This window comes from Triticum dicoccoides, unplaced genomic scaffold, assembly GCF_002162155.2.
Source record: "Triticum dicoccoides isolate Atlit2015 ecotype Zavitan unplaced genomic scaffold, WEW_v2.0 scaffold56577, whole genome shotgun sequence".
In the NCBI taxonomy this organism is placed as follows: Eukaryota; Viridiplantae; Streptophyta; class Magnoliopsida; order Poales; family Poaceae; genus Triticum; species Triticum dicoccoides.
In genome coordinates, this window is record NW_021282430.1 from 3471 (window position 1) to 60842 (window position 57372).

General features: G+C 43.2%; 3 protein-coding genes across 5 annotated transcripts; 2 read left to right on the plus strand and 1 right to left on the minus strand.

The window, feature by feature from the left end:
* Nucleotides 1-18830: 18830 nt before the first annotated feature.
* On the minus strand, nt 18831-29314 carry LOC119346985. 2 transcript variants are annotated; one of them, XM_037616037.1, is made up of 11 exons: nt 29165-29314; nt 28944-29084; nt 28566-28839; nt 28090-28286; nt 27698-27977; nt 27293-27528; nt 25025-25100; nt 24842-24947; nt 21162-22529; nt 19850-20481; nt 18831-19716 (listed from the first exon to the last, which is right to left on the minus strand). In XM_037616037.1, the coding sequence occupies exons 3-11, from the start codon at nt 28584-28586 to the stop codon at nt 18988-18990; spliced, it is 3645 nt and encodes a 1214-aa protein (XP_037471934.1). In that variant the 5' UTR covers nt 28587-28839; nt 28944-29084; nt 29165-29314; the 3' UTR covers nt 18831-18987. The 2 variants fall into 2 exon arrangements, with proteins under 2 accessions (XP_037471934.1, XP_037471933.1); XM_037616036.1 differs by having other exon boundaries at nt 28921-29084.
* Nucleotides 29315-29459: 145 nt separating this feature from the next.
* LOC119346986 (zinc finger CCCH domain-containing protein 24-like) lies at nt 29460-36729 on the plus strand. The gene is made up of 14 exons (XM_037616038.1): nt 29460-30132; nt 30861-30953; nt 31034-31315; nt 31413-31485; nt 32705-32837; nt 32917-33070; nt 33204-33287; nt 33385-33507; nt 33984-34145; nt 34217-34351; nt 34503-34598; nt 34735-35187; nt 35704-35747; nt 36271-36729. Exons 1-14 carry the CDS (start codon nt 29503-29505, stop codon nt 36512-36514), a joined length of 2706 nt encoding a protein of 901 aa, XP_037471935.1. The 5' UTR covers nt 29460-29502; the 3' UTR covers nt 36515-36729.
* Nucleotides 36730-48519: 11790 nt separating this feature from the next.
* Nucleotides 48520-51840, plus strand: LOC119346984. Of its 2 annotated transcripts, none has more exons than XM_037616033.1 (8): nt 48520-48783; nt 49097-49585; nt 49710-49902; nt 50068-50380; nt 50709-50781; nt 50867-50957; nt 51083-51162; nt 51261-51840. In XM_037616033.1, the coding sequence occupies exons 1-8, from the start codon at nt 48760-48762 to the stop codon at nt 51516-51518; spliced, it is 1521 nt and encodes a 506-aa protein (XP_037471930.1). In that variant the 5' UTR covers nt 48520-48759; the 3' UTR covers nt 51519-51840. The 2 variants fall into 2 exon arrangements, with proteins under 2 accessions (XP_037471930.1, XP_037471932.1); XM_037616035.1 differs by having other exon boundaries at nt 49100-49585.
* The last annotated feature ends 5532 nt before the right edge of the window (nt 51841-57372 follow it).

The following is a 57372-nucleotide window of genomic DNA, read 5'->3' on the forward strand; positions in this document are numbered from 1 at the left end:
AATGATTGGCTACATGTGAAATCATGTGGAGATTATCATTATCTACCAAGATAATGTCACTTGTATTGCTTATGGGTCATATTTCTCCTTGTGAATTACATAAATGTAAGAGGATAATATGCAAACAGATTATTGTGATATTCACAGTATCTCTATGAATGTTTACATTCCAGAACTAGGTTCGTGGAATTGGTATGAGATATTCTTGAGGTTTGCAAAGTTCAGGGGGAGTAAAATCCCAAGTTATAACCCGTTGGTGATCCTCAAATCATCATATTGCACTCTTTTTCCCTTTATGAGTTTTCCATGATGGTTTCTCATATAAGGTTTTTAACGAGACAATATTAATACAAGTGCGGATATATGCCATATTTGTTTCTCCTTATATTTTTCCCACTGGGTTTTAAAGGAGTTTTCAGTGGCATATTATTATAAGGTTTCTCCTCAATTTTTCCCACAGGGTTTTTGGAGGAGTTTTCAGTTTGCAATATACATCTGACAAATTGATCAAGGGGGAGTGTTGAGAAATAAAACATGTGATCAATTGTGGGAGGGATGCCTCCTAGAAGGTGCCTGTTGGGGGAAGAGGTGTCTCCCCAGCACACCTCTTCACCATGTATATAAGTGGGTCTCCCACATTGCAATGAAACTTGAGGATCATTTGTGTCTCTTCTTTGTCTCCTTTATTTACTTTGATATACTACAACATTGGTCACTGCACCTACCCTCTCGCCCCCGTGCAGTCGCGTCGGGCCGCACCGGGGCGCTCCCTGCCCTCCCTCCTACAGCCTGGTACTGCCCCCCCCTCCTCTCGCCGTCGTTGGTGAAGTCGCTGGGCAAAGCCCTAGCGGTGCATTGGCGGTGAGATCTATAAGGCTTTGATCTGGAGTGCGGAGGTGGCGTTGACACCTTCTCCAGCGTGGGTGCAACAGCCAAGCGCGGTGGTGGCGAGGATGCTGGCGGTATGGCGGCAGGCGGGCCCGGTCTGAGCCTATATGGGCCGCATGGGCTACGCCATGCCGGTACTTACGCAGCACTCCGGCGGCAGCACACATGCACGTTTGGGTGTGCAGCTTCATGTTCTGCAAGGTCACTGGCCCCGGGCTTGGTGGCGGCGATCTCCTCCTTTCGGTGGTGGTCGGTATGTTGATGGTTGGTGATGGTGGATCTTGGGATCCCACGCCAAGCACTAGTGGTGGCATGATGGTTACGTGGAGCCATGCTTGACTTGGTGGTGATCCAGCCAGTTGCGAGTTGGGGAGAGATGACCGCTAGTGAAAATCGAGCTCCGGCTTTGGCCATGGCGGGCAATGGCGGTGTCTATGCACCATTACCTTGTTGAAGGCATCATCATTGCAGTCAACATCTCCTCACTCATGCTTCTACGAGGAGAAACCCTTAATCCGGGTCTCCCAAATCAGACGATGGCGGCGCTTTAGATGTCATTATCCCTCTCGAGGACATCATTTTGGAGCGGTGTGGCATCTACTGCGTTGACGACAGCGGGTCTCGGCGGATTAATGATGCACCATATGTAATCCCATTTGTTTAAGTTTGATTTGTTTCTCGATAGGAGATATTAAGGTCAATGATGCATCGACATTCACTCAAACAAAACGAGACTAATGATGCATTGCCATTCCCTCAAAATGAAAAGAGTAATGATACATTAGCTATGCTGCTATACGAAGGAACCACTGGCATCACTCTTTTCTCTTTTGATGGGAGCTACCTCAATGATTCAGTGAAGGTACTTGTTTTTTCATTGCTGATGCTCCTTTGTTTTATCTCCCTCGTCAATGAGGAATTTAATATCATCTAATCGATTGCTCTCTATTTTTTCTGCAGGACTTCTGGACATGCTTGCCACCACTTGTTAGTAACCCTACAATTACTATTGTCATATTTCCTTACCTTCTTGTTGCCAACCAGAACAGAGTAACGCTTTGCGAAATTTATCGAAATGTTTCACCTGGTTTTTTAATGTTTGTTGGAACAAGTGTGTGGTATATAAAATTAATTCATTTCTTGCTAGTTGTTATTTATTATTGAACTGATTCGAAATTGAATTAAGCCAATCAACCATATTAGTTTTGGGGTTGGAGTCTTTCCTCATTACCATATTCTACTTTGGTGCCATGGTGCACTATCTAAAATGGCCAGACATCAGCTAATAGATCCTTAAAATAATCAATTAACGCTTGCTCAAACCTAAGTTGGTACTTATATGCACAAATATCTACGAAGTGGTAAACTTTCTAGCTATATGTGAATGAGCCATCGCATGGCGCTCCTACCAGGAATGAACGTCTTGGGAGTACCGCCGAGGGAATTATACATATAAAGGCTCAAGAACCACTATACTTTCAGACTAATGCAGGGCTACTAAATTGCCTTGACTTCTTTCATGATTTAGTACTTGCATTATATTTAACAAAATTTTCAGGTCCCCTCTATTTATATTTTCAGAGTTTGATAGTATCCATGAAGTATGAGAAGGTGCCCACCCCCATTGACCTTGTTAGTGAGGCTATTGACAATCTCTGTTCAGGAGGCTCACTAAGTTGTGTGGTTCTGAGAGGACATTAGTTGTCGGAAGTGCTAAATATAAAAGAATAATTGAAACAATATTGGTTAGTATAATTTTCTAAGCTTTCTTGTTGGTTCTGTCTGGGTGTGAAGTCTTGATTACCATTTTACTTTTCAGGCAATGACCTATTTGTGTGTAGAGGTTCCAGATTCTGAGGTGATAATTCGCAACCTAAAGAATCCAATGCAGTCAGTTAAGACTAATGTTGTATTGGCTATGTTGCTATACCAAGCACCGTCTGGCATCGCAATTTTCTGTTTTGATGGAGATTACCTCAAAGCTCCAATGAAGGTACTTGTTCTTTCGCTGCTCATGCTACTAAGTTTTGTCTCTGTTATCTTCTAGATCACCGAATTGATTCCTCTCTATTTTTCACAGGACTTCTGGGCATGCTTACCACAACTTGTTAGTAACCCTCCCTATTTCTTTCTTACTACTTTTGTCATGTTTCCTTATGCTTCTTGTTGCAAACTAGAACGGAGTAATGCTTTAAAAATTCACTGTGATATTTCACCAGTCCTTATTGTCAATTTGTGTTGTAAGAAGTGGGTGGAATATTCCTTAATTCTTTAGTCATTAGTTGTTATTTGTTATTAATCAGCTTCAAAAAAAGCAAGTTGGTCGATTATATGTTTTTCTGGGTTGGGTCCTTCCACATTACCATGTTCTATTTTTTGTGCCATGGTGCCACTGACAGGTGCACTATCTTTATTGGCTAGACATCTGCTGATAGATCCTTAAAAGATCAATTAACTCGGGTTGAAATCTAAGTTTCAACTACGAGGCACAAATGTCTGAATTAGTTGCATTTGCTTAGCTAGGGGTGAAGGAGCACATCATGGTATGAAACTATTTATTGTTTGTTTTGTTGTGATCAAAAATCATATATATAAGTATAATCACTAACTTCTGACGAGCGGAAGAGAGGGGTGAAGCTCCCCTGTGGTATGGATCAGTATTGACCTAGGTCACTGCTGTTATATATACCTCTTGTAAGCCGTTGCACGGGATAAGTTGATCACTTGTAAATCCACGGCATTTGTAACCTCCCCCGATATTGTGAAGATTGGTTGGCTGGCATAGGGAGCAGCTTGTTAGTAACCCTCCCTATTTCATTCTTACTACTTGTTTTTCCCCTTCGTGTTAGAGGGGTTTTCCACGTTAAATCCCTGTGTCCCCTCTATATTGATTTCATTTTTCATCATTTCGTTTGTGTGTCATATCTCCAACATTGTTTTCAAAATACTAACATTGTAAATAAATACTTAATTATTCCCACAAAAAAATACTTAATTAGCAACATTGTACTTTATGGTTGATGCAGGGCTACTAAATTACCCCTGCCCTTTACATGAGTTAGGAATATGCATTATATTTGACATGCTTTTTAGATCCCTTTTGTGTTTATTTCAGAGTCTCGTAGCATTTATAAAGCGGGAGAAGATGCCGACCCCCATTGACGTTACTAATGAGGTCATTGATGGCCGCTTGGTCAAGAGACTCAGTCAACTGTGTGGTTCAGGTAGAAAATTAATTGTGGGAAGTGCTGAATATAAAAGAATAATTGAAACAAAGCTGGTTAGTATAACTTTGTAAGATTCTTGTTGCTTCTGTCTGGGTGAACAATATTGATCACCATTTGCCTTTTTAGGGAGTAACCTGCCTACATGTTGATGTTCCGGATTGTGAGGTGATAATTTGCGGTCTGAACAATCCCATGTCTCCTTTATTGCCTGAAAACCAGTTTGGGCCAGACAAAGATTTAGAATTATTCTTACATCAACGTGACTTTGATATCAAGCTTGAGATGGTGAGCTTATCGCTTGTCCTTCCTTATTTCTCACATGGATGCTATCTATTTTATTTCTCCCTTGTCAATGCTAGTACTTCTTTTTGAGCAACTATAGCCACCTTGAATAAGTCTCCACTTGCTAGTACTCCCTCCGTAAATTAATATAAGAGCGTTTAGAACACTAAAATAGTGACCTAAATGCTCTTATATTAGTTTACAGAGGGAGTACTTCTTTTTCAGCACCTATAATGCTTTATTGCCAATGATTGAAGTTTTTGATAGACACGCCGTACTGGGAAATAACGTTTGAGAAACTCAAAAAAATTTAATCATCGATGAAATGTCTTCTAGAATTTTGGCTTGATGTTTGTTTCAGTGATGAAGAATTTTTTTTGGCTTTCAGGTTGATAAAACTATCAAGGAGACAGCTTATCTCTTGCATGATACTGAATCATGTGAAAAGAAGTATTTGAAGTTCTTTCGACTTCTTCTAAAGGATTTTATTCTTACATCTGAAATTGACACCAAGGATTGGGTCTTAATCCAGTTTGCAACAGCTCTGAAGATGATCTGTTACCCTGGAGCATCATATAAAGTCTTAGCCCCTGATGAGGTGAATCATAATATTTTTTATATATGCGTTGAGTATGTGTATGATGGAAGTCGTCATTCTAGAAATGTACTGAAGTGTTATTTCTTTCAGATTTTCTCATTTGATGAGTGCTCAAAGATAGAGGCTCATGCATCTGGATATAAAAGAAGATTTTCAAAGATTGATGTCTTGTCTATCTACAAACATGTTGCTAGACTCAATTCAAAAAAGTGCATACTAATGGTCAAATTGGATATCTGGATTTCGAAGGCTAAAGAAGCGCAGGAGAAAGTAGATGTCAGAGATTAAGCAACCATCGTTTTTCGGGAAAACTCAATAGGACTGATTTATGTACTGGCTCCAAAGTTTTAAAAAAAGCTAGTAATATGTAGACGTGTTACCTTTCCGAAACAGATGGAAACGTGTTGTCTCTCTCAGCAGGAAATTAATCTCCGCGGTCCGTCAGGGGATGCTTCGATTCGTCATGCTTGTTCTTCCAGTCCAAGGCATGCAGATTGGGATGCTTCGAGCTATATGTGGGTATTTGGATATGTTAGGAGAAACATCTAGGAATATCACATCCAGTGTCTCACATTGATGCATCCAGAGTTCGTTCCGACGGGTGACGTTCAGTTGGAATCACACGTACGTAAACTGGAAATTTCTAGCCAAGAGTCCATGCACATTTCTAGGAAACTGGCACTCCTATTTTTAGCCAAGAGTCCAGTTTTACCTACCTCAACACCGGCCGGCCGGCGTCAGTTGCATGCTGAGTTGGGCGTGTCTAGTAGGAGTACGAGTTGAAAATGTCGTGGCAACGTTAGTAAAGTCATTTTGACCTAGCCTTTTTATATGTTCACTGTTACATGACGTGAAAGGGTATATGCATGATGGAATGTTAATACAAAAGTACGAACTTCAGCATGCTGCCAACGCCCGGGACGCCATTGTAGTGCTCCGAGGTAGAGCCGGTGATGAATACCATTGAAAGCACGAGGAAGCTTCCGCGAAGGTGTGACATGCTTTCTCACCGGGAGCGTGCGGGCAAGGGGATGAGGTCGTCGACGGGGATTTGCTTAACCATGCCTGACGTGTGTACTCTCTGAACGGTAGATTTTTTTTTACGGTACTTGGACACTTCATCAGCTCTCATGTGCATGCCCATGTACCTGTCCTGTCCAGGCGGAAAACATCGCACATATGCATTTCTCTATGCGTTGCATTGTTCTCTGTCACATCGCCCTGTCGCTGTTATGTGGGACGCGTTCATTGTGGTATGGAACGACCCACTGAGTACTTTAAATACAGATTTCAGTAGTTTGCATGGATGACTTCCCGTGTGTACTAGTATAACTTTGCAGATTTTGTGTGAACAATCAATTCTTCTTCTTTGTTTATTGCAGAGTACTGTATTTTCAAGTTCAACATCAGCTATGTATAAATATGTACTGAAATTTTGTCTGGGTAGAAAAACTGAAATGAATGTGGAAGATATATATATCGTTGCCATAGCATATACACACACTCTCAGAGCACAGACGACTTCACAAACTGATGGCTTCACAAGCAGTTCATATGTCGCAAACAGAGTACAGACAAACAAGCAACCCGCTCATATTTTACAAGTCAAATTATTGCCACCAGTTTTAACATGCAAGATATATCGAAGATACTACACACCATCACCAGAACTCTACTCATGAGTCATGAACCTCGGTTCATTGCCGACAGGAGTGTAGGTGATGCAGTCATCAATGAGATGTATGGTCATGGCAGCACCGACGGCGACCAAAGAGAAGGACAAGGACGATACACGCTCGCCATGAGGCTGCCAGAGCATATATGGTGTCGGATGCAAACGTACATGTAGCAGCGCCGCATAGAAAGTTTTCCATACTACCTTCAAGAGGAAACAAACAGTAATTAATTACTGAAAGCCATATATGGAAGAGACATCAAACCGAAGAGGAAGCACACATAAAAGAGAGGAAAAACATCCTAGTATAATATTTGCTGCATTTCTTTAATCTCAGCTGCCGTTCGCCCCTAGTGTACGTGTGGAACAACCGATTGACAGGAAAAAATAGTAAGAGACTTGCTAATCATTCACAGAGAACTGGTCGCAGACTGCTAATTAATTATACCCGGTAGGAAGCTTCTAATAGGAGATGCTAGTACTAAATAGAAAGGCCACACTGCATATATAATTTAGCCTCCATATATATTTGCTCATAAACTTTGTAAGAAAGCAAGGAAAACGTAAGTTGTGCAGCAAACATGATCCGATCCGGTGGATGATGAAAAACATAAGATAACGATTAATGGCAATTAATATATGGAAGGAAACAACTGGTTACTCGCATCGATATGTACTACCAACGTACGTGAACTCTAGCTTGGGTGAAGATGTATAACAAAGTGAGGGGCCGGAGATGTGCATGCACCTGCTGCATGCTATTGCGTGGTCTCGTCCTGAATGCAAACAATCCAGACCCCACCGTCAGAGTCAACGATCAGGATGAGATCATAGCCGGGAGGTGCCATGGTATATATGGAGAGAGTATGCCTAGCTAGGGAACAACATATACATCGTGTTAGATAAGAATAAGAATAATAGGTCGGAGAAGAAGGAAGAAAGCTCAGGGATATATAGTACAGCGGCACTTGCACCTTGCACGGCGGAGATGGACGTACGTACTTATGTCTGCCGTGGCCGTGCGATGAGGGTCGCCGGCGCGCGCTGTTGAGGAGATGGAGGAGATCGAGAAAGGGTTGCAGAGGGAGGGGAGAATGAAAGAGGCTTGTGTAGTGTGTGTGGCGAGGATGAATGGAACTACGGAAGGAAAGAGGAGGAGAGGCTCTGGGCCTATTATTTGTAGGTTTCGTCCACCGCGTGGCGTGGCGGGGCGAGATTGCGAGTTGCCTGTGTAAGAGCGGGGAAGGTTCGTGCGCGCGTATCGCCAGATCGAGAGAGCGACGGGTCATGTATCGCCATTTAGGCGCACTTTTCTTTAGCTCAGCCATTTTGTTCAACGGAAACTTGCAGGCAATTAGCTTTGAGGATTGGCAGTTGGCACCACGCCCACGCCCTCCTCTCCTCCTCCCTGCTGTACAAGTGGCAGCACAACAAGAGCTTCCCCCATCTCTCCTTCAGCTATCGCTGCCTATGTCGTTTAGTACATGGTCAGGTCAGCACACACGTCGTTCTCGCAAAGTCGTCGCCGCAGATTCGGAGGGAATTTTCCAGCATATTTCTAGTGTCTCCTCCGACCTGAAAAACAACCTAAGGCCTTTTTTGGTTCATAGGATAGGATTATCGTAGAAATAGGAATCTTGTAGGAAATGAGATGACATGTATCTCAAATCTTATGAGTAGGAATATGAAACAAGATGTTATTTGGTTGACACCAAAGAAATTTTTCCATTAAGTCTAGGCTCATTTTTATTTTCCTATAAAATGTGGAGGATAGGAACCAATCCTATGTAGAAATAGGAATCCATTCCTATAAACCAAAGGGCTCTAAAGAAAAAAAAAATCCTATAAGAATCCTATCCTCTAGAATTCCTATGAAATTCCTCCAAACCAAAGGAGGCCTAACTTGGCAGGAAAACAATTCACATCCGCCGCGTGCCCGGCAGAAGATGTACTCCCTCCGTTCCTAAATATTTGTCTTTTCAGATATTTCAAATGAACTATCACATACGGATATACATAGACATATTTTAGAGTGTAGATTCACTCGTTTTGCTCCGTATATAATCACTTGTTGAAATCTTTAGGAAGACAATTATTTAGGAACGAAGGGAGTAGATGGTATGCTACTTGCTTGGACAATATGCTGGATACGTGTTACCTATTTGAATACTAAAATGGAAGCACGCGTTGTCTCAAGCTGAAAATTGTCCTCTGAGGCTACTATGGTTAGTGCAGGGATGCTTCGTCATGCTTTTACTTCCAGTCCAAGCTAATTAAGGCGGTTGTCGGTGCTTACAACGGGTGACGTTGAGGTTATTGGCATACGCAAGTTATGATTAGGTGGGAATCACAAGTAAAGATTACTGGAGAATTCTAGCCAACAGTCGAAGCACATTTCTAGGAAACTGGCGTGCACTCCTAGTACAAAATTTCCGGCAGGAGTCAGTTGCGTGATGACTTGAACGCATGCACTAGTACAAAATTGAAATTGTGGTTTGCAGTTAATAAAGTTTTTTTTGTATGTTTGATGTTATCAGATGGGCAGGCTGTACATCACCTCAAGTATGTGTTGAGATTTATTTTTACACGGTTTTAAGATGAGTTGTTACCGCCTTCCTGAGATGGGCTGTTACAGATGTTCAGACTTTAACGTATGCATGGCCACAGGCTAACGCCCTGTATGCCATGCGTCCGCTCCGGGAAACTGCTTGTGGCTATGGAAGTACTCTCTCCGTTTACATAAGATTTGTCTTAGGTCAAACTTTGTGAAGTTTGATCATATTTATATTAAAATATCAACATTTACAGATATGTAATAAAAAGTTAATTTCATTATGCAACCAACGATATTGATTTGATATTGTGAATCTTGATGAAGTTTGACTTCAGACTATGAGTAAACAAATGGAGGGAGTACAAGTTCACTGATAAAGGGCTCATGGTAGTGCCAAACCGACAATGCATGTGTCTCGCCTTTAGAGCATCTCCAGCAGGCTCCCCAAAACTGCCTCAGGCACTAAAACCAATGTTTTTGTTCGCGGACGCAAAAAACAGCGTTCCAGCAGTCGCTGTAAAGTTGAGCATGCTCAAAAAAAACTTAACGCACGGGTATGCGCGCGGGCTGCAGGGCTGCAAATTTAAGGAGCCGGATTGTGCGCGCGGGCTGCAGGGCTGCAAATTTAAGGAGCCGGATTGTGCGCGCGGGCTGCTGCGGGTGCGGCCGCTGCATTGGACACCGTGTTTTCATGCATCTTGAAAACCTCTTTGTCGCTCCGGCGCGCAAAAACTTGTTGGAGATGCTCTTAGGCAGCTAGAGATAGCCGGTACAAAGTTTTTCTTTTTTTAGGGGGGAGAGAGAACCGTACAACTATACAAGGCCTTGGTACCAAAGAGGAGAGCATGCATAAAAAGGAGCACTAGTTTTTTTATGAGAGAAAGATGGGAGTTTTTTTTTGAGAAAAAAGGAGAGCACTAGCTTTTTTTGAGGGGAGCTCTTTTTTTTGGATGGGACGAGGGGAGCACTAGGGAGCATACGAGTGCTTCTTCGGGAGCCTCACAACGATCAACGTCACTTGGCGCGCTCTCAGCCATTCGTCACGTGTCGTGCTCTGGGCGCTTCTTTCGGATTTTGTTTTTATTTTTTCGCACGCGTTTTTTGCTTTTTAAATGGTTTTTTCAGATTTTTTTGACGTTTTGGTTTTTCATCTGTCTTCCTTAGCTTTTCTATCAAAAAAAATTTGAAAAAAAAATATTTTACGTGGAAAAACATGTTTTTTTCCTTTCATGAGAGTCACGGTTTTGCTTTCGCGAGAGGCATAGCCGTGCCTCTCGAGAACGAAAAAAACATGTTTTTTGTTTTTTTCCTTTTGCGAGAGTTACGCTTTTGCTTCTGCGAGAGGCACGGCGTACTTTCGCGAGAGTCACGGCCGTGCCTCTCGAAAATGGAAAAAACGTGTTTTCTTTTTTTTTCTTTCGCGAGAGTCACGGTTTTGCTTCCGGGAGAAGCATGGTTATGCTTTCACGAGAGTCACGGCCATGCCTCTCGGAAAGGAAAAAACACGTTTTTTGTTTTGTTTTTCTTTTGCGAGAGTCGCGGCCGTACCTCTCGGAAAGGAAAAAAACACGTTTTTGTTTTTTTTCCTTTCGCGAGAGTCACGGTTTTGCTTCCGCAAGAGTCACGGTTGTGTTTTTACGAGAGTCACGGCCGTGCCTTCTCGGAAACGGGAAAAACACGTTTTTTTTTCTTCTGCGAGAGTCATGGTTTTGCTTCCGCGAGAGACATGGTTGTGATTTCGTGAGGGGCACGGGCGTACCTCTTTCAGAAAGGGAAAAAACCCGTGCTTCCGATTCGGTTTTTTCGTTCGATTTTTTTCGTGAAAAAAAGTTCGTTAAAACCTATAAACATTGAATCTAGTTTTGAAGATCTCGACGCGAGGAATTCAACGGTGAAAATGATTTGAGATTTGGACGCACGGTTTGAAAGATAAAACGTTTTGAATAAACGGATCTACGAAAAAAAGAAAAACTTTCAGATTGCAACAAGTTGCGCGCTGCATGTGCGCCACTTGTCGCAACTAGGAAAATTGGAGTGATCTCTGCAACGAAGCTAAATTCGTAGCAAATTTTGCTAAGCTATGGGATCCCAAGGGAAGCTCTTCTGGGTCGACCTCTATCAAGGCCTCGTGTGCTGCGACGGCGACGACCTGCACACCACTGGAGATGACTCCGCCGTGAAGTTCGACTTCATTAGCCTGCCCTACAGGTACCTGTTGGAGGACCAGACAGAGTCGGCGAAGAAGACACGGACCATCAGCTGCATCGGAGGCTCCATCCAGTTCGTCTACCTTGACCGGCACCACTCGTCCCATCATGGCCGCAACGAGCCGGTTGTGGAGGTGTGGACTCTGGACCTAGACCGCTGCCGGTGGAGGAAGGACCAGGAGGGTTTCCCGTGTCCGTGGAGAGAGTTCCGGAGGCAGGTCCGATTCATGGATGATGCCGAGGCGAGAGGCGTGAAGCCACAGTACCCTGTCCTGCTGCCGGGAGGCGCCCTCTGCCTGGTGTTGGCTAACATGTACCTCAGGAGGAGGAGGATCAGGGGTTTTGTGGAGGAGTCCGATTACATTTACTGCTTTCACATGCGCAGCAAAGCTTGTTCGTGACTATATATAGTACCATTGAGCCGGTTATCCTGCCATGCGATTTCTTCGATCCTCCACCAACACGCAAGAGGAAGCTGTCAAGTGAATCTAGCACTCCCTCTGATCCAAAATAATTATCGTGGTTTTAGTTCACGACACTTATTTTTGGATCGGAGGGAGTATTAGTTGCTACCCTGATCAGTCTCGTCGCCTTTCGGCAAGGGAGGAACTGAAGTGAGGGAGCAATATATAGCATGATGAAAGGAATCAAGAACACGGTTGTCTATCTTGTACTCCCTCTGTAAACTAATATAAGAGCGTTTAGATCACTAAAATAGTAATCTAAACACTCTTATATTAGTTTACGGAGGAAGTACTAGATCTCAATTAGGAGTAGGACTCTACCGAAGCTTTGCCCGATCTGGGTGCCGTTTTTTCGCTGCTGCCATCTACTATGATTACTCAAGGTTAGGCAGCAGCCATTTTCTTCCATGAAAAGCAAAAGAGGGAATTTAGATATATGGGATCACATATGTACACATGTGCTAAAATGTTCCTGTGATAATGAACTGTTTCTATGCAGTAGAGAGTAGAGACCTTTTCTTCTGTCATATATTCAAATTATATGCATTCAGAAATGGAACTTGCAGCAATTGTGTGAATACTCATGCATCACACACAGTAATGATGCAGGTAGCCCTTCAGGACAGGACATGGCAAAAATATGATTGAATGTATGTGCATGAAGAACTTGCATCATCAACCAGGCACGGACACCCATGCATTAGCCACCAGGACACAATAATACGCTTGTTCCAATTCGTATACAAGGTCCAATTTGTACACAAGGGAATACAAGCTTGCAAGCATCAGGAGACACTTGCACCAGTCATCAACTATTTCTGGAAAAGAACTTTTTTTTTAAAAGAGTAGGTGAATGATAACATACATCCTGGAAGTCCTAACTTTGCCTCATAATTAAGCTGTTTCTAGCTCTAGTTCTTCCTCTACAAAAACAGCGTGCTGAAAAATATAGTTGGCAAGGCAAATTGTAATGGATGTAATCGGAGATGACGACAAACTTGGACGGCATTTGCCATAGGTACCTCTCTCCGACTTGCATGATCACAGCCTCAGTTGTACTTGCACCTACTGCAACAAGTGATAAGAAAATAGGCAGTTTTCCGATTAAATTAATCCATGAATAAATCATGAGCATGACATTGACAGTATTGATAACACACTGGTTACGATCTAACAGAGTATGTACTATGCATATAGTAGAAACATCTACGCATATCGTTAGCACTGCTACAACAGAAAGAAACATGAGAGGGATAAACGATGTATACCCTCCAATCGGCCATGCGGCGGTGGTGGCGGCGGCAGTAGCCGCGGCATCCTCGGCGGCCTCGGCCTTCTCAGCGGCGGCGCGGTCGGCGTCGGTCGACATGGTGATGACGAAGGTGATGTGGACGTAGATGAACAGAAGCGAGCAGTCGCGTAGTCGCTACCCAAAAACCTAATCGCCCCTCTCCCGTACATGATCCGGAGAGGCGGTGTGCGGCTGCGCGTGGAGAGACGTGGGCTGAACCCATGTCCAAGTCGGTAGCCCACGATCCGACGTCTCAGATCATGGCCCCACCTGTCAAAGACTCTTCGTTCCTGATCGGCAAAAAGAAACGCATAGGAGTAAGCTCGGCTCGGCTCAATCCCGCAACCCGCGCCGCGCCGCGCCGCGTCGCGTCGCGACGAGGCGAGCGGAGGAGGAGGAGTGCGCGAGGGCCTCATCTCTTCTCAAGCTCCAATAGCATGAGGAAGAGAATCCCTTATAAACCACTCCAACTCTCCTTCCACTTCCGGGGTGGGACTAAACTTCCCACCACCTTGCCATGCCACCTACATGGGCCCTTACAGATCAAATCTGAAATTGTCATATGGGCTCTAGGCCCATCTCATATTTCAACAACCCCCCACCAGATCTCACGGGCCCAGTTTGTCCTTTGTTCCAAACGCTGTTTTGATATACCAGCATCTCAGTGGAGACCGATTAAGGTTGAGCTCCACCTAGACCAAGTAGTTACACTCCTTCACAACTGAACAATGGACTATGCCTTGAATTGTCAGTTTGGCGTCAAGAAGTTTCACCACAAGTCTCACTGATACGAGGCTGCTGAAGGCCGGCCCCTCGGGTGGAGCATATTAGTCACACTCCTGGCCTGTTCATGAGCTTGCTAGAGATCATCCCAATCTCATAGACTGTGACCGGCAGTCGGGCTCATATAGGTGTGTTCCTCCAAAGATCGCTCTATAGAATAGCATCTTGCTTATGCATATAAGCCTTGGAACACATTAAGACAGTAGTCATCCTTCCATACAGTTTCCGAGAGTATTGCATCTCCAACAGAGTGGGTTAGTAAAGTTACTCTCCTCAGTTCACCACTGGCTTGTTTTCCCAGGTCCTACTTCACGGGATCTCCGATCACATAGGTTGGGTTACTATCATGGCAACTCATGTGGGTCTCATACCCATCTCCCTTGATGCGTTATCTATCACAACACATGATATCCCTTTAGTAAAGGGATCTGCCAGATTCTTAGCCGTTTGAATATAATCCAACGCTATCACTCCGGAGTTCCTCAATTTTCTGACAGCTTTCAATCTCATTCTTATGTGTTTGTTGGACTTCATGTTGTCCTTTGAACTCTTCACCTTGACAATAACTGTTTGATTGTCACAGTTGATAAGGATGGACGGAACCGGCTTCTCAACCACTGGCAAGTCCATCAACAGATCTCGAAGCCATTCTGCTTCGCCACCCGATGTGTCTAATGCTGTTAATTCTGCTTCCATTGTTGATCTTGTTAAGATCGTTTGCTTGCAAGACTTCCAGGAAACAGCACCACCTCCAAGAGTAAACATATACCTAGTTGTGGCCTTCATCTCATCAGCATCAGAGATCCAATTCGCATCACTATACCCTTCAAGTACCGACGGGTATCCGGTATAGTGAAGTCCATAGTTCATAGTACCTTTCAGATAGCGCATAACTCTCTCAAGAGCACGCCAATGTACATCACCCGGTTTGGAAACAAACCGGCTCAGTTTGCTAATAGCAAATGCAATGTCAGGCCTCGTTGCGCTCGCTAGATACTGGAGTGAACCAACAATCTGAGAGTATCTCAATTGATCTATAGCTGTGCCTTTAGACTTTCGAATCAGCACACTAGGATCATATGGTGTTTGAGATGGTTTGCAGTCCGAATATCCAAAACGACTCAACACCTTCTCAACATAATGGGATTGTAAAAGTGTAATCCCACCCTCATCATCTCTCAATAGCTTGATGTTCAAGATAACATCAGCCACTCCAAGGTCCTTCATCTCAAAGTTCTGAGATAGGAAAGACTTAACCTCCTCGATTAACTTGAGATTAGTCCCAATTATCAGTATGTCATCAACGTACAAACACAGTATAACTCCTTCGCCCCCACCATAGCAATAGTATACACATTTTTCAGCCTCATTAACAACAAAGCCAACAGATGTCAATGTTTCATTAAACTTGTCATGCCATTGCTTAGGCGCTTGTCTCAGGCCATACAAAGATTTCACCAACTTACACACCTTTCCTTCCTGACCATCCATCACAAAGCCATCAGGCTGTTGCATATAGATTTCCTCCTTTAGCTCTCCGTTCAGGAAAGCCGTCTTAATATCCATCTGATGAATGAGAAGACCATGCGAGGCCGCCAACGAGAGTAATACTCGAATGGTGGTCAATCTGGCCACAGGTGAATAAGTGTCGAAGAAATCTTCTTCTTCTTTCTGGGCGTAGCCCTTGGCCACAAGCCTAGCCTTGTACTTTTCTATCGTACCATCGGGCCTAAGCTTCTTCTTGAACACCCACTTGCATCCCAGTGGTTTGCAACCATAAGGACGTTCAGTAAGCTCCCAAGTCCCGTTAGCCATGATGGAATCCATCTCGCTACGGACCGCATCCTTCCAGTAGTCAGCTTCTGGAGATGCATACGCTTCTGAAATAGAAGTGGGATTATTCTCCATGAGGTATATGAAGAAATCATCACCAAAGGTCTTTACAGTCCTTTGTCTCTTGCCCCTACCAAGGGATTCCTCATTATCCTCCTCAGGATTTTCATCATGTGTTTGATTATAATATTCCATCGGAATGGCAGGTTCAGAAGTCTCCTTAGATTCCTGTCTAGAAGTGCTTTGTACATCTCTCATGGGAAAAATGTCCTCAAAGAATGTAGCATCTTTAGACTCCATAGTTGTACCGACTTTCATGTTAGGTACCTCAAATTTCACTACTAGAAATATATAGCCAACACTATTCATAGCATAGCCCAAATTAACACAGTCCACAGTCTTTGGTCCAAGCTTATGCTTTTTGGGGATCGGCACATTAACTTTCGCCAAGCAGCCCCAGGTACGTAAGTATGAGAGTGTTGTCCTTCTCTTGGTCCACTTCTCGTAAGGAGTGATCTCGTTATCCTTTGTCGGAACTTTATTCAGGACATGACAGGATGTCATTATAGCCTCCCCCACCATGCCTTGGATAAACCCGACGTATCTAACATGGCGTTAACCAAATCAGTTAGAGTACAGTTTTTCCGCTTGGCAACCCCGTTTGACTGGGGTGAGTAAGGAGGCGTCCTCTCATGAATAATGTCGTGTTCCACACAAAAGGCATCAAACTCTTTCGAGAAGTACTCTCCACCACGATCTGACCGGACTCGTTTAATTTTCTTTTCAAGTTAATTCTCAACTTCTGCCTTATAGATTTTGAAGTAGTGTAGAGCCTCATCTTTAGTATTTAACAGATACACATAGCAATATCTAGTGGAATCATCTATCAAAGTCATGAAATATTTCTTTCCACCTTTAGTCAACACACCATTCATCTCACAAAGATCAGAATGTATGAGTTCCAGTGGCGCCAAGTGTCTCTCCTCTGCTGCCTTGTGAGGCTTGCGAGGTTGCTTAGATTGCACACACGAGTGATACTTAGAACCTTTGGCTAAAGTGAAACTCGGGATTAAATTCGATTTTGCTAGTCGCGTCATAACACCGAAACTAATGTGACAAAGACGTGAATGCCATACTTCAGATTCATTAACACTCAAATGAATATTGTTCACGACTTTATTACATAGATCTGCAAGAGAAAGGCGGAACATGCCTCCGCATTCATAACCCTTTCCAACAAATAGTCCATATTTTGTAACAACTAATTTATTAGACTCGAATACCAACTTAAACCCTTCTCTACATAGAAGGGAGCCACTAACGAGGTTCTTCTTGATGGCGGGGCATGCTGCATATTCTTCAGCTGCATGATCCTTCCCGAAGTAAACTTCAGATCGACCGTGCCAACACCAAGAACAGAAGCACTCGCGCCATTCCCCATCAGTATGGACCCGTGACCTGTGGCCTGGTAAGAAGAAAACAATTAAATGTCAGCACACACATGAACACCTGCACCTGTGTCGACCCACCAATCGGTGGACGGCCAAACTGAAAATACAGCAAATAAATTACCGTACCCAGATGCACCACCCTCATTGTTGCTCACAATCATATTGACAGACTTGGAGTCATGCCCTTGTTTCTTATACTTGTTTGGGCACTTGTTGGCCCAATGTTCAAGTGAACCACAAGTAAAGCAGCCCTCATCCTTCTTGTTCTTCTTGAAGGTCTTCTTACCTTTCTTCTTAAAGTCGGCACTCTGTTGGACACCGTTCTTTCCCTTGGGCTTGTGGGAATTGGAGTTCTTCTGATGCACCATATTGGCCACAGAAGTTCCTTCGACCCCTTTTCCGTGCGAGTCCTTTGCCCTTGAATTCTGCTCAACACTCAGATGGCCAATGACATCCTTCACAGAGAATTCACGTCTCTGATGTTTCAGAGTGGTGGCAAAGTTCCTCCAGGAATTGGGAAGCTTAGCGATTATGCAGTCCGCGACAAACTTGCCCGGTAACTCACACTTAAGAAGCTCAAGCTCCTTAAAAATGCATATTATCTCATGAGCCTGCTCCAATACAGGACGGTTTTCAACCATCTTGTAATCATGGAACTGCTCTATAATATACATCTCGCTCCCTGCATCGGCAGCCCCGAACTTAGATTCGAGCGCCTCCCACAAGTCCTTGGCAGACCGCACATGCAAATATGCGTCAACCAGCTTATCTCCAATCACGCTCAGAACTGCCCCGAGGAACACGACAGTGGCCTCCTTGAACGCCTTCTCCTGATCAGGAGCGATCGTTCCTGTGGGAGTCACACCGGCGACCCAGAACACGTTCATGGCAGTGAGCCATAAGGTGGTTTTAGTCTGCCAACGCTTAAAGTACGTCCCCGTAAACGGCGACGGTTTCAGTGCAGCAGCAAAACCAGAATTCGAAAAACTCCTACAAATATGAGGTTTTTGGATTGATAAGAAATTAGGCAGTTTTCCGATTAAATTAATCCATGAATAAATCATGAGCATGACATTGACAGTATTGATAACACACTGGTTACGATCTAACAGAGTATGTACTACGCATATCGCTAGCACTGCTACAACAGAAAGAAACATGAGAGGGATAAACGATGTATACCCTCCAATCGGCCATGCGGCGGCATGGTCTCGACATGGTGATGTGGACGTAGATGAACAGAAGCGTAGTCGCTACCCAAAAATCTAATCACCCCTCTCCCGTACAGGATCCGGAGGCCTGAGTGAGCTCGGCTCGGCTCAATCCCGCAACCCGCGTCGGCGAGGCGAGGCGAGGCGAGGCGAGCGGAGGAGGAGTGCGCGAGGGCCTCATCTCCTCTCAAGCTCCAATAGCATGAGGAAGAGAATCCCTTATAAACCACTCCAACTCTCCTTCCACTTCCGGGGTGGGACTAAACTTCCCACCACCTTGTCATGCCACCTACATGGGCCCTTAGAAATCAAATCTGAAATTGTCATATGGGCTCTAGGCCCATCTCATATTTCAACAACAAGCAGGAGATCAAGTTCTGCCATTTCAGCATTTATTACTAATGAGATGGTTGGGAAAGTATCCCGCAAAAAAAAAGAGATGGCTGGGAAAGTAATAGTACAGATGGCGAGGGCAACATCTTGAAAGTTACTTGAAGCTCAGTAAAAAAATAAAAAAACATAACTATGCTCCCCCGGCAAATTTTGTTGTGAGTGATATGGTTATGGCAAACGCAGCCACGACAAATGCTACTGACCATAACAGACTAGTAGATCCTGAAGGAACCACCCACACTGGCTGTATAGCACTGTGCTGAAACAGCAGGATGCAGACGAGTCGTAGAGTACCAGCTCTAGCCCGTATAGCTCTCAGATGAGCAAAGGTGGATGTGACCCAGGATCTTAAGAAGCCGAAGAACAGCTGGGAGAAAATGCCCAAGCCTGCAATAAGAATGGGTAAAAACCCAGTACCCCCAGGTAACACCAGGAAGAGTGCCAGAGCCACAGTGATCATCAGACCCAGGGCTGCGACAACAAGGGCAAATGTCCCAGTAATCAGGTTTTTCAAGCGCGCCCAGCCATCTGACATGGCAAAACCAGCACGCGCACAGAAATATGTGGCCGCTGCAGAGCAGACAAACGCGATGGAGTCGGAAACCACAAAGGTTTGGAAAGCAAGCATATTGAAGGGAGCGTCCTTGTCCATCTGCTTGATCACGTTGAAGGGCGCCAAGAGTGCTGCATTCAGGATGAGTACCGCGCACACGGCCAGCATGGATGCCGACTTGCCCACTCTTTCCGATTCCTTCTCCCAGTCTGGTTTAACAACATCTTTGGCAAGCTGGTCCCAACTACCGACACCAAAATCACCACCGCCATGCAACAAGTCGAAAAATATCCACTCCCGAGGCCCCTGGTAGAATGCGCACACACCATGTTAAAAAAAACAAAGAAAACGCCAAGATAATAAATATACTCTCCAGTGCCAGTATCGAGCCCAACTGCCTAGTGAGAATTATATATATACAAATATAAACATCACATACCTTCATGCATATCACATCAGGGTGAAGCCTCAAGAATGCCAGGTCAAGAGGCGTCCGCCCCTCCTTGTTTGCAAAGTTGAGGCAAACCTCCCTGTTCTGCATTAAAGTGCATACAACTTTCTCACTTGCATTATTTACGGCTAGATGAAGGGCAGTATTCCCATCTTGATCCTCTGCGTTCAGAATTTTGTTGAATTTCTTTTCACCGCAAACATAATCCACAATATTGAGCTTTTCCTTCTCGACTGCAACATGAAGGAAGGTCTGGCCAGAAGCATTGCGTGATGTCTCGCAATAAGAACACTCTTTGAGCAACTTCTTTACTGTATCAAGTCTCCCATGTGCAGCGGCAATGTGTATGGGCATCGATCCCGTACAGTCCACATACAATGCGGAAAGTGGGTCTTTTTCCATAATAAATTCTACGATACCCGAGTCTTGGGGTGGTTTGCAGCACAGAAACTTTATCACAATATTAAGATCTCGTTGCAACTTGTAGAGTAGGAACAAAATAGTGTTGTGTTCCCTGCGTTCCAAGGAGAGTGATGCCAAAAAATGCAGAGGAGTGCTGCCGGATTCATCTACCTGCGATGTAAGACCTGCCTTCCATTTCAGCAGAATCTCAACCAGTCCTGCAAATAGCGTTAACAAGATTAACTGTCACTTGGTTTATGAAATTTTACTACCAAATTTCTTAGTTACTACTGTACCTCTGTATCAAAATATAAGTAGCCTACAAAAACGTTTTATATTTTGATATGGAGGGAGTAGAATGCAATAACAAAGAAAACACAAAGGGCACTATAAATATTGGGTTCTCCTTGCAGAGGACCAAAAATAATCAAATGAGAAAAGGATGTCTCCACTATCTTCTCTCCCTGAGGAAATACGCTAGTTGTAATTTCGTGTGGCTATAAATTGAGTTGTTTTTATCTTTGGATGCAGATGCCAGTGAAGAATGTTCTTCCATTATCCTAAAAAGAAAGAAAATATGGGGTAAACTACCTAGGCTCTATCCTCATGCGGACAAGTGCAAGCAGTCAGGCCTTGTTAAAAGCTCCTTTTGGAAAGGAAAACAAGAATAATGGGAAACTGCAGACAATAATGTGACGGCGAGAGTGCATCAGCGACGCTACATATATATGCTGCTGTCTCATGTTACTATGATTACCTGGACTAGAAATAATTTGCTGCAGTGTTTTCTACCGTTACAGTCGCATTGATTCAAATCCATATGACACAAGATGGAAAAGGTAACACCACTAAATGCCTTGAAAAGGAGTGGAGGGAAGTAAAATTGCCAATTACATACCTTCGTCGAGGAGAACCACGGCAGCATGCAATGCAGTTTTTCCTGCAGGGCCTGCACATGATGCCGAATACTTGTTTTGCTTTCTTGTGAGGGCCTCAACGATCTCAATCCTTCGTATAGTGGTAGCCAAGTACAGTGGAGATATACCCTCATTGTCCACTATCTGTACCAGCGCGGGCCAGCCAGAGTAATCAATTTTTTCGTCCATCGAAATTAGTGCCTTCACAATCTCAGCATGGCCGTGCCGCACTGCCTCATGTAAGCACGTTTCTCCTTTGAGATTTTGGGCCCTCAGAAACATGGCAATACCATCCTTGTTCTCGTCCTCCATATTTTTCAAAAAATATTTGACTCCAGGAGCCGCACGATTCAGTGTTGTATCTCTGTTCAAAAACCTGGGAATTGTGTTCCAACCAAGATTGGCAGTTACTGTATCTGTATCCTCTTTCATTAAATGTCCCAAGAAAAGTTTGCCAATGTCATTACCCCCTCTTGCAGCTGCACAATGCAGTGGTGTATCTCCACTGTTGTTCACTGCTAATAAAAGCACTTCTGCGAGGGTTTCATGGTTCTCCAAGATGTCATGCAATAGTTCAACATTTCCAAACCTTGCAGCAATATGGAGCACCCCGTCCCCATCGGAGGTGACTCGATGACATGTACTAAGAAAATCATAGGATGCTAATGCAGGATCTGGTGCACCAGATGCCGCAGCGACTTCTCTAGTGGAACTTGCATGTGCATTAGCAAGCACGCTAGAGCTTACAGTGGATACCTCTATGGTAAGTTTATGATCAGATGGCCCATTATTAGATGGACTAACACCACCATGCTCTCCCTGATATCCAGTGCTAAACGCTGCAGTAACTTCTCTACTGGAACTTGAATGAGCATTAGTGAGCTCGTTGGAGCTTTCAGCAGATGCATCTGGCTCCGCTGTCATGGTAATTGAATGATCAGCTGGTACACTGCCCTGCTCTCCCTGATATCCAAGCGCCGCATCAGCTTCTCTACTAGAACTTGAATAAGCATCATCAAGTTCGTTGGAGCTTTCAGTAGATGCCTCTGGCTCCGTGAACAAGGTAATTGAATGATCAGATGGTGCATTATTAGATGAACCAACACCACCATGCTCTCCCTGATATCCGGTACTAGACGCTGCAGCAGCTTCTCTTCTGGAACTTGAATGAGCATTAGCAAGCTCATTGGAGCTTTCAGTAGATGCCTCTAGCTCTGTGCCCACGTTAATTGAATGATCAGATGGTGCATTATTAGATGGACCAACACCGACATGCTCTCCCTGATTCCCAGTACCAAGTCTAGTGCCTTCCATCGCAACCTTGTGCAATATGCAATCCATCATCTCCCCTGTAGAGAACAGTCACCTAAAGTTCAGTCAAACAATGCTATAAATTACTAATTGGTGAACAATTGAGAGAAAAAGATGGGATCTAGACTGCGAAATTGGTGGGCCCAATAATAATTCTGTAGATTGATAGAAGTATATGGTAACGTGTGTCGCAGAGAATTGAGTTGTATCACAAACACAACTATATTTAGCAAGGATTCATCACAAAGAGATACTTGAGTACAAATACAACTATACATTCCTATGCGCAAGATGCAGAGAGAAAACTGTAGAGTCAAAGCTTTATTTACATTTTTCATGATGATATTTTTCATATAAAGATTGTATATGCATTAGGTCTAACAAACAAAATCATAGAAATCACAAACAACTATCATAGAAATCATAAAAACTGTTGAAAGTTCAAAAGAGGAATGGTACAAACGACTATCAGCGATATAAGTTCCTCAATTTTTTCTGCCCAGCTTTCGCGCTTCTTCGAAATACCACTTGAAACTAAGGACTTGAATAGTGGATGGCCGAGAAAGCATGTATATAAGTCAATGAACGTAATTTTTCGAAATGTCAAAAAAAAAAGAGTCACACATGTCAATGTTGGAAGTCTTCTAGTTCATGCAAAAAAAAAAAGATCTTATGTCCTGCGCAAAAAATAAAGCCGAGTTTAGAGAGGACCTTTCCCTAGTACGAGAGGACCAGGAAGGATATATTCGCGAGATCCGGGTCACAATTTGTACTCCTTCCGATCCAAATTAATTGACGCTAGTTTGGTACAAAATTAGTACAACTTTGTACTAGACCAGTGTCAATTAAAAAACTAAATTTGTACTCCCTCAGTGGATCCCTCCCATAATATAAGTACGTTTTTTACGCTACACTAGTACAAAGGATCGGAGGGCGTACCTTTTTTGCTTTTTTAGAAAACTAAATTTGTTTTTTTAGAATATGGATCTGCTTCTTTTGGCATGAAATTTTGTGGGCCTGATAAAAGACTCAAATATGTACATGCATAATATTTTTCGTGTAGGTGCACCCAGGAGCCAAACCCCTCTCTTTCATCCCCAAACCAAAAACATGTAGTATATCAAATAATATAGATTATAAATAAAAGACTGAAATATGTACATGCATAATATTTTTTTAGTGTAGGTCCACCCAGGAACCAAACCCACTCTCTTCCACGGTCACATATATCTAATAATATAGATTATAAACAAAACTGACAATGTTTTTAGATAACGAAAGTGAACATATCCAGTTTCCACACCTTTTGTACCGAAAAATACACACATCCCAGTTATATGTTTTAAAACTTCTTATAGAAAGTGATTTATAATAATATATATAGCCAGACACCAATAGTGCGAACACCTAAATAATATCAAAGTTCTATATATAAATAATACCAAGTGTGTAATTACAATAAACAGAGAAATTTGCAAAAAAAAAACAAATGATTGAAGGTTGCTTATCAGTCTATGACAACCACTAGGAAACCTTGCGACAAACTGTACCACAATTGAGATTTTTTCTATCTGAATGGCACTCTGTGCTTGCTCTGAGGTGAAAAAAAAGTTTTCCCAGTTTCATTTTAAAAAGTAAACATGTCAATATTCAAGTACTCTGTGCTTGTAAATTTCCATGTAAAATAATATCAGTTCTGCACCTATACGAAAAGAACATGTTCTTCAAATTTTGCGTTAGTAGGGCACTAATTTTGTTAGTTTTTCATTGGACATAAATGTTTCTTTGTTCACTCAATCTATTATTTCTCAAATTCGTCGGTGTTTACCCGTTGTGTACAAAGATACACAACATCGTGGGCAAAGCAACTACTTTGATCTAGAACAAATCCTACCACCTAGCTAAAGCATTATTTATCTAGAGAAGAGCATATCAAGCCTCATTATATATGCAGACGTGAATCCAGGGGTCTGGGGTTCAGTCCAGCGCTATTCACAACGAGTACCATTGGTATAACAAGATGTGTTCGTTTGTACTGTCGTATATTTGCCTGCGATTTTATGCATGTGGGTGCACTCAACTTTTTCGTGACCAGTGCCGAAGCCAGCATTCGTACAAATCGCATTTTTAGTCAGGTTTTCTAACTTACTTGATGTATATTGTTCTTCAATTATAAATAGGTACTTAAGTTTTTCACCAAAAATAATAAGTGTACATCTGTACACGTATGTCCCTATGCACCTCTTCCCATGGGCGATATGGTGTGTGTGTCTGAGGTGTGTGTCAATGTGTATGTCCACCATATTAGGAATAAAAAGTCGACACTAATCAAGGCTCCAGAGCATCTCACCAGGAAGATTTTTAATCTTCAAAGAAACTTCATCGGGCAGATTTACATTGTCATCCTTGCACAAGAGTATGTATGCCAAAAAATCCTTCCGCAGCTCCCTTGATTCCTAGTAACATATGATATCCAGTTAAGTATTTAGGCCAAAACGGGGAGAAAACATCAAGGTGCGTGGTGGCCACTTACAGTCGGAAACCATCGAACAAGTTGATGGCCGTCCCACAAGCGCATGAAATTGAATACGAAAAATCCACTATCACCGCTACAAGTGCAACGAGAAAAAAAGGGTCAAGTATTTCACACACAACTACACAAGATACAAAGGAAAATAATCGAGGCAAATTGCATGACAAGTGTGGATGCTCCATTGTGTTTTCAATCAGATGTTGGAATCTATCTCATATTTTCAAGGTATTGATTTCTACTGTACAAAGTAACGTCTCCACTATCCAGCCATGTGCATGATTCTCATCAACAAAAAAATGATCTCAGTAGCTAGAATATCTATTGGTGGAAATTTACCTATGAAGCCACGACAAAGGAGATAGATTCCAACATCTGATTGAAAATCGACACCATTAAGAATGTTGACTTTGGTGTGCAAATGTTTGGCTTTTGTAAATAAAATGATATTCACCACAACAATAAAATATATGTGCTTATTAGTACTGGGTATATGGTTCGGCCATCCATAAAGGTTGAGCCACTCACTACTACTCCCTCCGTTCCTAAATATAAGTCTTTTTAGAGATTTCAAATGGACTACCACATACGGATGTATATAGACATATTTTAGAGTGTAGATTCACTCATTTTGCTTCGTATGTAGTCACTTGTTGAAATCTCTAGAAAGACCTATATTTAGGAACGGAGGGAGTAGCACATTTTCTCATGTCGCCTAGAGCGACTCAATAATTGTTGTGGCATCCAAGAGAATCCAGCTGGTGTTAGATGAACCTAGTTCAATCCAGGAGTATCCAAAGTTAGTTCAGTCCAGGAGTATCCAGAAAAGTCCAGGATTATGCAGAGTGGGTAGGTATCCTAGTAGAAGTAAGTAAGAATAGTATCTAGAGTTAGTTCAGTCCAGGAGTATCTAGAGAATTCAGGACTATCCAGAGTTGGTAGGAGGCCTAGTAGAAGTAAAGAGTCTTATCGGTTGTGTTCAAGTCAGTTTGGGATAGCTCTGTAAAGGAGCAGTTTGTGATAGTTCCCAACTGTACTGTTCATTGAACAGTGCCTGACTTAGAAAAATACTAAGGAAGACAAGCAATGAAATATCTAGTTCATACCTATGCTTCTCTTTTACCCCTCTAATTCTCCAATCTTTTCCCACTACCCTTCTACAGTACCATGATGGCCATACGGCAATGACACTTGCGTCCAGCGAGTATCCCACGCTACAACCCCATAGCTAACATCGGCTACAACATCTTATGGTATCAGAACCTACCACCATGGATGATGATGCGCCTGGAAAAAAATATCAATCCCAATGATGAAGTCCTGGCAACGAAATTCACAAGGAGTTTGCTTCGTTGAATTTGTGAGTCAAGGCACTGGAGGAGAGGTGAGGGTGCCCGGAGTGTTAGTAGCAACTAGCAAAAGCACAGGTAACTCTGATTTGGTACTTGTTTTTTTCATCCTTGCCTTAACGGCAAGGACGCCAAACTTAATCTGTTATTTAAGCACATGATACTAAAGAAACTAACTATTTTTAGCAAAATAGGTCCATCTTCCATCTCACATTTATTCCATGCTAAACCAAACTGCATAAATATAGTCAGAAAACGGTCCAGTTAAAGGTTGCTAAACAGTGGTGTGCTGAACTTATTTTAAAACTATGCTCATGGAAAAGTAGCTAAGGAAAAGTTATTGTCTTGTTTGGCAAACCAAATCATAGTTACCTCTTGAAATACAAAACAAAACATTAAATTTACCCAAGGAATGTCTCTGATATGGTTTTCTATAAAGCATGACATGATTTGAATCTCAGTTGATTGCGATCATACCAAAAGCTGATAACCAAATGACAAAAATATGCAAAAGCAGTTCACCAAACAAGATTATCATATGCCACCATAATCCTAGACACAAAAAAAATTCTACATAACTTATTGCCTTTAGACCGTGCTCTTCCTGGCATATGGTCCGGTTGCTACATGTCCAGAAAAGAGCACGGTGTAATGGAAGAGAACCCTACAGCAACGGCTAGACAAACAATGACAAGGGATCCTACATCGACGGCTAGACAAAGTGAGACAAATTGTGGGACCAAATAAGTTAGAAGTTCCTTTTGTTTTTTTAAATGGGGCAAGATAGCCATTTTCAAAAATTAAAAAGAAAAGAGTGGTCCAGTTAGTTTAGAACGAAGTTATAGTTGAACTTTCACAGCAGACAAATTAGGAAATGAAACAAGTTTAAGAACTTCAAAACAATTAGTGAAACAGAACATACCTGTCCTGTTGTCTAGGTACTTTGGGAAACTGGTACTCCCAGCTACGAAAATCAATTGCATAGTTCATGGTTACGGTAAGTGCATCACAGATGTTGCATCTCGTTTTCTGGTGCCGCTTGGTGGGATCAGCACCTTTAGTGGTATCTGGTCGAGAGTCCAGAATGCTGAGCTTCTGATCACACATGTTGAAAGCGTATAAAGTCCATTGGTGATCATGAAAGACTGGGATGAATACCTAGATACAAACAAACAACACTGTTTAATTTGTACTCACTAACGGAATCCATTTCATATGCATATAACTCAAACTGGACTGGTTTAATAGCATAACAAGATCACGTTTACAACACAGCTAATTTATTCACCCTAGCTTTCTTGTAGAAAGTGCGAGAAAGAGATCATACCATATGTGATTGTGAAGCGTTATACAGTACTGATCCAGCATAGAATACTTTTTTGAGATCCTTGGGATCCAAATGTCGACTCATTGATTTTTCTGCCCATTTTGAATCAGCATAGTGCCTCCAACCGAGGCACTTGGTATTCCAAAAGTCACGAGCATCCTCTCTGCCCATGTTGCTAACAACAAAATTTAGCCAATTACTCATTGCTATTTCTTTTTTCTGCTTTTTCTCATCGTTCATCATTTTCTCAATCTTCACTAATTCCGGAAGATCTTCAAGGCTTCAACAGATAACACCCATATATAGCGTGGAAAAGCAGTAAGGAACCGCATTATGAGCAAAAAAAATAGACAAGTAAAAACCAGTAGATGTTGATGACACGTATAACGTACTGTTGCCATATGGGTGATGGATTAGTGGTAATGTCATGATACAAACCCTCCAGTACTTTGGTGTCTGGTCGATGAAGAGATTGTCGTTTCACCAAGAAAGGAGACTTCAATGCCTTGCTTGGCTCAACTAGAATCTTTGTTACGGGAGCAACTTTATACAAGGGTGCCCCTGTAGGTGAAACAATTCTTGGTGTGTCCTGTATATCGCAGTGCACAATCAAAGAAAAGTGAAAACAATATAATAACGAGGACAGTGGAAATTATACAGTAAGCTGGAATCAACAAAACTATCAAAACTGACATAAGGGATTGCACAGATGCATTGTCATCAACTTCAGCTATTACGAGAAACCAGTATGTGTCATCTAGAGTAAAGATATGCAGAGGTGACAAAAGCGGAGCCAAGGATTCTGATATTCTTTTGATCAATATAAAACCGGATGTCTGCTGAAAAACAAGGGACGAGTAATTAGCACCTGAATATCCGGAGAAGACATTTGACAGTGATGTCTCTGCCAGTCCTGGAGGAGATTAACACTGCAAAGACTGGTGACGGATGAGAGAGCTCCTTGGCGCAGCTTTTGTAGACGGGCGTGGCTACCTACCCATTACCCGGCTGGAGCTTTCCCAGAAACTACGTTGTTAAAGAATTGGATGCTCCACGCTGATCCGAGGTGAGATGATAAAAAACGGTTGAGCGCGTAGATCTCGGAAAGACCAGGAGAGTTGACTGCGTTTGAAATGCCCAGCCTGCACAGGACGGATTCAGATTTCAGACAGATAAGGAGAAGAGAAACTGAAAAGGGGCTGAGGGCCTGTGAGAGGTAGTACAGGGTTGGCGTTAGGCCGTTAACCTCCCACGCCAGCCGGTCCCGGATCTGGCGGCAACCGCGGCTCGTTGGCTCTCTGCAGTCGGGGCAGCTGGCTGGCGCCGTCTGGCCTCCCCTCGGTGGCGGGGACATAGTGGAGGGCGGGTATCAGCGTCGGAGGTGGTTCTGCAGCACACGGCGAAGGTCAGAACTGCTGTCGAACAGGAAGCACGACTGAATCGAACAAATGCAGAAGAGCTTCTTACCCTCTGAACCAACGACGGAGAAGGGGACTTGCAGGCCGCAAGTATATGTACTAGGAAATTGCTGCCGCTTGGCTCTCTCTCGTCGGCGCCCATGAGGCTCGCCGGCCGCCGGAGACGGGGGAGAAGGGGGAGGTCTGGAGAGTGTACAAGAGAAAGTGGTGGTACAGTCAGCGACGTGGGCTCTTTAACCAGGCCCATGGAATTATTTCATGTCAAAGGCCCAAATTGGGCCCAGAGGCTTTTCGGCAAAAAGGCCTGATAGAAATCCGCCTCGATCTCAGAAAACAGCCGGAGCTCTCCCCGAAAACCTTTTCCGCAAACCCTCCGTCCCCGCAGCCATGGAGGACACCACCACGCCGCCGCCGCCGCCGCCACAGCAGCAACAGCCGGACCAGCAGGCGCCCGAGCTCGCCGGGGAGAAGCGCAAGAGGGAGGAGGAGTCTCCGGCGGCAGCCTCCGGGGAGAATCCATCCATGGAGGCCACCACGCAGCCGCCGCCGCCGGAGCAGCAGGGTCAGGAGACCGAGCCCGCCGGAGAGAAGCGCAAGAGGGAGGAGGAGTCGCCGGAGGCAGCCCCCGGAGACGCCGCACCAGCATCAGCAGCAGCAGCCCCCGCCACCACCGGCGAGGGCGAGCGGCACCCGATGTCGAAGACGAGCCTGTGCTCCTTCTTCCGGCGGCGGGGGGGCGGCCCGGACGGGTGCAACCACGGGGAGGCGTGCCGGTACGCGCACACGGAGGAGGAGCTGCGGCCGCGGCCCGACGGCACGTGGGACCCCACCTCCGACCGGGCCAAGAAGCTGCGCAGGGTCTCCGAGGAGGAGGGGGAGGGGGCGGCCGGGGAGGAGAGGGGGGGCCGGTGGGGGCAGGAGGAGGTCACCTTCGACGAGAGCTCGCTCGACAAGTGCCTCGTCGGGCTCTCCCGGCACTGGCTCGCCGACAGGCTCAAGTCCTTCCTCGACGAGCAGGCAAGTTCTAGTACTGATTATCTCACATCTCCTACTACTTCATTTGTGTATCCAGAAGAAATAGTCTAGTACGGTAGGAAGTGAAGTAGGCCATCTACACTGAATTAGATTGAAGACCTGTATATTGCACTGAACCCGCGGGAACCGATATAACCCTGAAGCTACCGACTCTTTTTGTAAGTAATCAGAAGCAGGAATCTAAAATTTCATGTGTTAGAAGGAGTCCATGGTAGTTCACTGTCGGGATGAGGTGGTTTTATGGGACAGATTTTAATCTCTTTAGTTGCCAATCTCATGGATATCACCAAACATGAGCTGGGACTTTTGAAACAAATCGGTGTAACCTGACAGCAGAATAACAGCTTACACGATTCGCCGTCGGCATATGCCCAGTAGATTATAATGTCGGTTTTTCAGATATGCGAGGCTAGTTATATATATTGTATGAATTTGGTAGGACAAGGTGGCATGTTGCTCGTCTTGCCGTGTTTTGCCATCTAGTTCGTAGAGAAAGGCTGCCTTTTTATCTGCTATATATTTGGCAAGTAAAAATAATGTAACCAGACGCTTCTGCTGCTGAATTGCGTAGAAAATGTCTTTGCATCTTCAAGGATTGGTTTATGTTCTGGGTTAAAGTATTGAGACTTGAAGAATGTTAAAAGTGTGTGTCGTCTGGAGTATACTTTGTCTAATGCCTTAATGCTACAATTTCAATTATGGTTGTGCAGGGAATCTCATATGCAGTAGCAAAGAAGAAGAAAGGAATGACCGTTGGTTTTGTGACATTTGAAACTGTTGAACAACTGAGAAATGCTGTGGAGGTAATTGTCCATTGGTCGTGCTGGCAACCTGTTTGGGTATTTAACAAATGATAATGAATTTTGTCTCACAACTCGAGTAGGTCCTTAAGGAGAATCGATCTGGTGGAAAGCAAATAAAGATAGCAGATGCCAATCGCAGGTCTCATCAGAAGTTGCATTCAGAAGGACCAGTATCTAATAATGGGGCAGCAACAGAAAACAGTAGTGACGCTGCTGCTCCTGCTGATGGAACATCCGGACCTGAAGCAGCAGGAGCAAGTAAAAGAACTGTGCGTGACGCAGTTACGCCCCTTGCGCATATGACATACAGTGATCAGCTAGAGCACAAAAAAAGTTCAGTGGCACAGTTACTTAAGAAACTTGTAAGATCAATTTCATGTCCATCCACCATTTTTATCTCTGAAGCAGCTCTATATTTGCTGAAATTGTGTTCACTTATCTTGTTGTCTTGTACTGCAGACTCGGAATGCTAAGAAAGCTTGCCCAGCTGACGTTACATTACCAGATTGGATTTCCAACGCAAAGCAAATTGGTAACCTTCTACTCGTAGTATTGAACTGTTGATGTGCTATTCTCATTACTTATGTTGATCACCATGTAGGTGTTTTACGAACACCTTGATACGAGATACAATATGGTATTCAATTTTTATTGTTCCTAGGCCTGTTACACAAAATAATAGATACATAATGTTGCTATTGATAAGATATGTGTGTAACCTTGATTCGCTACGGGGTAACAATTTACATTTCCGAGGATAGACGACTGTGTCATGCATGGCATCCTTATGTAGTGGATGCTTGGCCCCTTGCCCTTTCCTAACACAGCAACTCCTAACAGATTTGACTTTCTTATCCTAGACTTCAGATGCCTGTTGGACTTTGTCCTAATCCAACTATTTCCTATTCCACTCTCATTCACCTGAACTCTGCTTGTCCACTATGTATGTGCACAACAATTATTAACGTTAGCTATGCTATGAGCACCTTGCAATTTTGTTTATGGTGTTGTCCTGTTAATGAACTCCTGGATTTGTTATCTGGAATGCTTAAAGGGAAACTTCAGAAAGTTGGGAACTCTTGCACTGCAGTACTGCTTCTATTTCAGTACCATTTAGAGTCTCTTCACCAAAATACAGAGATTATCTTGCTCGTGTATAAAGTGTCTGTCAAGCTTTATCTCCATGAAAGTGAACACAATTAGCAGTGTAGCACACAACACACAAAGCTTTCTGAAAAAAAAACTTTTATTAATATTCACCTATGAGTGTTTGCAACACATACAATTTCTGAGTTCATTTGCTTTGCTCTGCTAACCCGACTAATAATCCCGAGTACCCGGCACATGTTATTTCATTGTTCTAAACAAAGAAATCTTACAAAAGGTTGTTTTTTGGCTGTATAGCACAGAACACACAAAGCATTCTGAAAAAAAATCTTTTATTAATATTCACCTTTGAGTGTTCGCAACACATACAATTTGTGAGTTCATTTGCTTTGCTCTGTTGACCCGACTAATAATCCCGAGTACCCGGCACATGTTATTTCAGTGTTCTAAACAAAGAAATCTTACAAAAGGTTATTTTTTTTGGCTGTATCCTAAAACTAAACATATGCGCGGTAGCAGTTCTTTGTAGGTAACTGGCATAAACATGTTACATTAGCTGCAATCTGCCAAACACGTTTTCATGCCCCACTTCTTGTATGATCTTCTGCTCTTTAGCTTTGCTAAGTGTCTGTCCAATCATCCAGGTGGTCTTTCTTGCAAGCTTGAAGGCATTCTGGAGTCCCCAGTGATTGATGGGTATCGTAATAAGTGTGAGTTCTCTGTGGGACATTCCTTGGCGGGTAAAAAGACAGTAGGGTTTATGCTTGGGAATTTCAGGTTGGTTTGTTGCTGCCTCTTTTTTTTTTTTTTGTTCACTGGCCTTCCAGTATTAATGATTGATACAACAAAATCTCAGGGAAGGTGTGACTGCTGTTGAGGAACCTGTGGACTGCCCAAATGTTTCAGCAATGTCCTGTAAATATGCTATGATATTCCAAGATTTTCTGCAGTTATCATGCTTACCTGCGTGGAACAGAGTTGATAATTCTGGGTTTTGGCGCCAATTCACAGTATGCTCTCGCTAAGCATTTAAATCTGCATCGCATGCTTTTGTTTCTGTTTTCTTTTGAGATTGTGCATAGTTAATTTCTCTGCTTATCCACCTGACAGGGATAACTGTTTATTCTGTGGTTTCCATATTAGGTTCGAGAGGGAAGAAGTCCAGCTCAAGCTGTTGTTGCACAAGATACACAAACACAAATATCAGAAGTCATGATTATTATCCAGGTTGTTTGGACTGATAATGAGATGTGCAGTCAGTTCAATGCAGTACAAATTTCCTGTTGGCAGTACCACTGACAAGCTATACTTTCTATATTTCCAGGTATGCTCCACAGGTGTTGATGAGGTACTGATGAAAGATGAGTTTGCCAAATTGTCCAAGACACTGGTGCAGGGGGCTGCAACATGCTCACCTCCATTGCCTCTAACAACTATAGTAGTTCAAGTAAGTTTAAACAGTTGCATCAGAGCTATGATTCTATGCATTTTTTGCTTCAGGAATTCTGTGTTGCCTATGTCCATTAAGTTGCTCTAAATGTAGTTTTATTGTAGTTTGTTAACTTAATATGTGTTACAGTGCTCTGTGACAGTTCGGTAAGCCTGCTTAGCACTTGCCACCTAGTTGGTGACTTTGTACTTTTGAACAGTTATAGCAGACTTTATTGTTTGAACTGAACAGTTATACAAAGCTCTCTCTCCATTTCAAAATAGCAGTCATTTTAAAACATGTGCAATCAAACTTTTAAGACTTTGCCAACTAATACAGTTATACACAATTTTGGGAATGTGGTGAGTGAATTTTATGGCTATGTCTATTCTTCATTCAAGTTTAGACATGTCAGATGCAGTTTGTTTCAAGAAGTAGGCTTCTTTGTTATTCTTGAAATATTCGATGCTAATGAAATTTTCACTCTCATTCAGGATCACACAGGAATATCAAATGTAGCACCAGCTGACTGTCCACTGATCCCACTATTGGTGCCAGAAGTGGACCAATCAGAAGAGGGAGCAGTGGATAAAACAAGAATCCATGACCACATCAGCAATCTTCGGTTCTCTCTGTCACCAACAGCATTTTTTCAGGTTTGTCTTAACTGCGAACTACTTTGCCAATTGGGCTTTGTTGACTTTGGTATTGACTCACAGTTACACAGGTTAATACTCTTGCTGCAGAAAGATTGTACACCCTTGCTGGTGATTGGGCCAATCTCAATTCGGACACATTACTTTTTGACGTATGCTGTGGGACTGGAACAATTGGCCTGACATTAGCTCACCGTGTTGGAATGGTAATTTCTTTTGCACATTTCATCTTATTGTCAATGATGGTTCTTGTTTCCAGTATATTGCACAACGCAGTTGTGAATGTGATTCATGTTAGATGGCTCAACCATTGCTTTGGAATATCATTTCTCATAGTTATGTTGCTGAATATGCTAGGTTGTTGGAATTGAAATGAATGAATCAGCGGTTGTGGATGCTCAGAGAAATGCTCTTATTAACGGTATAAAAAATTGCCGTTTTGTCTGCGGGAAGGTGAGACTTATGTACCCTAATGAATGATTCTATTACTCTGGTGTCACTGATCATGAATCATCTTCACATTTGATTTCCCAATTGTTTGTACTCACCACAATAATCTCAACTGAATCCTCATGCTGGGAATAAACAGGCTGAAGATGTGATGGGGTCTCTTCTCACAGAGTATCTTGGTTCGCCACAGCAGCACATTGCAGCTTCTGAAAGTAATTCAGAAGTTAATGGTACAGGAAAAAAAGAGGATATAGTTGGTGATGCAGAGAATAATGGTAAAAGTACGGAGAGCTTAACAGAAAAAAATGAGAGTGGTGAGATAAATGAGGACTTGGATGATGGGATTAGCAAAGAGTTGGAAGGTGGACATGAGCAATGCAATGAGGCTGTTTGTAACCAAAATAGTGAGGAAGCATCATCATTGGTCAATGAGGAGTCCGTTGATGCAAAAGCAGCTGACTGTTCAGAGCACACCAAAACCCGCGAGGAAGGTTCTTCGATTTCTAAAAATGACGTGCTTGCAGCTACTGCATGCCAGTTCAAGAACTTTGTTGCTATTGTAGATCCTCCACGTGCTGGGCTTCACCCTACTGTAAGTAAATTTCAGTATTCAGTTTTCTTATCATAAATAATACATAGTTACTTTTATGTTTGGAAATGCTTACTCGAGTCTTAATACCTGATACCTTGGAGCAAGCCTTAGCCCTTTGGTTGCTTAATACATTGATGGATTTGAGCTATATCGTTCTTACCTGTGATATATTGTTAAATGCATGTCACGGATGTCTATATAAATGAAGCAGACTTTACAGAAATTTTGTTTTTAATAGAGCTGGTGATCACTAGAGTAGTGCGGTTGCATTGCCAGGTACAGTAGGTATCCAGGATGTTTCTTCCTGCATTATGACCCAACTAGCAAGCATGAACCTTGTCATTTACGAATGTAATTTGCACTACTAAATAGCACCATGTTAGTTGATTGAAGCACCCCATGCTGATTGGTTCTACATATACATTGTTTTATTTATTTTTCCTGTATGCCATTCTGCTTGTGATTGGACTACCGACCTTTGTGGAGGATCAAGCTCACATATTGAATATTTAATAGGTGATCAAGGTATTGAGGACTCATCCACGCATCCGTCGTCTAGTGTAAGTACTCCCTGTACCTGTTCTGTGCTATACTGATTAGCAGAAAAGTAATGTGAACTTTGTACTGTACTGGTGAACAGGGAAGTAAAGCTTCCCATTATGAAGTTATCATGCCATCTGGAAACAGAAACACATTATTGAAAACTCAATCTCAAGTTGGAAAACGTCATTAGAAGTAGAAAGAGAAACATGGATGACTTAGAAGTACTCCCTATACCTGTTCTGTACTCTACTGGTGAACAGAGAAGTAATGTGAGCTCTGTACTGTGCTGGTGAACAGAGAAGTAACGTGAGCTCTGTACTGTAATGGTGAACAGAGAAGTAAAGTTTCCCATCACGAGGTTATCATGCCATCTGGGAACAAAAATGCATTATTGAAATCTCAAATCTCGGTTGGAAAACGTTAGAAGAAGTAAAAAGAGAAACAAAGACCTGTAGTTTTTCAGAAGTTTAAACACATAATGTTTACATGTATTTTTCTTCTTACTGCTCTGACATTCACTCTTTGCTTCAAATTTACCAGGTACATTTCCTGCAATCCAGACACTCTAGTTGCCAACGCAATCGAGCTGTGCACCCCATCAACCGAGCATAGGGAAAAGAACAAGGGCCACCGTGGATGGCGAAACATGAGCAGCGCCGGGCTCGCGAGGCAGAGGACCAAGTCGATGCCCAGCTCGGAGCCCTTCGTCCCCAAGAGGGCCATGGCCGTCGATCTGTTTCCCCACACCTCGCACTGCGAGATGGTCATGCTCTTCGAGAGGTGAACGAAGCAGCCGTTGTTCATTTAATCCTTATTACTCTAGGGATTATTTAATCTCTGTCGAGGACCGTACCAAAAAATTCTTCGGTCTCCTCATTTTGTTGTACCAAATGTACTTGACCTAGAACCCTGACTGTAGTTGAGTGGAGATCTGTGTTTGCTGTTCTCAACTGCATTTCTTTTGTTTATCTGCCTTGTTAAATGGATGCTGGAACTCAACCAGTGACCCAGATCTGCAACATCCAAAAATTGTCATGGTCCAGTGCCATTGCCATTCTTGCCAGGGAAAACCTTAGAAATTGCAATGGTCCAGAGCCATTCTTGGCAGGGAAAACCCTCATAATAAACCAATGGTCCCAGTGTCTGCAGAAGATGTGATGAACAGTAGTAGGAGTAGCGGATTTATTTGGCCTTGATTGCTATCTTGCCAAACCAGACAAGCATGGCCTACATAGATATAATAATAAATAAAGAAATATCTATGGATGGATGGAGGGGAGTGGGTTTCATTTTCTGGTGCCCACAGGAAAGCAACGGCTCCCAATGGCAGTAGCAATCTCATCATCACAAGATGGTGATGAAAGATTAAAAGCAAAGGAGGCGTGGTAGGTCCAGCATCATATTCATCCGAATTCGAGAGCACCCTTGCCTTTATTGATGCCCAAAGGCATCTATATGTATGTGGCAACGATGAACATGGTGTGTACTTGCTTGTTGATGATTGACAATTTATTTTTTGAGATTCTCCATGTATAAATTGCCGAGATTTTCCATGCATATCGATCGGTATCCAACTGTCTTGGCCTCTGCTTCGTATGTGACCTGAGGATTCGGAAATCGGCATCCAATCATGCTCATGCTGCCGCGTACGACATGAAGTTTATAAATCGCAGTTATGTTTTGCTAAAAATTGCTAAATTTAGCACTAGGACTAGGAAGGATCACGCGTTTGTTGGTGGACCAGCATTACATTGAAGCGCACACCAGGCTTGACCCTGAGAAGAGGTCTCCGTTCCTGGAATATAAATTCGGTGGTGCAACGAATAACACCCACTGACTATGCCGGTGGGGGTTATGATGAACTCTCTATGAAGGTGGAGGAGACCGAGCAGTGAGGATGAGCACGTGCAAGCTCATCCCACCACGGCCTTGTTTGGCTGCCGGGCAATAATAATGCCTTGAATTGTGCTACTAGCAAAGTCGTCCTTGACCTTTTACTTGATGCCAGAACTCAAATTTAATGCCCAATCATAAGGTAGCACTCCTACTAATCTAGTATGAAATCTAACAAAATTACATATTGTGGAATGGAATTACCCTTTTTTTTTGCGAAAAGTGGAATTACCCTTTTAAGATAATAAAACATGGTTATGAACTTTAATTATGCTGTCCAAATGTTTCTGAAGATACTAGTCAGTAATCACAGAAAACTTCGCAAGTGCACTGCGCTTGCGCTAAACGATAACATTTACGGAACTTCTTACAAGCAAAATGACAAACAATATATCACGAGTGAAAACCCAACAAAGCTATTCTGCCTAGTCGTCGAAATTCCACATGCATTATTATTCCTGGCAATGAAAGGAAACAAAACAAACATTTCATTTTTGCGAAAGAAATAAAAGGACATTTCACATGGGTCCACGAGGCAAAAGCATCGTTTCATGGGCTGATATTTTTTGCGTGTATGTGTGTGATGGCTGATTCCAGCTGCTTCATTTTGGCCATGTTCATATCGTACCATTTTATTCATAACTGGAGCAAATGGATAAGGAAGTCTGACCAGAATGCCCTTGTCTACGAGCCGTGTGGTGGAGAGAAGCGTCATTTTTAATCAGCAAAATCCTGCACCAATCGCTGCCGCCGTCTACACATAAAATTTTACCTGCCCGTGTCACCCGGATCTCCGGAGATCAGCCATGGCTGGTTGCTCTTGTCCCGGTGTGTGCTCTCCGTCGACCGGAAACGGAAATGATCTCACGGCAGCTTCTTGTCGAGTAGCCACATACGGCGTCCTTGTGAACCTCGCGTTGACTTTACTACCATGACACGTCAGGCAAGAGCAAGAGAGACGGAGAGACTCATCCTGCACACGTGGCAGTCGGGCTGGACACCTGTCAAGGCCCCAAGGGTGTGTGTATTAAACTCGAGGTGTGATCTCGCTTTTGCTTTGCATCTCCATGAAATGATAGACAAAGCCTTGTGGATTATCTGTTGGAGCGCTTTGGCGCTGTCTCAAGATAATGAGACTAATCATATGGACGCTGGCACGTGGCTTCGATGGGTTCGTTGCTGCTCATCAAGCTAGTCCTTTCCTGTGATCGTCCGTGCACTTTGCAAAATCGAAATCACTCAGCGTTGATAGTACAGGGGAAGTATCAGGTGATACCAACACTTAGGTGCTACCATGATATCAATATTTAAAAAAAAATCAAATGTTTCAAAAAATTCTGAAAAGAATCATGGATGTTCGTAACATATGTGTCTACAAACCCTAAGAAATTCAGATCCAAATTCGATATACACATTGAGAAAAAAAAGACAAATCTAGTGTGAATAGTATAGTTTTTCACACTATTCATGTTTGTGTCTTTATTAACACTATTTATGCTGAATTTGTCTTTTTTGTTTCTCAATGTGTATATCGGATTTGGATCTGAATTTCTTAGGGTTTGTAGACACATGTGCTGCGAAGATCTATGCTTTTTTCAGAATTTTTTGAAATGTTTAAATTTAAATTTTTCGAATTGGTATCATGAGAGTATCTAATCAATGTTCTTTCCACAAACAAAAGCTACTTACTGGCACATGTGCCGAGTAGCCTAGTGCAGTATGCAACTTAATCTAATTGCAGATTAAGCACGCACCACACACCGTATAAAGTTCACACAACAACCTTGGTAAATATCATGCACGTCATAATCTAACACAAGTTGCATTCAAGCTCCGTGCATGGCCTCGCTCCAACCGTACCAGCGTTAGTGCAGATCCCTGTCAAACAGATTCGCACTGCGTTTTCTACGTACTGCTGCTGTTCGCTTTGGGACACAAGTCACGAGCTGTCAATTTCTGCAGAAATATACAACGCGTGTATCATCTTTTACGTTTTCGTCGACGCATATCGCCCGCTGACACGCGACGGCAGAGTGACCCTCTAATTCCAAATGCAAAGCCTCACTCCACCCGCCCTTGGTAGTTGGCACTCCTCGTGGCCAACTTTTCCCAAGTGGAAGCTGTGCAAGTTATGTAGAAAATGAGGCATAAATACTCCCTCCGTCCCATAATATAAAACGTTTTTTTACATTAGTATAGTGCTAAAAAACATCTTATATTATGGGACGGAGGGAGTATATCATAATGTTCGTGGTTTTTAATGTATCCACTTTCTAAGGACTTGGCAAAAACATGCTTCCAAGTGTTGAAAAAGTTCCGAAAAATAATCAGGCGGACAGATGTCAGATCCAAACTTACCCACGTAAATTTCCACAAAGTAATACGATGATTTGCGACCAACATGAAAATAAGAAACGACAATGATATAATTTGAGTTTTGAAACATAAATTATTACCATTACCAGTTTCTCCTTTCTACCCTTACATGAGTAATTTTCGAACCTATGGACATGATGTTTCTTTTGTTTTTTTAACATACAAACATGCTCTTCTCTAAGTTTCATGAAATGGGTTCCACAGTATCTTGTTTAAAAACACCTTTTCGAGAATGGCTGCAAGAGTGTTGTTGTATCGACATACTTGGCACTATAGATTTTTGGTGTGTTATGTCTAATGAGCGTTTTTGTATTAATGACAAAGTAATAGAGATATATTATTCTTTCAAAGAAAATAGAGATATATTATGATTTAAAATATGTAAATTTATAATAAATCTGTATTTTTATGAATTAAATTCTCCAGATTTTGGCGCACTTTTTTGCTAGTTATATGTGTTTTGGTTATTTTAATTGACAATTAAATCGCTTAAAAGTCAAATAGACAAATCTTACTCCCTCCTCCCCATTTTGCATGTTGTAAACCCCCTTGCGCATGCGAATTTCCTTGGATATAATAATTCCTATAAATTTGTTTGTTCATGTCTCAAACAAGCAATCCCGCGGCAAGCATGATCAATAATCTGCAAATCTTACCATCTTGATATGTAGGAGACCAAACAAGCGGATACAAGTTGTGTGATGGAGAGAAGTGTCCTTTTCAATTTAGAGAAAACCTTGCATATCAATCTCTGCAGCCGTCAAAACTTTAATTTTGCTGGCCTGTTTATATCAGCCGATCACCAGAGATCAGTCCCATGCATGTGTTGGCCGCAAATGGAAATGATCTCACTACTTAATCTTGTAGAGGGAAGCTTGTAGAGTAGCCATATATGGCGTTTTGTCCATCTCGCTTTGACTTCATTATCTGCACACGTCAGACAGATCAAGCAGGCGAGAATTAATTTGCACACGTGGCAGCCGTGCTGGACACCTGTCCCATTGACCCGTCTTCTTCTAGAAAGCCCTTCAAGGACCTGTATTTAACTCTACAATCTCATTTTTGCTTTTGTATTTTTTAACACGGTATAAACGTAGACACTCATACATACACATATACACTCATCGTTACGAACACACGTACACACACCCTATCACGAGAGACTGAGCCGGCACATTATTTTGAGATTGACAAAGTCATCACAAACGCCATCATAGTCGACGGGACGTCTCCTCCCACTGAACGCACATCATCGGAAGGCCTGAAATAAATTCAGAAAAATGTGGGTACCAAAGTTAAGTCTAGGACTTGAACCATGGTGGGTTGGGGACTTTTGCTTTTCTATTTTAGTAGTACTCTTCCGTCGAAAGTCCACTTCTACTCCCGAGCTCAAATGTTCCCTGATGAACAGTAAAATCAAAAAATTGAAAACATATCATAAAATTTTGATTTTTTTATGGTAAACTTTGATTAATGTTTTTGTGTGCGTGAGAAACTTCGACACGGCATGACATTCATGGAAGTTAGAGCCAAAAAAACAAAATAAGCACTCTAATATGCTTTCAAAACCAGCATTTTTGGAACATCACTTTTCTCCATGAGTTTCATGAATGTCATTTCTTGAGAAAATTTTGCGAGCATACAAAACATTTTCAAAGTCTATAAAAAATCAGAAATTCTTGATTTTGCTTCCTTTTTTTACTATGATCGGGAAGCATTTGAGCTTGAGAGCAGATACCCCGCGTCCACCATCCATCACTATTATAAGATGTTCCAACCTTTCCGGTAGACATATTTTTGTGTGTATATTCCTTATTTCAATACATATCTAGTCTATATTAATAAAACATTTAAAACATCTTATATTTGTGAATGAAGGATCTATCTCAGTAGGAAATTGGACTAATCACACTAATGCTGTGACGTGGCTTGAGTGGAGTTGTCAGTGCTTATCAGTCTTCTCTTGATCATCCGTCCACTTTGCAAAAGCGAAATCAATCAGTCTTGGCACGTACGTACGTACTAATCAATGCTTATTCCAAACTAAAGCTACCTCCAGTACACACCGAATTCTCTCTCTTTGTTTTTCCTTAGTAGATAATGGTTGATTTGCATGGAAAGTACGCGCTAAACCTGCCTTTTTGTAGCACGATGTGCCGATCTGATCACTCAGTGCTTTAGTGCAACATGCAACTTGATTTGATTGGTCATAACTCACAAGCATGCAACAACACAAACCGGATAATTAACTAGGTGTTTTGTTTACTTTCTTAACCTTGGTCAATTCCATGCGCGTCATAATCTTTTTCCTTTGTTTGCGAGAAGCTTTCAATCCGTTCATAATCAAATCATCTCCCCGGTCCATTAACCACCTAGCGACGACTACAAGCCGCACAACCTCAACTAAGATGCTGAACGTAACAAGAAAGAGAGCACAGTCACTCCCGCCGTTGAGGGCCAAGGCTCTTCTAACTACCACGACCCAAAGGCCATCGAAAACGAGGCAGACCAGCGGTGGCACCGACATGGGCAGGAGAAAACCTAATCGCGCTTGAGAGTCTATTCTTGAGGAGGAGGAAAGAATCGAGTTCCCGGTGCACGTCATAATCTAGCACACAACATGCATTCAAGTTCCCGCGTTGCGACTACTACCAATAACTGAAATTGCATGGCCTCATAAATCGTACTACTAGTACTAGTTGGTGCAGATCTCTTTCAAGCAGATTTGTATTTTTTGTACGCGCGCACGTACCGTCCCCTTTGGAGCACAAGTCGCGAGCAGTCCATTCCGTAGAAATATAGGACGCGTTTTTATCATCTTTATGTTGTTGTCGTCGATTCATATAGATCACGCGCTGACACGCCAGGGAAATTCGAATGCATGCAAGTCTCTGTCCTTTGTGCCGAATCCCTTACATTCCAAATGGAAGTCGTCCTGAGATGTCGTGCAAGCTATGCGGAGAATGACCGTAGGAATTTGTCTTCAAGGCTGTCGATGTCGTGCAAGTTATTTAGAGCGTCTTTTTGTTTTTCCTTGTGTTTCTTTTTCAGAAGGCCGAATGCCCTGTATGAAATAAAAACTAGCCCTTAGAAAAAACTATTAAAAAAGAAATTATAGGCAAGCCCTAAAAATAATAATCAATGTCGCCTTTGCATCAATCTGCGCTTGCCGTGAGCAAAGTTCGTTGCTGCTTCCGTCGTCGATTGTCGATGTCCAAAGATTTGTTCATGCACATTTGCAATTCCGTGAAGCAGCATGACCGATCCTTCTAGCAGAGGAGGAATTGTGCCGGCTTGCTTGGATATAGCACCGAGCAGAAGATCACTTCCGCTTTGCGCATGATGGCCTATGGTGTTCCGGCAAACTACATTGATGACAATTGGCAATGGCAAAGAACACTTCTATCTTATATATATGTCAAACAATTTGCAAAGAATATGGTATAAGTGTTTGGTCCATGGTGCTTGAGAGCACCCAATGCTCAAGACACTCGGAGGATTTTGAAGATATGCTTGGGTCCATCGATTGCATGCACTGAAAGAATTGTCCTAAAGCATGGCGTGGACAGTTTAAGGGCCGCGAGAAGGATGCCACCATCATTCTTGAGGCTGCTGCCAATCAAGAAACATGGATTTGGCATTCATATTTTTGGGATGTCTGGATCTTGCAATGGCATCAATGTGTTCGCCCGGTCATGTCTTTTTTCCGAGTTTGTCAATGGAGAAGCTCCACCGGTGATCTTCGAAGCAAATCGTCACACATAAAACTATGGGTTCTGTCTTGCGGATGGGATCTTCCGGAGATGAGTACTTTTGTCAAGCCAATCCAAACCCCCAAGGTAAGAAAGAACTCTACTTTGACAATGCTCAAGCGGCAGCTAGGAAAGATGTTGAGAGGGCATTTGAGGTTTTGCAAACCCAATTTGCTATTGTGCGAGGACCATCTAGATTCTGGGATTAAAAGAAACCTTTGGTACATCATGATTGCTTGCGTAATTATGCATAACATGATCATTGAAAATGATCGTGGACATACATGTTATGCCGATGAGAAAAAAAGGAGTGAATCATACGTTTCTTGAAGGTGTACAATGAAATTAAAGACTGCGATACACATGATGAACTTCAGAAAGATTTGATGAAGGGGTACTCGAAATGGCATGGCGAAAGAATCGCCTAGTTTCATTCTTTGTTTGTTGCATTGGGCAAAACCTTTATTGTATTTGCATTGCATTTGATGTTGTCAACTTGATGAATTGTGTAATAGTTTGATACCGTGGACAAATGATATTTTAAGTTTTATCTCAGGATGTTTTTATTTCAAACTGTGCGGCTGAACTAGTACTGTACAGCGGTTGTTAGCCATTTTTACATCATCTGTTGGAATTAGAGTTTTACATCACCAAATATACATCTGTTGGAGTTGACTCTTTTTTGAAGATGTAAAATTCACTTTCTAGTGATGTAAATTATACATCACCCACTTTTACATCTCCAAATTTGCATCATCTATTGAAGATGCTCTAAGCAGCAGTTAGGAAAGTCGTCGTTGTAGACCAAAGGTCGCCGGCGTTCACAATCTGGGCATATCATCATCCCGGAGAAGCTGGCACCAAGGAAGACCCGGGCGAAGGAGGGTCGCAAGTCACTAACGGTGCCCCATGTGATTGAGGTTCATCGGATGGAGAAGGAACCGAAGAACGAGACACGATGTGACACCATCCCATTCATAGGCGTCGCTGATCACCAACACAAACACAAAGGCAAAAACAAAGCCCATGATCTGGCGTGACTAGAGCTCTGCACGTCCTCCGCCTTTGCCAAAGAGCATTGTCGTAACGAGGACATGAGGAGGAGGACTTATTCCTCGCAACCGATGCCAACATCGCCTCGCCACCGGCAGCCAGACTCTTACGCTTAACCCTAACTAAGTCTAAGGTGGCCCTAGACTAAAGAGACAACCCAAATCGGTGTTTCTCCCACCTCGCCATTGCCAGAAGGCACCCGGAGGCGAAGAAAACTGGTGGTGATGGAACCCTAGGAGGAAACCCCGGAGCCATTTCTTTCTTGGTGGCAACTACTGCAGAGTAAAAAAAAGGGTGTTCGGGCAGACTGCCTCTGCTTGAACACAGCCCATCCTAAATCACTTTATCAATTTTTTATTGTTGTCTCCTTTCTCTCTTTTATTCCATCAATTACCGGATAATTTGAGAGTCATGGTTGCATGCACGAACAAACGAGGACTCAGAGCGAACACACAAATGAGGGAACAAAGTTGGAGATGAATTGTGTAATAGTTTGATATTGTGGACAGATGAAATTTTAAGTTTTATTTTGGGATGTTTTTATTTCAAACTGTGCGGCTGAACTAGTACTATACATCGGTTGCTATGCGGTTGTTAGCCGTTTTTTACTTCATCAGTTGGAATTAGAGTTTTACATCACCAAATATACATCTGTTCGAGTTGACCCTTTTTTGACGATGTAAAATTCACTTTCTAGTGATGTAAATTATACAGCACCCACTTTTACATCTCCAAATTTGCGTTCACCTATTGAAGATGCTCTAAGCAGCAGCCAGGGAAGTCGTTGATGTAGACTAGAAGTCGTCGACGTTCACAATCTGGGTATATCATCATCCCAGAGAAGTTGGCACCAAGGAAGACCTGGGCAGAGGAAGGCCACAAGTCACCAACAGGGCCCCTGTGATAGAGGTTCATCGGATGGAGAAGGAACCAGAGAACGAAACACAGAGCCGCAGTGATAGAGGTTCATCGGATGGAGAAGGAACCAGAGAACAAAACACAATGTGACACCATCCCATCCATAGGTGTCGTTGATCACATAGACAAACACAAAGACAAAAACAAGGCCCATGATCTGGCCGTGACTAGAACTCTACACATCCTCCGCATTTGCCAGAGAGCATTGTCGTAACGAGGACATGAGGAGGAGGACTTATTCCTCGCCGCCGATCCCAACATCGTCTCGCCACCGCCAGCCAGACGCTTAATCCTAACTAAGTGTAAGGTGGCCCTAGACTAAAGAGACAACCTAGATTAGGGTTTCTCCCACCTCGCCACTGCCAGAAGGCACCAGGAGGCGAAGAAAACTGTCCGCGACGGAACCCTAGGAGGAAACCCCGGGGCCATTTCTTTCTTGGTGGCAACGACTGCAGAGTAAAAAAAAGGGTGTTCGGGCAGACTGCCTTCTTGAACACAGCCCATCCTAAACCACTTTATCATTTTTTATTGTTGTTGTCTCCTTTCTCTCTATTATTCCATCAATTACCGGATAATTTGAGAGGCATGGCTGCATGCACGAACAAACGAGGACTCAAAGGAACACACAAATGAGGGAACAAAGTTGGAGATGCTCGTAGTATGCGCTTATATGTACCGCGCGGTTCGGATTTTTCGTGAATTTTCAGAAACGTGAAAAACACTACAGTTCTAAAAGGCTTGTCACAAAAAAGAAAGAAAGAAAAAAACTATACGAAATATGTATATGGCAACTGTGTGGCAGATTGCGAAACTGCCACACACATCCAGCGCCGTCAATTCCCTCCCGATCTCCTTCCTTTCCCGCACATCCTCCCGACCGGCCTTCCTAATTTTGTAATTATGGCCCCACACGCCTTTCCGATTTTTGGCAAAAATAATGCTTGGACTAAGATTTGATCTTTGGTCTGCAGGTAATCAATAAAGGGAGCTAACCACCTCTTCTATGACAGTCATTGTTGAACAAGCTAAGGAAAATACTGTTTTTGAAATGTTTTTGCCTTTAATATGTTAGCACTGAAAAACTTTTTGTTTCAAGCATCGTGGTAACTTTGATCATTGGGAATAAATTTGTTGAACCCGCCCCCGGTAATTTCTGTAAATAGCACGATAACATTCACGCCATAGACCTGATAATTTAGATACAAACATCATGGTAACTTTAACCATTGGGGGAGACAAATGTGAAAAGATACCCGATAATTTATGTGTAAATAGATGGTAATATACGCAGCGCACATCTGATAACTGAGGTAGAAACACCATGGTAACTTGGACCGTAGGGAATTTTTTTTTTGAAAAGATACCCCGGTATCTTCTGTGTAAATAGCACGGTAGTATACCTCCCTCCTCTGGCATTGTTATGTGTAAATAGCATGAAAATATATGCACTGCGATAACTAAACACCATGATAAGTTTTTGACCCCCCGGGGGGGGGGGGGTTGGTTGTTGCTGAAACATACCCTTGATAAACTTTGTGTAAATAGCATGATATTTTAAGCACTACGGGCTTGATAAATTACCTAGAATCACCATGATAACTTTTTATCCCAGGAAAAAGTTGTTCAAAACATCCCCAATAATTTTTGTGTAAATAACATGATAATATAAGCACCGCATAACCGATAACTTGTAATATAAACATGATGGTAACTTTTTTACCAAAGGAAAATAAGTTGTTAAAAACATACACTCGCCTCGCGCCTGGGCCTCTTGGATGAACACAACACATGACGTGCCATGAGAAAGTCACATAATGTTTAGTGTCATGAGGGGCACAAGTGCTATAGGCGTGATAAGTTACGCAAAAACATCGTGGTAATTTTTGACCTATGAAAAAAGCTACCGAAATACACCCAGGTTTTTAGGTGCAAGTACCATGATAATATACAAACTGTAGACCCGGTAACTCATGTACAATCCTCCATGGTAACTTTGACGGGGGGAGGTTGATGTACATATACCCTGATAACTTATCTGTAAGTACCACGGTATTTTACACATCGAAGACCTTATAACTTGGGTAGTAGTAACTTTGAAGGGGTGTAGTTGTTGAAGCATAGTACCTGGTACGTTCTATCTAAATAGCACGGTAAGTTATGTAACACAGGCCTGATAACTTGCATACGAATACCATGGTAACTTTGTCCTGAGGAGAAATCATGTGGTAGATGTGAAGAAGTGACAGTTTTCTCAGGAGTGGGCGTCCGAGATGTGCGGGAGAAGCAGGTTTCTCGGATGAGCCTGCAGGGTCGTTTGGGAGGAGGCGAGGTCAAAGGACGAAGGATCATATGATACTTTAAAATGAAAAAAGTAAAGGGTGGCAGTTTTGCTTGTATGGCACACGTGTGCCAAATACCACAGTCCAAATTAAACTGAAAGGTGCAAGTGTGTGTGCTCCGGAGAGCGTGCCGCCACGACAAATCCACATCGTCGTCCGGGAGCCAGCCGGTGACCTCGCACATGGGATGACGGGATGAGAATTGACATGGCTGCCCGCCAAAAGTAGCCGAGGTACTCCTCTTCACTCCTCTCCCTCTGCTAGTCACTCACTGAGAAGTCGGAAGCTTCGTGCCTTGTGCCATGGTCGTGGCCGTTCCAACAAAACAGTAACGCGTCGCCACTAGCAGAGGATGACGAACCTTTTCCCGTCTCCCGCCACCTCTCCTGGTGCTTGTGCCTGCGCGTCTTCTTCTCCACTCGCCCAGCCCAACCTCCCCTATTTATGGCCCCGCCCGGTCACATCCCACTACCGCCCACGCTGCCAACCGAATCGCCTGCACCACTAGCAGAGGCAGCAGAGCCAGACCCCAATCGTCGCCGCCCCCTCCGCCCCTCCATTAGACTTCCCACTCCAGCTTTGGCCACACCTCCCACCGTTTCAATTCAAACCAACCGGTTGAAGGCAGAGGGAGAGGGAGAGGAGTGTGTTCTTGAGCAACCCACCCACGGCTCCAATCCAGGAGCTGCGTGCAGGCCATGGATTCCCCACGGACGGAGCAGGTGACTTGCTTGCTTCCTGTGATTAGTTAGAACCGGACCAATTTCCTCCTCGTTTCGTCTACTGCTGTCCACTGCTGCCGCTTTCTCGCTGTCAGAGGCCGGGGTTCAGTGAGCAACGGAAAGCAGAGCATGTGGTTGCTTGCTTGCTTCCCTGCCCTTTTCTTCTCCATGGGCATAATATGGTTGGTCACTAGCCGGCAGTGCTACCGGTACACGCATGGCATGTGTGCTGAGATTAGTTGGTCACTCGCGCTGCGTGTCTGTCAGTTGATTCATGCTGCTCTTCTTCATCTTCTTGCCCTTCGGTTTGCAGCAGAGTAGCAGCAGCGGTACTACTTCTACCATCACAAATCCAATGCAAGGAGTCGGAGGAGGAGGCGGCCCTACGCCTGACGACCAGCGGGCCAAGAGGCCGCCGCACCTCTCCATCGACATCCCGGCGGCGACCAGCGCCCCCCTCACACCGACGGCGGCGGCAGAGGCAGAAGCCGTAGCTGCAACTCCGGGCTCCACCGCCAGCAGAACACCAGGTTCTGCCTCGGGTTCCGGCAAGAACGGTGCCCCAGCCAAGTCCCCAGCGCCGCAGCGCACGCCGTCCTTCATGCTGCGGCAGACGGTGCGGAGCCTCCTGCCGGGAGGGGGCAGCTTCAAGTCCTCGGTCAGAGGCTACGAGGCCTCCCTCTCCAGGCTCTTCAGCGGAAGGATCGCCAGGACGGCCTCGCTCCCGGCCGTGGACCACGCCCTGGCGGCCTCCGTGCACGCCGCCGACAAGACTCCGCCCAGCGTTCCTGCCGCCGCCGCTGTAAGCATTTCGATTTGATTTAGTTCTCACTTGCTAAGTTCTATGATGATGAATTTTATCTGAAGTTGTCTTCGTTTGCTGAATTTTATCTGAACTTTTTTGGTTCCTTTGTTGGTGGTGGCAGGACAACAAGACGGGCATGCACCGCTCGCAGTCCCTCCCCATGAACATGAAGAAGTTCAGCTCCGCCAAGAGCATCAAGAGGATGAACTCGCTCGGCGGCGTGTACCGCGTCGTCCCCTCCACGCCGCGAGCCACCGCCGCCGCCACCGCCGCGACCAGCAATGCCGCGCCGGACATAGTCCCCACAGAACCAGGTGGGTGGATGCACATCACTCTCCAACATTTGCCTCCCCTGTTACATTTCCAGTCTGAACTCTGCTACCACTGCAGTCAGTAGTACAAGTCTAAATTCAGTAAGTCACATACAGTTGCTGTGCCACAAGTTGCTAATTGCTATGCCGTCTAGCTGCTTCATGCAGGGGTCGGAGAGGGGGAAGACGACCATGGGGAGGACATCGCGGAGGAGGAGGCGGTGTGCCGGATCTGCATGGTGGAGCTCTCCGAGGGAGGCGGCGCCATGAAGCTCGAGTGCTCCTGCAGGGGTGAGCTCGCACTAGCCCACACCGACTGCGCCCTCAAGTGGTTCGGCATCAAGGGCACCAGGACCTGCGAGGTGTGCAAGCAGGAGGTCCAGAACCTCCCCGTCACCCTGCTACGCGTCCAGAGCACGCGCGGCGGCGACGCCAGCCGTGCCGGTGCCGGCGCCAACGGGCCGCGGTACGTCCGGTACAGGTAGGATCAAATCTTGACAAAACAAACATTACAATTTATGTTGTTACTTGTGAAGTTTGTGTTCCTCATTTGGAGTCAGGTGACACCTGTGATACTTTGGAGAGAGACTTGGTAGTATTATATGGAAGATAGTTTGACAATATAATTTGAGAAGAGCAAGTTTGCATGCTGCTAATCTTACCTACTTTGTGACAGATCAACATAGAATTTCTTCTAGACTTGGAATGATGTGTGCTATTAAACTGCCAATAGTGTACTAATAAAACATAGTGCAGTCATTGATTTATGTAACCAAACGTGTGATTCCTTTTGTCATTTTGTTAATCAGGCTGTGGCATGGGACACCTATCCTGGTGGTCATCAGCATCCTGGCATACTTCTGCTTCTTGGAGCAACTGCTGGTATTTTATATCCCTCTCTTGTTGATTGCTTATAAAACTTACTTGCATATGGTCGATAAATTCTTTTGTTTCTGGTGTCTCATAGGTTGCGCATAACGGCTTCGCCGCCCTGGCGATATCGCTGCCCTTCTCGTGCATCCTAGGCCTCTTCTCATCACTCACCACAACAAGCATGGGTACTACATCATTTAACCACAGTCCACCCCAGAACACATAATGAAAATTTTGATGTGATTGCCTTGATGGAACCCTTGTTGCAATGGTAACTAACTTGAAATTGTGTGTCTGACAAAATATGCAGTGGCGAGGAGATACGTGTGGATCTACGCCGCGATCCAGTTCCTCTTCGTCGTGTTCTTCACGCATTTGTTCTACAGATATGTAAGCAAAACAGAGCATACTCTGCTCACACCGCCTGAAGTTTCTGAACGATTTGTTGATGCAAGTGCTGATGTCTGTGAACTGTTTGTTTGTGTCAGCTGCATCTGCAGGCTGTGATATCCATCATCCTGGCAACCTTTGCGGGTTTCGGCGTGGGGATGATCGGCAACTCCATCATCATCGAGGTGCTCAGGTGGAGGACGATGGCCCCTGCCCACCAGCGCCATGCTCGCAGGCCACCACGTGTCGCCCAGCAGCAGCAGCCAGCTCCGGCATCCAGTCAGCCTTCAGCTGCAGAGGAGGGACAGCGTAGCGCCACCGTCGACGTCGAGAACCCCGCCATCCCTCAAGCATAGATCATATGTAGTTTGTAGCCATGTGCTGTTGGTTGATGCTTGAGAGCCTGGGACCCTTGCTGTGTAGTATATGGTAGAACAAAGAGGTTGTCTGGAAGTTCTTTTTTCGTGGTCTGGATGCAAAATCTGAGTTTTTTTGTTGTTGCAGCATGTGGTGAGTACATGTGGTACAATGTGTTTTTTTGTCTGGATGCAACGTCTTGTATTTAGGAACGGAGGGAGTACAATGTTATATAGCAGCTCCTGAAGAAGGATTCAGCAAAATGTGTCATGGTGTACAAAGTATGTCAGGCATATATATAGCTAAGCTCTCTGCTCTGCACTGCACTTGTCTTTAGGGCAGGAAGTATGTAAATCCCAATGGAAATCTTGAGGATAAGCAAGTAAAAAAAATGTTTTTCCTGATTGGCATGTCCTAATCACACATGTTGGCTGCTGCTGATTGTCACAAGAGATAGGTGATAATATGCTGATATTCATATCTTCTCCTCGGCACTTGTCACAGTCGTTTTCTCGGCTGAATGAATTGCCGAATTGGATGCATCAACAGTTCAACAGTAAGCTTCAGCAGAGATACCCCATATACGTAACCCAGGCCTCATGTTAATATTCTCCCTATAACTTTAGACAGTGACAGTTGAGGAACCTAGGTCGACAAATAGGTTAGGTTCAGAACATTTCTGATCCCCTGTGGTAAGAGGGAAGAATCGGAATGGCCACGCGTGGTCCAAGCTGCTGCGCGAGCACGACTTGCGAGCCGTGCCGTGCAGAGGAAGAAAACCTTTTAGAAATACTCCCTCTATTTCAAAATTTGAACTGTTAATTTAACCCAAACAGCCTAAGTTATGTTACTTGAAATTTATACAACCGAAAACCTTTTTTGAATATGAATTCAAGTATTCAACGATGTAATTTTCATCACGCATAACCCACATTTGGTTGGTTAAATTGTCTTGCTTAGTTAGCATGTCTATAAAATTACTGGCTAATGTGCTGATTGTCTCTTGAGATAGATGACTGATAGTAGCACAAGTGGGGAGGAAGCAATAAATTCCTCTGAGCATTTCCTTTCAGTGGGCCACAACAAACATCTGATATTCATATCTTTCCTTTGCATTTGTCATTGTCGTTTTCTCGGCTGAATTATTTGGATGGATGAACAGTAGATTTCAGCAAGGATACCTCCTATATGTGACCCTAACCTCAGGTTTATGTTCTCCCTAGAAATTTATACGCTGACAATTGAGAAAGGTAGGTCGACACATAGGTTCAGAACATTTCCTGATTCCTTTGGTGAAAGGGAAGGCAATGCATGGTCAGGGCTGCTGCAGGGGCAGAATATCTGGTGCACCGTTGCTTGTGGTCCACACCTGGTGCACCGAACTCCCGTAACACATTTTAAAATATTCAGAAAATTCTTTTAAAAAATAGCACATTCACACAACAACAATATGTGTTGTCACAAATTTTCGAATCAAAATTCAAAACATTGTTTAAAAAGAAGACAAATTTGACACTGAATGCCACGTAACATAAGTTGGGCTTTAGATTTGATCTGTTATCACATTGATGTCAAAATTTTCATTTTGTAATGTTTCAAATTTTGATACAAAATTCTATGACAACATGCATTGATGCATGAACAAGTCATTTTTTCGGATGAATAATTTCCTCTCAATATTTCCTTTCAACGTCCCATATCGAACATCTGATATTCATATCTTTCTTTGGCACTTGTCATAGTCGTTTTCTCGGCTGAATTGGATGCATGAACAGTAGCCATCAAGCAGAGATACCCCCTATATGTAACACAGGCCTTACGTTTTTATTCTCCATATAACATTAGACACTGACAGTTGAGGAAGGTATGTCCACAGATAGGTTCCAAACATTTGTGAACTCCTATGGTAAAAGGAAAGTATCGGAATGGCCACGTGTGGTGTCCAAGAAGCTGGTGCGCAAGCACGACTTTCATGCCGTGCAGAGGAGGAAAACCTTTTAGAAATACTCCCATTTCAAAATCTAACTTTGACCGCTAATTCAACTGACAAAACGCAAGTTATGTGACTTCAAATTTATACCACCAAAAACTTCTTTGAATACGAATAACTTCCGTCACGCATAACCCACATTTGGGGACTCTTTGATTCACAGAGATTCCCAAAACATGCGAATATGAAAACCATAGGATTGGAATGTCGTGCTCATCTCAATCCTATATATTTTGGTTTCTTTGATTGCATCATAGGGAAAACAGAGGGTTCCTTCAAACAGGCAACGCTGGCACGAATTCGCGATACGTCCGGTAGAGGTAGGTTGAGTTGTTGACACAACACATAATTTTTTTGGTTTTTGTTACTTGTGAAGTTTGTGTTCCTCGTGTCCTGCAGAAGGATCCAGTAGCATGTGTCATGGTGTACCAAGTATGTCATGCATATGGCCAAGCTCTCTGTTCTGCTCTGCACTTGTCTTTTTTTTTAATCAAAGGGGTTTCCCTCGCCCCTTTATTTATTAAAAGCAGAGTCAAACAGCCACCAAATCCAATATTTAGCAGCTCTCGGACACAACTAGAAAGTAGCTGCGACGGAATTATTACAACTTTGGCAAAGTTTGCAGAGTTCAAATGAACTGTTTACAACAGGGTAATAGCCCAAAGATGAACAGCAGAGCACCAACTACTACCAATGTAACCTATCAACCCTCTGCACTTGTCTAGCGCAGGATTATGTAAATCCCACTGGAAATCTTGAAGATAAGCAAGTAAACGAACAGTTTTTCTTGATTGGCATGTCTTATCACTGGCTGCTGCTGATTGTCACGAGAGAGAGGTGATAATATATTGTAGCTCAAGAGTGTAGGAAACAATAATTTCCTCTCGAAATTTCCTTTCAGTGAGCTGAAATTCATATCTTTTCCTTGGCGCTTATCGGCTTCTCGCTGTCGTTTTCTCGGCTGAATGAATTGGATGCATGAACAGTAAGCTTGAGCAGAGATACCACGTATACGTAACCCAGGCCTCACGTTAATATTCTCCCTATAACTTTGACAGTGACAGTTGAGGAACCTAGGTCGACAAATCAGTTAGGTTCAGAACATTTCTGATCTCCTATGGTAAAAGGGAAGAATCGGAATGGCCACGCGTGGTCCAAGCTGCTCCGCGAGCACGACTAGCGTGCCCTGCGGAAGAAGAAAACCTTTTCGAAATATTCCCTCCATTTCAAAATTTGAACTTTGGACTGTTAATTTAACCAAACAAAATATAAGTTGTGTGACTTGAAATTTATAGCACCGAAAACCTATTTCCAATACGAATTCAACTGTGTAACTTTCGCCACGCATAACCCACGTATCGTTGGTTAAACTATTTTGCTTAGCATGCCTATGACATTACTGGCTAATGTGCTGATTGTCACTTGAGATACAGTAGATGGCAGTAGCACAAGTGGGGAGGAAGTAATAAATTCCTCTGAATATTTCCTTTCAGTGTGCCGAAACAAGCATCTGATATTCATATCTTTCCTTTGCATTTGTCATTGTCGTTTTCTCGGCTGAATTATTTGGATGGATGAATGGTAGATTTCAGCATGGATACCCCTATGTGTAACCCAACCCTCAGGTTTATGTTCTCCCTAGAAATTTAGACGCTGACAATTGAGAAAGGTAGGTCGGCAGATAGGTTCAGAACATTTTCTGACTCCTTTGGTGAAAAGGAAGGCACTGACGATGCATGGCCTAGGCTGCTGCAGGGGGAGAATATCTGGTGCACCGGTGCTTGTGGTGCATCTGTACACCGAACTCCCGTAGCACATTTTAAAATGTTCAGAAAATTCTTTTAAAAAAATGGCACATTCACACAACAACAATATATGTTGTCACAAAATTTCGAATCAAAATTCAAAACATTGTTTTAAAAGAAGACAAATTCGACACTGAATAGCACGTAACATAACAGCTTTAGATTTGACCCGTTATCACACTGAGGTCAAAATTTTCATTTTGCATCTCGAATAATGTTTCAAATTTTGGTACAAAATTCTGTGACAACATACATTGATGCATGAACAGTCATTTTCTAGGATGAATAATTTCCTCTCAATATTTCCTTTCAACCTGCCATATCAAACATCTGATATCCATATCTTTCTTTGGCACTTGTCACAGTCGTTTTCTCGGCTGAATTGGATGCATGAACAGTAGCCATCAAGCAGAGATAGCCCGTATATGTAACACGGCCCTTACGTTTTTATTCTCCATATAACATTAGACACTGACAGTTGAGGAAGGTAGGTCCACAGGTAGGTTCAGAACATTTCTGATCTCTAATGCTATATAGCAGCTCCTGACGAAGGATTCAGTAGCATGTGTCATGGTGTACAAAGTATGTCAGGCATATGGCTATGCTCTCTGCTCTGCTCTTGGGCAGGGAGTATGTAAATCCCGCTGGAAATCTTGAAGATAAGCAAGTAAATAAACTGGTTTTATTAATTAGCATGTCTTATCACACATATAAGATTGTCACAAGAGAGTAGATGAATATATATATAGCACAAGAAGGGAGGAACCAATAATTTCCTCTCAACATTTCCTTTCAATGTGCAATATCGAACATCTGATATTCATATCTTTCCTTGGTACTTGTCACAGTCGTTTTCTCGGCTGAATGAATTGGATGCATGAACAGTAACCATCAAGCTGAGATACCCCCTATACCATGCCTTATGATTTTATTCTCCCTATAACTTTAGACACTGACAGTTGAGGAAGGTAGGTCCGCAGATATGTTCAGAACATTTCTGAACTCCTTTGGTAAAAGGGAAGAATCGGAATGACCACGTGTGGTCCAAGAAGCTGGTGCGCTAGCACGACTTTCGTGCCATGCAGAGGAAAAAAGCCTTTTAGAAATACTCCCATTTCAAAATTTAACTTTGACACTAACTTTGACCGCTAATTCAACCGACAAAACATAAGTTATGTGACTTCAAATTTGTACCACCGAAAAGCTTTTTTTCAGTATGAATAACTTTCGTGTAACCCACATTTGGGGACTCTTCAATTCACAGGTTTGATAAACATGGAAATATGAAAACATGGGATTGGAATGTCATGCTGATCTCAATCATATATTTTTTAGATTCTTTGATTGCATCATAGGAAAACATAGGATTTCTTCAAAGAGGCAACACTGACGCGAATTCGCAATACGTCCAGTATGGGTAGGTTGAGTTGTTGGCAGAACACACACAATTCATGCTGTTTGTTACTTGTGAAGTTTGTGTTCCTCTTCCTCGTATGGAGTCAGGTCAGGTAACACCTGTGATACCCTGGAGAGGGACTTTGTAGTTATTATATGGACAGTTTGACTACCTGCTTTGAGAAGAGCAAGTTTGCATGCTGCTAATCTTACCTATCTGTGACAGATCAACATAGAATTTCTTCTGGAATTAGAATGATGTGTGCTAATCTCATGTATATAAGTAACACCTAGTACAGTCATAGAATTATGCAACCTGACGGTGATTCTTTTGTTATTTTGTTACTCAGTATGTCGCATGGGACACCTATCCTTGTGATCATGGCATCTTCGCATATTTTTGCTTCTTGGAGCAATTGCTGGTGTTCATCCCTATTTCTCTTGTTGATTGTTCCTACAACTTGCTTACATTGGGTCGATAACAATTTGTGCTGGTGGCTGACAGGTTGTGCCTAACGGCTTCGCCGCCCCAGCGATATTGCTGCCGTTCTCATGTATCCTAAGCCTCTTCTCATCACTCACCACAACAAGCATGGGCAGGGAGTGTGTAAATCCCACTTGAAATCTTGAAGATAAGCAAGTCATTTTTTTTTGAAAAGGAGG

Coding starts and splice junctions, on each gene's coding strand:
- LOC119346984 (XM_037616033.1), top strand. CDS start 48,760: ATGGATTCCCCACGGACGGAGCAG. Junction 48,784..49,096: donor ATTCCCCACGGACGGAGCAG/GTGACTTGCTTG, acceptor TTCGGTTTGCAG/CAGAGTAGCAGCAGCGGTAC. Junction 49,586..49,709: donor GCGTTCCTGCCGCCGCCGCT/GTAAGCATTTCG, acceptor TGGTGGTGGCAG/GACAACAAGACGGGCATGCA.
- LOC119346985 (XM_037616037.1), bottom strand. CDS start 28,586: ATGTCTTCTCCGGATATTCAG. Junction 24,948..25,024: donor TTGTTCGATGGTTTCCGACT/GTAAGTGGCCAC, acceptor ATATGTTACTAG/GAATCAAGGGAGCTGCGGAA. Junction 22,530..24,841: donor GAAGATTAAAAATCTTCCTG/GTGAGATGCTCT, acceptor TGTTCTCTACAG/GGGAGATGATGGATTGCATA.
- LOC119346986 (XM_037616038.1), top strand. CDS start 29,503: ATGGAGGACACCACCACGCCGCCGCCGCCGCCGCCACAGCAGCAACAG. Junction 31,486..32,704: donor TTCCAACGCAAAGCAAATTG/GTAACCTTCTAC, acceptor CCAATCATCCAG/GTGGTCTTTCTTGCAAGCTT. Junction 35,748..36,270: donor CCACGCATCCGTCGTCTAGT/GTAAGTACTCCC, acceptor CAAATTTACCAG/GTACATTTCCTGCAATCCAG.